The sequence below is a fragment of the Ursus americanus genome, chromosome 34 (assembly GCF_024610735.1).
Source record: "Ursus americanus isolate L20-20 chromosome 34, mUrsAme1.1.p, whole genome shotgun sequence".
NCBI lineage: Eukaryota > Metazoa > Chordata > Mammalia > Carnivora > Ursidae > Ursus > Ursus americanus.
This window is the reverse complement of record NC_142160.1, coordinates 23,730,334-23,802,422: the sequence shown is the minus strand read 5'-3', so window position 1 is coordinate 23,802,422 and position 72,089 is coordinate 23,730,334. Positions and strand designations below refer to the sequence as shown.

At 41.2% G+C, this 72,089-nt stretch overlaps 1 long non-coding RNA gene across 1 annotated transcript; it reads right to left on the bottom strand.

Moving 5' to 3' along the window:
• Positions 1-18,508: 18,508 nt before the first annotated feature.
• LOC148107187 (uncharacterized) lies at positions 18,509-71,397 on the bottom strand. Its single transcript, XR_015722923.1, has 4 exons — positions 71,304-71,397; positions 27,479-27,642; positions 20,507-20,677; positions 18,509-20,039 (listed from the first exon to the last, which is right to left on the bottom strand). It is a non-coding gene; the product is annotated as an uncharacterized LOC148107187 (long non-coding RNA).
• Between the last annotated feature and the right edge of the window lie 692 nt (positions 71,398-72,089).

The following is a 72,089-nucleotide window of genomic DNA, read 5'->3' as shown; positions in this document are numbered from 1 at the left end:
TGGGAAGATGTGCCCAGGACAGGAGCAGCCAGCCCTCCTTCACATCCACTACCAGAGCAGAAAGCAAGCTTTCTGTTTCTTCAGGCATGAATCAGATGCTTGTCCAGCCAGATGCTGGGACTGACATCAAGCTCACTGAGGGGATTCAATATCCCTCCACTTGTTTTAGGGGGAGGGAGAGGCATCTCTCACCCTTTCCTCTTAAGGAGTGGCACTGGGACTCAGAGCGCACCAGTGATTCTCCCTGACGATACTGGGACTCAGAGCGCACCAGTGATTCTCCCTGACGATACTGGGACTCAGAGCGCACCAGTGATTCTCCCTGACGATACTGGGACTCAGAGCGCACCAGTGATTCTCCCTGACGATACTGGGACTCAGAGCGCACCAGTGATTCTCCCTGACGATACTGGGACTCAGAGCGCACCAGTGATTCTCCCTGACGATACTGGGACTCAGAGCGCACCAGTGATTCTCCCTGACGATACTGGGACTCAGAGCGCACCAGTGATTCTCCCTGACGATACTGGGACTCAGAGCGCACCAGTGATTCTCCCTGACGATACTGGGACTCAGAGCGCACCAGTGATTCTCCCTGACGATACTCCCTTCAGAATCCCTTCCTTCATCTTCACCTCTCTGTGGGGGGAACCTCACCAGGTTCTCCGCCACTTGCTTTGAACATATTTACCTTGGTCTGATGCCTTACTTGGTGTCTTCTATCTATCATCTTAGGACGTTAGCCAAAACATCCATTCTAATGTCCTATTTCAGCACCAAAGGCACCAGTCACCTTCTCTTCTCCATTCTCCCCTCCAATCATTAAAGAAAAAGGTGGGGGGAGACATAATTTGTGCCTAAGTAATATATTTACTTCAAGGCCATGGAAATTGAGCTTCTACCTTCTTACTGAGTTCTGCTTGCTGTGGGAGAGTCAAATGTGTCATCCAAAAGGTCACAGCTCCCGTTTGCAGCCACTTACAGTGTGGGACCCAAGCAAGGTGGATGGAGGGTGACTCCCCAACTCCAATGATATGCCTCGCTTTGCAGGGTGGGGAAGAGTGAGGTTAAATCATTGTAGGTGCTTAATGATGACTTTCCATGATTTTTCTGACTTACAAGCTACAGTCAGTTTTCTTGTCTCTTCTTCCAAATCCCTTCTTAGGGTACTCACTTGTCACATAACTTTCCATAACTATCTTCCACTGGAAACCTTCTCCTGGGTCTAAATAAGGGGAGAGGAGGAATCTAAAACAAGAAATAAGAGAAAATAGTCTAAAAGTTGTATTCATTTTTGCATAGGTCAGAGAGCTGGAAAGACCTGAGCTATCATCTCTCTGGTCCTGACCATGGTCATGATCCATGCCAGGTTCCATCTTCTTCACTATCTACATTTTAAGTGAAGGAATATCACTGCTCCTAAAAGTCAGATTCTTTTTCTTCACCAAAAATGCAATCTTCTAAGGAGATTCACTTAAGATTATGCTGGCCCTAGAAGGATTGATAATCATGGGTATAGCACTTTGAACTTGCAAGAAGTCCTTTCTCTTCTAATACAGAACCCTCACATTGTTATTTGTTTCTTTGTTTTTTAAGCAAAATGAAAGGCCTCACAGTCATCTGCTTCTACCACTGCTTTACTGGCTTCTTGAAGGATTGCCACCATCCTTAACTTCTTGGGGCTGCTTCTCGGACACGGCAGGCAACATGCAGATGCAGCAGAAAAGCTGAGCAAACAATGGGGAGGCTGTTACAGGAGCAGACAGGCCGCAGTGTGCGGCAGCTGCTTCAGGACAGGGAATGTGTTCAGAAGCTGCCCAGCCGGCTCTGGAATCCCACACATGTTTTCTGAAGTTTATGCCTGGATAATCCCACTGTAATGGGAAAAAATGGTGGTTGTGATGGGTCTATTCCATCAGCTCGGCACAAATGTCTACCGTGGAAAAATCAACACAGGGAAACTCTGTCCTCGGTCATGGACCCCAGCCTGAGATCATGCAATGTGTGTGGTTAGTTAAAAAGGGACCAGGACCAAAAGTACTAAGGGGTCATATGACCCATCCTCTTGGTTGGGAAAACAACTCAGTACCAATCTTGCTGACAGTGGGACATCTCGGGAGGGGATCATCCCACACTGTGGGGAGATGTCGCTGGTCCTGCATGGGTCTTTTCAACCACGTTCACACACCGCGGCCACTGAGTTTCATCAGATGCACATCAGGGACATAAAAGGCCAGAAGTATAATAGAAACCAAAGCATTCCTGCAGTTTGAGAGGGAGAATGATACTTGAAAAGCAGTGCAGAGTTGCCTCCGGTCTAGGCCAGTGGCTCACCATGTTGTAGAGCAAAGGAAAATGTCTGTTACTATTTGTAGGACATAAAACAGATGTAATAAAACCTGGAATCCGCACCAAAGGACCCATTATTCTAAAACACTACAAAATACCCCTGTTCATTCTCGAAGTTTAGAGAAGCTCCCCAGTGGAAGCTGCAGTCTTGCCCTTTGATATCTGTCATTCAGATGCAGGAACTAGACTCCTGGATGGTGGTCAGAGGGGCAAAGGGAGGTCACTCTGCTGCATCCTTGCCCTGCAAACCCAGAGGGATAGCCCATGCTTGCTTTCGCAGGCAGGAAACACCTTTGGAAAGGTCTCCTTCCCACTCTGACCTCACTTGCCTATACCAGTTTGTTACATGGAGATAAATTAGCAATGGGTTCTCTCACAAAATGGGAGATCCTTCAAAAGACACACACACACACACACACACACACACAAATGGGGCCTTAGCCTAAAACCCCCAGGGCATTAGAGAACATTTCCAAGCCCAGGCACTATCTGAGCAAAAGTAATTTTTTAATTAAAACAAACCCCATGTCATACTTCATGCAATGATGTAATAGCAGACCCTCGGAGAAACTGCATGACATGCGGCAACACATGTGAAATGGAGGTAAAAGGAAAGATTAAATGAAAATACATATTTGAGCTGGTTATTAGGAACAATAACATTTCCAGGAATGGGTCACTCGGGAAAACAGTTGATTTGGCTGGGGATAAACAGTGCCTCTTAGGTGTGCCCTGAGAAGACGTGATCAGAACTTAATTTTAAATCTGAGGATTGTAATAAGAACTTGGTTGTTTAAAGCCACTGCCGAAGAGAAGGGAGCAAGCATAAGCCAGCCCCCAGAGGATGAATGGGAAGACGCTCGCGTTACCCTCAGGGTCAGAAGGAGGGGCAGAGATGAGTTAAACACGCCAAAGCTAATTTCTACTTGTCTTTTCAAATGCTCTAGCAATGGGAACCCTCTGATTACACAGTCCTCCACACAAAGGGTGCAACAATGAGTTTCTGAGATCAGCGTTAAGGTAGGGGCAGAAAGGAGAGAAAAGACGCATATTCCAACTCCACAGAGAGCTCTCCACGGGCTAGGGGGTTTGGGTGAAATGTTTGTAATCTGATGTTTTTGGTCTCCGTCTTCCCATTTACAGACTGATTTCACAGCACTGGACACTTACTGTTCCTCCCCTACGGATGTTATTTTTGCAGAAGAATGACTACACAATAGACAATTCTCTTTTTGCCCAAGCTGGAGCCTAAAATTTGAAACAGCTGATGTTCTCTTCCTTCCTTAAATAACTAAAGCACAGCTTTGATACTTAAACTCGGTGTTCCACTAAGAGTGCGCTCAGATGGGCAAATTTGAATTGTGTGAAGGGTAAGAATTGGATGGTCCGGCAGGGACCGGGTGTGTGGTGCACCATTTCCTGAGACTGGGCTCCATGGGGACACCTCAGGCCGGTGTTGCCTCTAGTAGGTAATGCTTGGAAATGAAGAATTTGGAGCTAACAGCCCCTTATGTAGGAACTTAAGATCAAGAGGAGGCTAATGAAAGAGTGATTTTACCTTTTATGTCAGACTCATCTGAAATGAACTAAGGTCTCCATTTTTCATATTCTCATAAAGTCAACAAATAAATCACATCAGGTGTAAGCTTCCCAGAGAGTAAAACTGGCTGTATTAATTTCCTTTTAAGCATCATCACATTTCCTCTGGCATACAAAACCAAATGCTATGAGTCACAAAAAGTATGAAATTTCAAGGTCAGTTGATACTGTGTCACTCCAGGCTTCCCAGATACCAAATAAAAATCCCATTACTTTGTGTGTGTGTCTCAGTGCCTTGCTCCCCATGCCTCACTACAATGCAATGACCTTCAAACGCGGTATCTGTTGTTACAGCTACTTTCATCTTTACCTGAGTGAAGCAGAATCAATGTGCTTGATCAGCAATTCCAATTAAGCCACTGTAGACCATCTTGCTGAATCTGCAAGCTTTGGATTTATATTGAATTAATGAAAGCTGAAAGGGGTTCCCATATCACAGCCACACTTAATGCATCCTTGTCAAAAAGAAATGTAATTACAACATTGCACGTACATAATAGGTTCATCAACTTACGCAAGGTGACAACCATGAACTGATCATATGGGAGTGTCAGTGAAAATTCCAGGAGCTAATAAAATGTGCTACTTTTAGGTTATTTAATCCCCTAGAGCCTGGATGGTTCAGATGATTGGTAAAGAGATATACACTTAGGGTCACTTATGTTCAGGTCAATGGTTTAAATAGACCAGTAGTTACTATCAAAGGCAACTGTTTCATATCAATTAGGTTTCATTATTTAGACAAAACTGTCTTAGTCTAACAATTGATTTCCATGGGGAAAGTCCAAGAAAAAAGAAATATGTTCTAAAGGTTTATAATTAATTTTTGGAGTAAAAAACAAATCTTTCCTGAAAAAAAAAAAAAAAGAAGCACAGGAATTGCTAAGAAGGAGTAGACAAAGCAACACTGACATTTACTGGCAGGGGCCTCTTCTGATTTAGGCATTAGACACACCCTAAAGCATTAGCTTTGCTGATCAACTCTAATATCAGTTTTTGAGTTGCTAGATTTAATTAGAAAAAAATCTGAGCTCCAAAGTAGTCAACATACAAACAAACAAAGAGAGATGCATCTAATTACTCAAGTACTGTGATTGGTTAAGCTATGTAATATTGTTGACGCGATCGTTGGCAAACTTGAATATTTTTTCATTAGTATTACATTAATTTCTTATCTGAGATAATACAGAAAAGATGTCTCTATTCACTCTTCCCCTCTAAACTAAAACTAACAAGTAAAACTAGGAAAACACCTCAACCTTGAACCACGATTTATGAAGTAGGACTGCTAAATGCCCTAGAAACTGTGCCCAGGGAAGGAGAGATACAGAAAGAGAAGTCTGAGCTCTGCAGATCCTGGGATAACCTGTTCTCCGGACTAGATGGCTCACCAGAGGGGTCACCACAATGCCCTGATTGGAGCAGCAAAGTCAGGGTGTGTGAGCAAGCCAGCTCAACTCTCCAAAGAGAGGCAGAGGACTTATTTCTGCAAGAAACAGACTGACAGTGAGACTGGATTTAGGATAAAGCTGCGGGGGCACACAGAGCTCCAGCTTTGATCACCTGAAGATGAGTAATGGTTAAATTGCCAAATAAGAACATGTGACCAAGAAGCCAGAATTATTTCCGCCTGGCCAGAGGCAGAATCACACCAACCAGGTAGAGTGCAATGACAAAGTATTCAAAGCAACTTAACAAATGTTCCTGTTATCCCAGTTGATCCCCAGTTGATCCTTGTACTTTTGTGCTGCAAACAGCTGGTCCAGGAGAACTTCCACCATTCCATGATGGACACCAGCATGGAACTAACACAAACACACTGCAAAGAAACAAGGAGGAGAGAAACATCACCGACAAGGGAAAAAAGAATACACACCAGAAAATTATGCCACAAATCGGTTTGAGATGATGATCAAACATCTTTATGAAAATTAAAGAAAACAAATGAAATCTGACTTCAAGGAAAGAGAAGGAGCAGGAAGAAATGTAAGGGCTTATCATTCATAAACATAGGGGAAATGTTTTGTTTTTTTAAAGGACATGAGTTGAAAGAAAATAAAACATAACAAAAGCAAAGGTCATATTAGAAATAGAAATTACTGGAGAAAAAGTTAGGAGCATATAGGAAATTTGAGCATATTGGAAAGGAAAATAGTGTTTTTTTAAAAAGCTTATTAAAGGATAAATGTTAGTTATGGAGAGAATTGGAAATACTCTGTCTGAGGCATATGCATGACCCTTGTTATTTGAAAGTAGACTTAGACTAGTTGAAAAAGTATATTGGACTTTTTGGAAAACCAATCACATTTTTAAGAAATATAACTAATATGCTAGAGAGGAGAGAAAATGGGATCATATAAAGTGCTTAATTAAAACTAGAGAAGGCAGAAAAAGAGGCAAAGATTTTTTAAAAAGAATTAATGGAAAGAACAGAAAATAGTTGCAAACATTGAAAATACAACCTATCTATATCAATAATCACTTCAAACATCAATGGTCTAAAAAAAACAATAAAAATGCATAGACTGTCAGAATGGATAAAAATAACAAGAACCAACTATACGTTGCCTACAAGAACTCTCCTTTACATATAAAGACATGGATAGGTTAAAACTAAAGGTCTAGAGAAAGATATGCCATACTAATAATAATCAAAAGAAAGCTAGAATAGCTATATTGATTTCATGAAAAGCAGACTTCAAAAAAAGAAGAAAATTACAAGGATAAAGAGGAGCATTGCATCATAAAAAAGTGATCAATTTTTCAAGAAGACTTGACAATCCTTAATGTGTACGTATCTAACAACAAAGCGTCATGATACATAAGGCAAAACGTGATAGAACTGCAAGAAGAAATAGATGAATGCGCTTTGAAGACTCTAACATTCCTCTTTCATAATTGATAGATCAAGCAGGCAGAAAATCAGTAAGGATACAGTTGACCTGAAAAGTACCATCAATCAACTGGTTCTAATTGTATTATGAAATATTTCATCTGATAACAGCAGAAGAGGCATTCTCAAGCTCATGTGGAATATTCTCTATGATAGAGCACGTTCTGGGCCACAAAAAGCACTTGAGCAAATCTGAAAGAATAGAAGTCATACAAAGTATATTCACAGACCACAATGGAATTAAACTAAAATCAATAATGAAGGTAGCTGAAAATCATCTTTGGAGATTAAATATTTGGAGATTAAACAAAACACTATTAAATAACACATGAGTCAAGGAAGAAATCTAAGAGAAATTTTAAAATATTTTGAACTAAGTGAAAATGAAAATACAACTTACAGAGCTTAGAAAATGCAGCAAACACAGTGCTGAAAGGGAAATTTATAGCATTAAATGCATATATAAAAAAGAAGAGAAATCTAAAATCAAAAATCTAACATTCTGCCATAATTAACTAGAGAAATAAGAACAATTTAAACCAAAAGCGAGTAGAAGAAAAAAATATATAAATTAAAGTAGAAATTCATGAAATTAAAAACAGGAAATTGAGAAAATCAATGAAATTAAAAGCTGATTGTTTGAAATGATCATTATAATTGATAAATCTCTAGCCACATTAACCTAGAAAAAAAAAGAGAACACAAATTACTAATTCAGAAATAAGAGAGGTCATCACTGTTAGTCCTATAGGAATTAATAATAAAAGAATATTACGATCAACCATGTTTACAAGTTTGATAACTTAGATGAAATAGACCAATTCCTTGAAAAACACGAAGTAACAAAATTTGAAAAAGAAGAAATTGACAATCTGAATATGACTATATCTACTAAAGAGATTTCATCTTACAAAACAGAAAGCACCAGGCCCAGATGGATTCACTGATGGATTCTACCAAAATTTAAGAAAGAAATTATACCAGTTCTCTACAATCTGTCAGAGGATAGAAACCTCATTCCAGGAAGCCAACATTATCCTAATACCAAAAGCAGACAAAGACATTACAAGAAAAGAGAACTACAGGCCAACATGTCCCATGAACATACTAGCAAAAATCCTCAACAAAACATTAGTAAATTAAATCCAACAATGTATAAAAAGAATTATACACAATGACCAAGTGGGATTTATGCTATGTATGCAAGTTTGATTCAACATAAAAACCGATTAATGTAACTTACTGCATGAGCATGAGTATATTAAAGAAAAAATCATATTATCATGTCAATTGGCACTGAAAAAAGAAAAAATCCAACAACTATTCATGATTTAAAAAAAAAAAAAATCTCTCGGGGCGCCTGGGTGGCGCAGTCGTTGAGCATCTGCCTTTGGCTCAGGGCGTGATCCTGGCGTTCCGGGATCGAGTCCCACATCAGGCTCCTCGGCTGGGAGCCTGCTTCTTCCTCTCCCACTCCCCCTGCTTGTGTTCCCTCTCTCGCTGGCTGTCTCTCTGTCACATAAATAAATAAAATCTTTAAAAAAAAAAAATCTCTCCTAATAAAAGACTCCTAATAAAAGAGAACTACCTTAACTTGACAAAGGGCATTTATAAAAACCTACAACCAATACCACACTCAATGGTGTGAAACTGATGCTTCCTCCCTAGGATTGGAAACAAGGCAAAAATGCGCCCTCTCGTCACTCTTAAATAAAACACAATACCATCCATAATGGCACCAAAAGAAGGAAAGAAAGAATTTGATATACACCTAACAAACTATGTACAGAATTTATAAGCAAAAAACTAAAACACTTTGATCAGAGAAATTAAAGAAGATTTAAATAAAGAAGAAATATACTGTGTCATGGATCGAAGGACCATATTATTATGTGAATTCTTCCCAACTTGATCTATAAATTCAGTGCAATCTCAATCAAAATCTCAGCAAGCTATTTTGTGGATATCGATCAACTGATTCTTAAAGTTTATATGGAAAAGCAAAAGACCCAGAATAGATGATAACATGACACTGATGAAGACCAGAATCAGAAGACTGACATTACCCCACCTCAAGAGGTACTACATGGCTACAGTAATTAAGACAGTGTTGTTATCAGTGAAAGAATAGACACATTCATCAATGGATCAGAATAGGGAGCCTAGAAATGCACCCACAGAAATACGTCAACTGCCTTTACCAAAGAAGCAAAGGCAAGTCAATAGAGAAAGGGTAGTCTTTCAATAAATGTTACTAAAACAATTAGATTTCCATATGCAATAAGAGTAATAAAAGAGAATTCAAAGACAGAAATTGCACCTTTCATAGGAATTGACTCAAAATGGATCATAGACCTAAACGTAAAACATAATTCTCTAAAATTTCTAAAAAGAAAACGCAGGAGAAAATCTAGGTGACCTTGGGTTTGAGGATGAGTTTTTTCACACAACTTTAAAAAACACAATCCAGGTGCTCTTAGGTGGCTCGAAAGGTTAAGCATCTGATTTCAGTCACGATCTCCAGGTCCTGGTATCCAGCCCCGCATTGGGCTCCCTTCTCAGTAGGGAGTCTCTTTCTCCCTCTTTTCAGCCCCTCCCCCCATGCTCTCTCTGTCTCTCTCTCAAATAAACAAATAAAATCTTTTTAAAAAATTAAATAAATAAATAAATAAATAACACATACCATGAAAGAAAAATCTGATAAATTTGAACTCATTAAAATTAAAAACATCCTATCTTCAAAAGACACTGGTAAGAGAGTCAAAAGACAAGCCACAGACGGGGAAGTATTTGCAAAACACATGCCAAATAAAGGACTTGTATCCAAAATATACAAGGAACTCTTACAATTCAACAATAAGAAAATCAACAACACAATTTTGAAATGGGCAAAAAAATCTGAACAAATATCTCACAAAAGAATATATACGAATAGCAAATAAGCATTTGAAAACATGTTCATTATTATTTGTCATCAAGGAATTGTTAAGTGAAACAGTGAGATACCGCCACACAACTGTTAGAATGGCTAAAATCCAAAACCTGACACCACCAAATGTTGGTGAGGGTGTGGAGCAAAGGGAACTCTCATTCATTACTGCTGGAAATGCAAGCTGGTACACTTTGGAAGACAGTTTAGTAGTTTCTTACAGAGCTAAACATAATTTTACCATACAGTTCAGCAACTGCACTCCTAGGCATTTACCCAAATTAGCTGAAAACTCATGTCCACACAAAAACTTGCATGCAAATGTTTACAGTGGCTTTATTCACAAGTGCCGAAACTTGGAAGCAGCCAAGATGTCCTTCAATAGGTGAATGGATAGACAAACTGTGGTACATCCAGACAATGGAACATTAGTCGGGACTAAAACGAAATAAGCTATCCAGCCACGAGAAGACACAGAGGAACCTTAAATGCATATTGCTAAGTAAAAAAGCAGGACGTTCTGGAAAAGGCAAAACTAAGGACTATAAAAAGTGAGTGGTTACCAGGGGTTTGGAGGGAGGAAGGGATGAGAATTTTTAGGGCAGTGAAACTATTCTGTATGATACTGTCATGGTGGAGATGTGACATACACATTTATCAAAACCCACAAAACCATAAGCACAAAAAGTGAACCCTAATGTAAACTCTGGACTTCAATAAAAATTTGTCAATATTGGCTCATCAATTATAAATACTAAGGCAAGGTATTAATAATAGGGAAAACTAAGTGGGGGAGGAACAGTATAGGGGGCTCTGTAGTATCTGCTTAAATTTTGTTATAAACCTAAAAGTTAAATTAAAAATGAGGCAAAAAATTTATAATGCAATAGAAGTCCCAAGCAAGGCAAACAGAGGCAAACCCACATGTAAACACATCATAGCACAATCATAGAACTGAAACATTTTTGTAAATTTTAGAAACTTCCAAAAAGAAGATATAATCAAGAAAGAAAGAAAGAAAGAAAGAAAGAAAGAAAGAAAGAAAGAAAGGAAGAAATCAGACTGTCTTCAGGCTTCTCATCAGCACCCATAAACAGCAGACAACAGGTGAGTAATATCTTCAAAGAGCTGAAGGGAAATTCCTGTCCAACTATGATTCTATCAATCAAGAGAGACGGGAAAATAAAAACATATTCAGAAATAAAAAAGATCGAGATAATTCACTACTCCTGGACCCAGAATGAAAGATGATTCAAAGATACTTCAGCAAAAGGAAACTTGAACGAGCAGGACACGGGGATATAAGAAGCATTTTAAGGGGAAAAAAAACCATAGGATATATTTGTCAATCCAACGATGATGGTAATTGCAGATGGGGGTGTTACACACAAGCTAGAACTAAAAGATGCATGGAACAAAGACATGGAACAAGCTGAAACGAAAAAACCATGGCTTTTGTATTTTTGAAGATCGACATATTGATCAAGCTCAGACTGCTGAAATGAGTATAGGCTAAATCTTTTTAAGATAATCCCTAAAGAGTAAGTCCCAAAGCTGTACAATGTAATTGCATGCGTTATATTATTGAGTAGATCTCTGAAAAGCATCACAATTTAATCATGTGCCTACCATTGTTCATGTCTGCCAATGGGAAGACTTTGTCACGCACACTTTTGGCTCCAGAAATAGCAAACTTAGTTTCTCCTCCGTTACTCACACCTCTCCTGTGCTGGGCACCATAGGAAAAATTTGATACAACTTCTGGCCCTGAAATAGCAAGTCAAAATACTAGGAAGGACAGCAGAGAAGGATATTTCTGGATGCCATTCTACCAAAGTGACTGGGAACCATTTGAACATCCCCAACGAATCCCAACGAAATGCATCCACGATTCCACTCCCTTAGCCAAGCCCCCCAAATTCCTGCTGCCACTTCATCACCACCTGATTTGAGAAGTGTGATGGATGGAAATCTGAGTGGACAAAAGCAGCAAACTTAAGAATCTCACGTAATTGATCTCACTTTTGCAAAATTTACCAAAAAAAAGTGTGCCCACATTAACATATTGCTAGGGCTACCCAGGCCTGGAAGGGTACTTTTTGCAGATGAAGGACTCTGAACTTAAAGCCATATTACTTTCACAATAAGCATGCCTCTGTATTCTGTTTAAAAACACAACAAAACAGACAAAAACTAATGCACAGTAAAAGACTGAAAGAAAACACCCCCAAAATATTAACAATGTTTTTATTTAGGTGTTCTGACTCTGGGTGGATTTTTTTTTTTTTTCTGTCTACTTCTCTATATCATCAAAATTTTCTTTGACTAACCAGTAAACAAACATTCAATTAGTTTAAGTGGCATTTCTTCTGGCTTTAGTTGCTCTAAGGGCTGTAATCTTTTGATCTGTTTTTTCATCTGGATAAAGATCACAAATGGTGCTTTAATTCCCAAGGCATTTGAGCCCTTTGATGTCTCTAGTCTCATGCAGTGTGTATTCACAAGTTATAATTGCTCAGTTAAGTCTCCCCCACAACACCATATAGATGCATATAAGAAGGTGCAATGCTGATAACTTCATTAATAAATAATAATATGCAATCACAAGGGCAAGACTTAGCTGGTCGATTGCATAATTCTTACCATGAGACAAACGTTTGTGTAAAACTTTCTCTTGCATGCAGGTGAAATGTTTTACAAGAGGCAAAAGTGCTCTCAGATTTTATTTAGTAAAATACAGTCATATTCGTGTTCAACTCCATTTGCCAAAGTGTTCATGGATGAATCCAAGAATAATTTGATTCAGTCTTAGGATGAATTTTGTTTCGTGTTTTCCACCGTGGGCCTCTTGCTTAAACAGTCTAAAAATGTTCCATATTCCCATCGTAAATACATCAATAAAACCTAGAAGAGTCTACATACGGTCAGCATTGGTAGATGGGTTTAGGGCAAACTTCCCAAACTGGTATTCCACAGAATCTCCTTTCAAAGATATTTATAGATAGAGTATGAAAAAAAAATCCTTCTCAAAAAAATTGGTAAACATTAGATTAACCAAATGGGGTATGTATGTATGTGTGTGTGTATGTGTGTGTGATTTTTTTTTTAAGTAGCAGGCTACCAACTTTAATGGGTAAATAAGTATTGTAAATTGTCAAGAGAAAATACAGTAGCATTTTCCAAACTTTTTTGATCAGAGAACACATTTTTTACCCTAGAGCTATTAAGGTCTCTAGATGAACATTTTGAGGACCACCACTTGGGAAAATGATGACTTAGATTCTGATGCTGGTTCCAATTCTGTATTCCATGAAGCGTGGTGTATGGAATCAATGAAAATGCATGTCATCCATCAACATTGAAAACGAAACAAAACATTGCTACTGGCAGTGGTTTACCTTTGCTTGAAGGCAAATTCCGTATTTATATTTTTAGCATAATTCAACCTGGAACATTGGGAAAAAACCAACCACCGCAGGGTAGTCACTGTGGCAACCTGTTAAAAAAAGGTGGAGGGAGAAGGGAGAAGGGAAGAGAGAGATTGTGCAAAAGAATTATTAAGACATTCCAGATAAAATTGTTAAAGTTCACAAATATATTCAGTTCAATGCCCAGATACCAGTTACCTACCTCTTTTAAGAGCCAAACGTTCGAAAGGAGAGCAGGAGTGCAAAAAAGGATTTCACGTTTATATTTCTCCAAATTCTTGCTAGATATATAAAATTCAGTGGAGTAAATAATAGGTTCCAGGCTGCCACTTCATTAGGCAACACAAAATACACTCAATAACATCAATGTTCACTTCAGCTCAGGAAAGTGCTATGAGATTTTCAAATGAAAAGAAAAAAGTAAAATTTATCATTTCATCATCACTCCAAAAAGAATACATTGATGAGTCAAGGTAGCCATGAATGCCAAAGTATTATACCAGATTACAAGGCTGAGTGTCACAGCAAATGTAGGGAACCATAAAAATGGAATATACTTGGTTGCAGATCAACTCTTGAAAGGCAAACAAATGCCAGGTGGAGGTAAGATAACCAAAGCAAAGGTACCCCAAATTCCAACGGACGAAGGACACTGTACCTTGGAAAAATGGAAAACATGCAAGTGTCCACAATAATATCTTTGAGAACCACTCGCAATTCTCTAAATACACATGAGACAGCCTCTTCAGAAGAACATCTCCAGAGTGGGAGCCACTCATCTCTATGGGTCTTAGATAAAAGAATTTACAGGCAGGCTTTGTCATCTGCCCCTGAGGTCTGCTCTCTCCTGCAGTTACTCACTCGTCCGTGCTCAACACAAGACTAAGTCTGCGGCCACGGTGGGCCTGCCAGATACTTGTTTGGACCGATTATTCTTTGAACTTGGAAAATCTGGTTTCAAAATTATCACTAGAAATTAGGATACACGTATCAATGACCTCTTTTATGTGATGCTCTTGCAGTGGGATCCAGTGGGGTGTGGGAGACAATGGCAGATGATCTCTTCCCAGCTCCATGGTCCATGGTAACGATGCAGTGATCACCTGAAATCTGCCATAGAGCAAAGGGTTTGTACTACTGAAACTGGGAAAACACGACAAATCAAGGCTTTTCTTTTCAGAAAGCCAATTGTTAGACACTTACCGGTACATCTCTGTTAATATCTACTAGTGTTCTGCAGTTCTCTTGGTTATTGATTATTATTGTGAGTTTCCATTAAAATACTGAGGTTACTCTGGTGCTTCTACCTAGATTCACTTTTAGGGTATAATATAAAGGGATAAAAGTTATGATAAAAGATCTAGGATCCCTCCAGAGTCCGGCCTAAAACACGGAGTATAATCTACTGCAAGAAATATTAGACTTCTCTGACCGCAGCCCAAGCGCCAGGAGAATTTTGAGGCTCAGTGCACGTGTGGGAATGGGAAAAACTGCTTTAGTGCAACGCAACCGGGCTTTGGGGTAAGAATTCTGAAAATGACATCAGTGTAAGTTCTAACAACATGGTAACTGTGGTTTATGAACACTATGAAAAGTATGAGTAACCCTTAATAACTCACTTATTGGGAACAGAACCACCATAGAGGGGAATTCAGATTCTGCACTTCACAAGGGCACCTGCCGGAGGGGCAAGCGAGGCTGAAATGCTGTCTGGTCTCCACTTGCAAGCTGCAGAGCTGCAGATACTGGGCATCTTGTCATTTTTACAGTGCCGTGCTTTGTGCTAAGAACTTCCCTGGCTGTAAATACCCCACGGTCAGAGGTAAAAATAAAGGACTGTAGCATCGGGAGTCATTCACACATAAGAAACACAACAGAAGACTTTCACTTTGCAATCAGAGGGCTCCTCCTAAGACCACCAGGCACTGTGCTGGGGAATCCCAGCCAGGTTAGCTCTGTCACTTCAAGTCCTGACAGATGTTTGTGACTCCCAACACAGTGCAGGGGTAGATTAAAAAACAAAACAAAAACAAAACGAAAAACAAAAAAACAGCCAGATACCAACCCACGATAAACATGTCTATGGACCAGAAACAGAAGAGATGAGCAGGGATGGAGCACAGCAAGGGAACGGGCAAGAAGAGGGAGAGAAAAATCAATAGGTAAACAGAGAGAGATGGACCGTGAAATAGATAGGTAGATAGCTGTGTGGATAGAGACGGCACAGAAGGGAAAACCAAAATTCCAGACAAAATACCAACATGGACTGACAGTCACTGACTTGTTCCAGCACACAGATTCGTGTCACCTCTGGCGGCGGGACAGGAAGACAACAAAACCCGCCCTAGTATTAGAAAGCGGTATGGCTGGATGTATGCTCCTATGTGAAGGGTAACCACTCAAAGAAGGGGAATGTGATGTTTAGCTTCGAAACCGGCAGAGAAGTCAAAGGGGAAGGTAGGGAAGTTTGTCAGCCATTCAGATGCAGGGAAGGAGAGAAAAGGAATAAAGTAAAAGAGTGGCAAAGAGCATGAAATAAGGTAGCAAAAACGAAGTCCAGCCCAACAGTGCTCACTGGGAAACTTGCCATCAAAAGACGGCATTTGTCTGAATGCTTTAAAAATAAAAGGTCTGTGTTGGTTACAAAAAAGCATACCAAAGACAAAACTACACAGAAGGGGGGCACCTGGGTGGCTCAGTCGGTTAAGGGTCTGCCTTCAGCTCAGATCATGATCCTGGGGTCCTGGGATCGAGTCCTGCATTGGGCTCCTTGCTCAGTGGGGAGTGTGCTGCGCTCTCTCTCCCTTTGGTCTTCCCCCTGCTCGTGAACACTCTCTCTCGGTGTCAAGTAAATAAAGTCTTAAAAAAAAAACCTACAAAGAAAGGCATAAAATGAGGTGATAGAAAATATATATATTAGATATTATATTAGATATTCAAAATTTTATAGAAAATCTATATTTATATTATTCACATTATATTATAATATATATTTTTCTCTTTATCATCTCATTTTGTATGTATCTATCACGATAGATAGATAGATAGATAGATAGATAGATAGATAGATAGATGATAGATAGATAGATACAGAAAGATAGTCAGGCAAACATCTAGCCAAAATAAAGCCAGCATACCAATATTTGGATTAGATAAATAGAAGCTAAGGGAAAAAGCATTAAGAGACATAATTTGGAATCCCACATAATAGTGACCCGAACAATCTATCAGGAAAATTAAAAAATCATGAATTTGTATGCAACTAAGAACAGAGCCAAAAATACATATAAAGCAAGACTAAAAAAAAAATGACAAGAAGAATTTGGCAAATATATAATCATGGTGGGAGATTCTTAACATTTCTAATAGAAACTGATAGATGAAGCAGACCAAAGGTTAGTAAAAATATAGAAGACTGAAACAACCAAGTTAACAAGCTTGATCTAATGGATATACAGAACCCCGCCCTGGAAGAGAACATACCGTCTCAACTAAACACGGAAGGTTTATAGAAACGGATCATGTTCTAGGTCACAGAGGAGGCCTCAACAAATTCAGAGAACAGCTATCACATAGGTCATGTTCTCCAACAATAAAGCAATTACATTAGAGGGAAATAAGAAGATAATTTTCAAAAGAAGAGTCACTGCTAGAGCAGGAAGAACAAATGGGCCATGAACTCTGAGAGACATACATTTAAATTAGGCTCAGCACACGCCTGCTGAGTGCCCTTGGACAAAGCCCTTAACCTCTCTGGGCCTTGGTTTCTCCCTATGTCACATGGGTAACAGTAATACCTCTCTCACAAAATTCTCATGCAGAGGACATGAGGAACTAGCTTAAAAGCACCTAGCACAGTACCTGGTAGACTCAAATCCTAGTTTCTGTCCTTTCACAAAATATGTGCTCAATAAACATCGCTCAAATTGATAGCTGCATAAATGGATACCAAGTAGAGATAAATATATATTCTTTTGCAACGGAATTTAGAATGGAATTTAATTAATCAACGAGGTTCTATTTGTTAAACAGAGACAAGAAAAAGTATCGCACATTCTGTTTTAATTATCATCTATTCAAAAAAAAAGAAAGAAAAGTTTTTGCCAGGGCCTCTGGAAAGTCTGTGGCCACAACCTGCTGTCCCTCTCATGTTCACTTTTGTAATCAGTTCATATCATGAGGTCATTTTATCCAAATAAAGAGAACTTCTTTTGTAAAAGATGAGAAACGTGGAAGGCAATGTGTGAGACCTCACAGCCACAGTGCAGAAAAAGGCAAGCTGTGGGCACCATTTTTCAGAGGAGACCAAACTAAATCCAATGAGCCTATGTCAGCTAGATATGAGACAGAATTTCCCAATCAGGGTTGGCACTCCATTCCATCAGGCAGGGGGTTGTGGGCTCTCCTTCCAAGTTTGGTATTTCCAGACGTCCTGAACTTGATGCAGGCTGTAGGACAAGCTGAGATCCACCCAACTAGTCACCGCGACAGTTAATGAGGTGTGTGCCGTGAGGTGGCACAAAGACAGCCTCCATCACTCTCTGCAGCCTGCCTGGCTCTCCTTCCCACAAGGTTTTTCAACTTGGGCGTGGGCCAGTTATCTGTTTGGTTGCTTCATTTCTATGAGACTCAGAAGAAAGATTTTTCTGCTGTCTTCGTGTTTTCACTGGTGCCAAGGACACATCAATTTCATTCTTAGGTGGAGCAAGACGTTTCCATGGTCCACACCAAGGCTTTGATCAAAGAAGAAAACTATTCCAGATTTTGGAGAAACGTGGCATTGGTGACAAAGCAGACAAGACAGGATGGACTGTTAAGGAATTCAGCACTGTCAGTAGGAAGACAGCATGTGGTTCTAATGCTATGAATGGTCCTTAACTTCATTTTTGCCAGGAAACTACAGTATCTTGGTTTTTCCACCCTCACTTAAAAAACAAATTAAACATTTCCAAAACACACACAAAAAAATTGGATTAACTAGTGAAAAAATAACCACGCTAGCTGGATCAGTCCTTTATATCATGTACCCAAATAAACTCCAGGTAGATTAAATTTTTAAGGTAAAATTAATGTAGGTAAATGCTTTTAAATCTTAGAAGATCTTCATAAGCTTGAGACCAAATGCAGAAGCTGAAGGAAAAGATTAACATATTGTAAATATTTGTATGGTTAGAAAAATAATAAATAAGTCTAAGACGACAAATAGGAAAAATGGTCTTAACATAATCTATGACAGAGTTCATGTTCTTAATATATAAAAAGTAAATATCCAAAAATAAAAGGAAAATGGGAAATGGGCATGATCAGTCACTTCCCAAAAGAGGAAATACAAGTGACTTGTAAACAGGCCTAAGAGAAAAATGCAACTTTAGTATTGAACAAGGAAATGCAAATTAAAACAATGAAATACCATTTTATTTATTTGTTTGTTTATTTTACTTATCACATTGATAAGAATTTGAGTGACTAGCCAGCGTTACTGAACCCACTGTTGACAACTATGTGGGGAAATATCTTACCAGGCTGGCAAGAGTAAAAGCAGTACAATTTCCAGGGGGGTAGGGAAGGGAGGGAGATGGAAATTGTACAATACACTAAAATTCTTAAAAGTGGACATATTCTTTGATCAAAGAATTTTATTTCTAGGAATTTATTCTGAGGAAATAATCAAACAGAAGTACAGTTGACCCAAACAACACGGGGGTTAGGAGCCCGACCCCCCCATGCAGTCAAAAATCTACATATAACTTGGACTCCCCAAAAACTTAACTAATAGCCTACTATTGACCAGAAGCCTTATGGATAACATAAACTGTCAATTAATACATATTTTGTATGTTATATGTATTGTATACTGTATTCTTACGATACAGTTAGCTAGAGAAAAAGTGTTATTGAGAAAACAGTAAGGAAGAGAAAATACATATACAGTACGCAACGGTTTTTATCAAAAAATAATCTGCCTGCTAGTGGACCCGTGCAATTCAAACCCACGTTGTTCAAGGGTCGCATGTACATAGATATGCCTTTAATTCTCCCAGACTTCTTTGTAATAGCAATAAATCAAAAAATAAATAGCAATAAATCAAAATCAGTAAATAAATCAACCTACATGTCAGTCGGTAGTGGAACTTTTAAGTAAATTGTGAAACATACACATGATGAAGCACTTTGTGATGACTGAAAATAAAGACGTGAAACCATATCCACTGACATGCAAAAATGCCCACAATGCATTAAGTGAAAACATGGAGGTAAACAGGGTTTGTAGAGACGGACCCATTTTCCCTCAAACTTTAATCTAGTATGTGTATTTGTACATGCCCATAAATAATACATGGGTGGGGAAGGGGGGGGAGTCCAAGAGGATAAACAGTGAAATTTTCAAAGCTGTGCTCGCTCAGTGGTAGATTACAAGGAACTTTCCCTTTCTTCTTTATGTTTTTCTGATTATCTTTTTTTTTTTAACAAATGAACATTTTTTACTTTAGGGTTGGAAAAAAAACCACAAGGCAATTTATACTGAGGACTATAAAAAGAAGAAAGCATAGCTTAACTAGGCAAAGAAACTCTAGGCTTGGAAACTTCTGGGCTTTGCTGCAGAATTTAATCCAACCGTGAACCTTAACATGTCTCAGGATATCTCGTGATAACTCAAGAACTGTTTCCTCTTCTTGTTTTCACTGGGCAGCAACTCTGTACAGACATCCAGTAGACATCCTCTCATCCAGGTCCACTGACAATAATTGGGGCCACCATCAGCTCCTGTACGAAGGCGCTCTGGGACCCCCTGGCAGGTGGGGAGGAAGCCCAGGGAAGCATCACTCCTTAGTGTCCTTCTCTGAAGGAGATACAAAATGTTTATCACACCAGTGTTGAAACCAGACTTCTGTTGCTAGGGATGGGTCTACATAAGGCACTCAGAACAGTGCCTGGCACTTTGGAAGTGCTCCGCGTTGGTTAATTACACTCCCGGGGCTCACCATCTCCCTGCTTCCAAATGTAAGGAATGCATCAGGGCTTAGCAATGACCGCATACACCTACGAGCTTAGGGTGACTGAAAAAGCCTCTTCTCAGGGAAAGTGCACAAGGGGGCTGCTCCCTGGTTCCTATCCCTCCCCCTCTTAGCTACTTGTGAATGGTTAAATAACATGCAGGCGACCTGGTGAACCAAGGCTGATGATCTGGTGGAGGCAGAACCTAAACCCATCTTCGCCTGCCTCCCCTGCACCCCAACACCCAACATTTACTCTCTACTCTTGGTAATATGTAAGGAGGTAAACATATATTTATACCACCTGGCTTACCGGGTGAACAGAGATGAAAATGAATGTGCCCAAAGATACATGCTTCTAGAATATATCTGGTCTTGTGCTTGTTTGCGTTCTTTGTGGCACTTTAATGTTTTCTCTTTCAGAAGGCATGTTTGTGGAATTGCCAAAGATATTTGCCATCCAAAAAGATGATAAGAAGTGAATCTGCAAAAGGGGCCAAATTTTCTTTTAAAGACAAAAGCAGCCCCGTACATGCTGCCTGAATGTCCGAGAAACTTCGGACTCATGAAGCAAGCACCCGCTCATCTCTCATGCTCCTTGTCCCTCTGTCCTCACCAGGGGACATCTTCTGGCACCCTCTCAGGGTCCTATTTCAGAAACATTGACCCTAAATATTTTGTATATTGTGGCTTAGGCTTCAAAGGAGATTTTGCTTCATGTTTCATGTTTTTAAAGAATTCGTGCACGTTAATGGTTACTGAGGGAAACGTTTCTAGTTTGCCTCGATTATGCTGACACCTAATAGTGTTTATGGACACTTGTTCCATCATATAGTGGCCACAGCTTCTGAAACCAAAATCGAGGCATGTGGTTTAACAATCATGGGTATATTTATGAGGGCAGAATAGTTAGCAAACCAGAAAATCCAGGCCATATGCATGCCATTAACTATATATAAGGAATGATGGGAATGAATAATGTATGAATAGAGGGATGGCTTACGTCTTTCAGCTGGCCCGTGTACATGAATGGGTTTTGAGGGGTCAACTAATTGAAAGTCACTATGTTGATTCTGCTCTCTTTCCCATTGCTTATTTAATTGATGTCGACTCTCTTCATTAGCTCAGTTAATCCGAAAAAATGATGGATTATCCTGATACTTGCTCTTCTCTAAGACAAATATAAAATTATTTTATAAGCCCTTTAAGTTTGCTAAGAAACTTATGAGAACCATTATGTAAATAATCCATTAGTTTGCAAATCATGCCTAGAAAAATATCGCATTAATTTACCAATTGCTGATGGATAAAATCATGACCTGCAGACGTATTTTGAAATTGAAAGTATATTTTGATGGAAAATAAATGTCATGGCCCATTTCTCTCAACAAAAGTGCATGTTTGCAAAAGAGCAGGAGAGCCCGTCTAGATGTGACCTAGGGAACGCCACCTAAAAGTACCTAAATCACAGGGCTGTTCTGTGGACTCAGTGAGTTTATATTTGCAACGTGCTTAAAACAGTGCCTGGCACATGCTAAATGCTGTATAAATACTGTTCACAGGGTTGGCTTTAAAATGGAATTGTTAACTTTTCTTTTCAAAAGTCTTTTGAAAAGCCTGTCAGAGGTTTTAGCTAACATTTATTTTTGATATGAGGTCTTTTTTACTTTTTCAATGTAAAATCTATAGATTCATCATCATGGATTAAAACCCATATCCTATTTGTACTTATTTATGGGCATTTTTTTTTTCCCCTGCAATTGTGCGGTTGATGGCCAGGAACCAAATCTTTGCCTAAACACGATCTGCTGTTCCCTTTTCTTCTGGCCAATATGACCCATCAGGACATGACAAATATGCATACACAGATATACTGTGTTCCTAAATATGGTCTCTGAGCAAACATGGCAACCATATGAAATCTTGAATACATTAAAATATGTTAAATAAGTTGAATTAATTACAATACAAACAGGCTCTCCACTGTACTAAATGAGTCGCTGTTGCTCCCAGATGCTTTGAATAAAGTCTGATGGAAACTAAGCAAAAGCAAGGTATGTCCTTAGATGTTCAGGCTGCTGGGGAGGATGGAACGACAGGGAAGGTATAGTCAGCTTGCTTTGTGCTCGGGGAAACCTGTCTGAGCCAGTTTGATAAGCCAGCAGGGCGTGGCCTTCCAGAAAATTCTATCCCATGGAGGCCTAAAAAGTTTTGTGGGAAAGAATTCTTAAGAAAAGGACATTGAGACAAGCTTGAGCTGGCGGAAAAGCCTAGCATTGTTACAAAGATGTGTCTCCAAACGTTAATCTGTGTCTGAAATTGATGTGGGTGTGTGTGTGGGTGCGAAGGGAAAGTCAGCAAAAGTAAACACTGCAAATGTCACTCGACTGAGCGTTCTAAGACACACACACAGCTTTGATATTCTCTAAACAAATATGACAGGAAGAAAGCTGGATCTCCTTTCCCATCTTTCCACAGAATGTCATCCTACTGGGAAGTTGGACGTGTCTATACCAGGATGGGGGGTAGCTTCTGGCAGAAGCAGGGGAGGAACCAAGTGGCAGCCTGTGGTGTGCCGGGGCAGTGCAGTGAGCAGGCCCACGCAGAACGGCCCAGAAGAAGTGGCTGTGTCTAGCAAAGGGGCTCAAAACAACATGGCCTGTGAAGACACAAGGGATACAACCAGAAGCATTATCAGGGCATGAAGATCCTGCCTCACCCAGAAAAGCGAGAGCCACATAGGGGTTGAATAGCAGATCTGAGCAGGCAGAAGAAAGAAGCAGCCAACTTGGACAGTTGAAATTATCAAGTCTGAGGAGCAGAAAGAAAAAAGGATGAAGAAAGTGAACGTTCACTGAAAAGTCAACTAACATGCTGAACACAACATATAACCTGTTTATACATTTAAACATATACCTACAAAGATTCTGCACAATAGACACATTTTTGAAAATAAATAGAATTTTCAAAAATGAAATTTTCAGAGGAGTCACTTTTTTACAGAATCGGCTAAATAACGAATAACATTCCACACATGTATTTGTCCGGTGCCTGCCATGTCTCAGATCCTTCTAAGTGCTTGGGATGCAAACGTGAACACAACAGGAAGAACATTCCAGTGAGTGGGTGGGGCACTGCTCTCCTGTCGCCACCTCGAAATTCTGAATAAATTTGGAATAAGAGCAGTCAGATAGCCAGAACTTGTTCGGTTCATCCTAGAGCCTTTCTTTTTCTTTCTTTCTTTCTTTCTTTCTTTCTTTCTTTCTTTCTTTCTTTCTTTCTTTCTTTCTTTCTTTCTTTCAGATTTTATTTATTTGACAGAGAGAGAAAGCGAGAGTGCGCGCAAGCACGAGTGGGGGAGGAGCAGAGGGAGAGGGACAAGCAGACTCGATGCTGAGCACAAAGCCAAGCTTGGGGCTCGATCCCAGGACCCTGAGTTCACAACCTGAGCTGAAATCAAGAGTTAGATGCTCAATTGACTGAGCCACCCAGGCACCCCTGTAACATTTCTTAAGAAGCTTAGGTTAGGGGCGGCTGACTCAGTTTCTAGACCAGGAATCAGAAAGCTGGATTCTGTAAAGGACCAAGCAGTAAATATCTTCAGCTTTGCGGGCCAAGTGGTCTCTGTCACAACTCCTTAGCTGGCCACAGTAGCGAGAAAACAGCCAGAGAGGCCAGGCTAAACAAAAGGGCATGGCTGTGACCCTGGGCTACACAGAGCAGCCCCAGGCCGGTTGCCAGCCCTGCCCTAGGGCCTGTAATGTTGACTCCCCATTTACTATGATATATTCCCAGGCAGGGTAAGGTTACATGTCAACCTGTAGGTGGGATAAATGACAATTAAAAACTTATAGCTCATTGCCCTGCAGGATATTCCCCAGTTTTGTATGAATTTTGCAGAGTCCTTTGCCAGTGAGTGTTTTCCCACCCACTGCACTGTGTGTATGCGGTAGATACAGGAATGGATATGCACGTAGCCGGGAACATCAGTCCCCATATCTGCCTGTGTATCTGCCTTGTCATCCTGCCCGGACCCTCGTTAATTAGCTAAATCTTTTACATATGCTTAACTACCCTTTTGTATGGAAATAGCGGTTTTTTACTTTTTAAATATGGTACTTCAACAACAATCCAGAAGAGAGGCAGGGACAGATACAGAAGGAACGCGGAGTTTGAACAGGCCACGTGGCAGACAGGATTCTCCCTGAAGTCTCTGCAGCTCGCCTCAGTGAGCCTCAATGAATCAGCTCCAACACGGAAATATCACAAGCTGCCTTATTGTCTCCACGAAACCAGCTCCAGGAAAAAGATCTGAAGAAGGATGGCTTCTTCCTTTTTTATACCAATGTTAAGTGACCACCATACAGGGAAGCTTCACAGAAGGGTCAGCATGCTGGGCTCTCCCCATCACTGCCCACTCCCTGCAAGACCCGTCCCTCCGTCCTCCCTCCTCTCAGCCTCCCCACTTCAAAACAGGAACCTGGAAGGCAAGGCCTCCCAGCCCCTGCAGCGAATTCCTCCATGTTTTCCCGACTTTCAAGCCACAGAAACCTTCCTCCTTAATTCCACTAAGACGGAGCTAGAATTTTTCAAAGTAATGGTTTACTCTAAAACCAAAGGAAGGAAAACATAACAGGAGATCACCCACGGGGGATGCGGTCCCAGGTGTGTGCTGCCAACCTAAGCCCCTCAGGCTGTGGTCCACGCACCTGTGGCTCAGAGATAACAAAGTACCAGAAGCAAAGCGAGATAGCAGAGGGAAGAATGGCTATGGGGGTCACTCCGCCAGGTGGTTTGTAATGGCTCATTAGCATAAAAACAGCGCAGCCTGTGGATTCTAAACTGTGTATTTAGACAAGCTAAGGGTAACTACTACTTTGCACAGTGTAGGCAGAGCGGAGAATAGAGAGTCCAGAAAGCTTCCTAAATCCCTGTCCATTACTCTCCAACCATTAGCCAACAAAAATACACTCATTCACATTTGAATTCCTTCAAAAAAGAGAAGCCCAATCGTAAATGAATTAGAAGGAAAGAATCTAAACAGTTTGGGGCAGACTGTTTGCTAATTGCTTTCATTTTAAATTATCTCCATAGCTTTCTGACATGACTGTTTTTAACCAATAAGCAAACAAAAATAAATGAAAACAGAAAAGAGTTTTTTAAAGGGACAGAGACATATTTGTGTTTACCGGCAGACAGAGTATCTCCTGAGCAGTCTGCCTGAATCAGGAAGTCATGACCCTGGCTCCCTCCCTGTAAGTCCCCCTCCCCCAAAGCCGTTCACAAACATCATTCGAGCCTGTCAGTTCTTCGTTACTGTGTTCCAGATTTGTTACAACCCAGCTCGCTTGCCCTACTCTAAATGGGTCTTGTCTGAATGTTTCTACAAGCTTATCTACAAGTGTTCTTGAACTGACAGCAGTCCAGAAGTCAGGGTCAGTGACAAAAGACAATTGAAAATGCAAAACTGCAGTATCTTAAGGGGGGAAAAGCTACATACACCTACCCTAATAGTTTGTTAAAATACTATTTGTCTTTGAAATTATTTCTTTCATTAAAAAAAATCTTATATGACATATTAAAAAGGTATATATTTTAAATGTACATAGATAATATTTATGTGATATATCATATGAAGGTATAATATAAAATTCAGTCCATTACAACACACTGTTTCTCATAATCTGAATGCTGTCCATAGCTCTCACCAGAGCTAAATGACACATATCCAGGTGCCTGGGTGGCTCACTCAGTTAGGCGTCTGCCTTCAGCTCTGGTCATGATCCTGGGGTCCTGGGATAGAGCCCCGCATGGGGCTCCCTACTCAGCAGGGAGCCTGCTTTTCCCTCTGCCTGCCAGTCCCCCTCCTTGGGCTCTCTCTCTCTCTCTGTCAAAAATAAATAAATAAAATCTTTTTTAAAAATGCTTTAAAATTTTTTAAATAAATAAAATGTGACACATATCCTACTGTCACCCTTGGCCAATGGTCATTTGTGTCCCATGCTGTGAGTTCATTCTCCTGCTATCCAGAGTCTTAAGTGCTATATCATGTGTGTTGTTTACTTTCCTATACGTCCCTTTCTTCTATTTATTTGTATTCTGGTAACTTCTATCCACTCTGGCTGATAAAAGTTGTACAAGTCACTCAAGATGTGAAAATGCAAATTTTACGGCAACTCAAGGAATCTTCAAGAAAATGGTCAAGAAAACTAAAAAACAGGGTTCCAAGACCCTGTAAGGTCTTATCAAGATTTTTCTTATCTAGCTAAAATAAGTTTTAATTTTTATTATACAAGCAAAGCCACAAAATCCTATAAGCAGATTGCATTCCCAAATCAGATACTCTGAGTCCTGGATCAAAGTAGGAAAAGTTCTTCTGGCATGGGGACTGCAAAGAAAAGTAGCCGTGTGATTGCCAACTACAATTCTAATTTAAGAGGATTTGCGAGTGTGAAATCACAGAATTTTCCCTTTGATCAACTCAATCTGATTACCAAATCTTCACAATCCATGCCTGCTCTGTGATTGCAGCCACACCACTGGTGCAGATGGTCCCGGGAAATATCTTTTTGGCATGATGTGTGCACTGGGCTTGCTCACAGAGATAATCAATAATTGTGCTTTCTTAATTTTTTTGGTTTAATTAAGCGTGGATTTCAGAGCACACTTTCGCTTTATATATGTGCACATGCTAGCAAACCACCCAACCTAAAGAAGTAAATACTACTTTCTCCCTTGCTAACAGCTTATTGTGACTTAAAGCACCAAACATAGTTTACACAGAAAAACATACATATGCATTAAATTTTTATTAAAGATGCATAAAATGGGGTGCCTGCTTAGCTCAGCCCATTGAGCGTCAGACTCTTGGTTTCAGCTCAGGTCATGATGTCAGGGTTGTGGGATCAAGCCCTTTCTGGGGCTCTGGGCTGGGCATGGAGCCTACTTAGGATTCTCTCTCTCCCTCTTCTTCTGCCCCTCCCTCACCACTTACACGCAAGCACGCATGCTCTCTCTAAAAAAAAACAAACAAACAAACAAAGAAAAACCACATAAAAGTAGTGAATAAGGAGTCGGTATTATAATTTGCCCAAATTTTCTTTGTCCCCCTTTGATGAAGAAAACAAGACAATAAACATTTCCCATTCGTTTCTGGATAGGAGCCAGTCAGCCAGCACAGCCTGCTTATTAAAGGATTAATTGACTAGCCTGTTCATTCAGATAGTCTCTCAAGGTCACTAATAATTTCCGTTGGACATTAACAATTTTCCCCCTTTTCTCTGACCTCGCTTTGTGGGTCTTCTCTGAAGCACCAGACACTTCTTGAATCTCCCTTCTCCAGATGCCTCCCTGGCCACAGTATTCCAGTTCCCTTCCAACATCTCTGTCTCCTCCTCAGGTCTTCATGAGGTCCCCTTCTTCTACTGACATCTTGAATCCAGATGATCCCTGAAAGAGACTATATTAATGGCATGATCATTCACCCCACCCCATATTCATACTCTCTGCCATGTGTCTTTGAAGTTCTTCCCACTGAAGAAGGGGAGTGTATTTCCCTGATCCTCAACTTGGGGTTAAGTCATGTGCCTTGTTTGGACAAATGGAAGGCTAGTGCATAACAAGATCAAATGTTTCTTGGGTGATCGGGCTTGCCCTCCCGTGCTCTGTTATTGCCATGAGAAAAACATGCCCAGACTGGCCCACTGGTCCCAGAAGAGTCAACAGGCTGGTGCCAAAAGAGGGATAAAAAACCCTCACAGCAGAGTCCAGCCAGGGTCAGCTGAATGCAGATCCATGGAAAATAAATGATTGGTGCCTTAGCCACTGGGTCTTGGGATGATTTGTTATGCAGCACTGCTGGGGACACAGTTTAACTGCTAGAATCCTTGAGATTCTCTTGTCCTCCCTTACCAAATGTGACTTATTCCTGATAGCCTCGGGGCTAAACTGACTTACCATCTGATAATAATATACGATCATAAATAAGTAAGAAAATACAATAACAAATAATATAATCATTAGTATAAGTTAAAATAAATAATAATAAATGATAAATAAGAGATACCATTTTTAAAGTTCCTAATATGTTTTAGGGGTCATGCTGAGAGCTTTACATGTGCTATGGTCCAAAACTCATGATTTTCCAGAAAGAGGAGATATGATTTTGTTCAATTATAAAAGTGTAAACTGAGGCTCAGAGAGGTAAATTGATGTGCCTGAGCCCTCAAAGTAAGGAAATGGTATCCAGCATTTGTACCAGATCTGTTTTCTACACAGCAATGCATAACCAAATAGTACTCATTCCCTGAATTCAACCAAAGCAGTTTTACCTTTTTCTGCTTTCTATGTTGGTATTTCACACGCTCAATTTTTCTTAACCTAGGTATCCTGTTACTAAAAAGAGAAATATGGAGAGCAATGCCCTGCCCCCGTGATCTCAGGTCTTGTGACCTCTCACCAGCAGCCAGCCACATACTGAGAGAGCAATGCAACAGAGACATCACTTTGAGCAAAAGCCCTGCACCTGCACAGCCCCAGCCTGCCCTGACAAATACAGCTGACCTCTTGGTCAGCCTGAGATTATGGAAGGACATCTTGGAACTTCAGAATGGAAGCTTCTTTGTCACCGGAATGAGAGGACTCACTCTTTCGGGTCTCTGACAACTTTGTCCACATCACTCCTCCCCCAAGCCAGCACAACGCAGCCCCTCCCGGGATTTCTCCAGTGAGGGAGAGAACAAGGTGGGCCTGCAACTTCCCCAGTATTCCAGAGCTGTGATGAGAAGTCCACTTCAGTCTTGCCTCATGCAAAATACTGGGGGAATTGGCATGACTAGATCACCAGGGACAGCTAAGAAGCATAAATAAATAAATAAATAAATAAATAAACAAACAAACAAACAAACAAATGGGGGGCAATAACAAAAGAAAGTTGGGAAACCTCAAATAAATGGAACTTAAGTAACACACTCTCGAACAACTGTTGGACCAAAGAAGAAATCAAAAGAGAAATTTAAAACTACTCAAGACCAATGAAAATTAAAACACAACATAACAAAACTTACAGGACTCAGAAAAAGCAGTACTAAAAGGGAAGTTTATAGTGATATATGCCTTCATTAAAAAACAAGAAAGATCTCAAATAAACAACCTAAGTTTATACCTCAAGGAACTAGAGAATGAACAATATAAGCTCAAAGTTTGCAGAAGAAAAGGTGGTAAAGATTACAGCAGAAATAAATGAAATAGCGAATTAAAAAAAATAGAAAAAACTGATAAAACTAAGAATTGATTTTTGAAAACACAAATAAAATCAACAAACCCTTAGCTAGACTAAGGAAAAAAGAGTGAAATTTGAATAAATAAAATCCAAAGGGAAAAAGGAGACATTACAACTGATGCCACAGAAATAAAAAAGATCATAAGATCCTATTATGAACAATTGTACACAAACAAGACAATTTAGAAGAAATGGAAAAATTCCTAGAAGCATACAACCTACCAAAACTGAATCAAGAAGAAAGTGAAAGCCTGACATACCATAACAAATACAGAGATTGAAAGAGTAATCAAAAACCTAACAAAGAAAAACCCCAAACCAAATGGTGTCACAGGTGAATTCTCCCATACATTTAAGAATTAATACCAATCTTTCTTAAACTCTTCCAAAAAATTAGAGTGAACATTCCCAAACTCATTTTACGAGTCCAGCATCACTCTGACAACAAAGTCACACAAAGACACCACAAGGAGAGAGAACTACAGGCCAATATCCCTGAGGAACACAGATGCAAAAATCTTCAACAAAACAATAACAAACCAAATTCAATAGCACATGGAAAGGATCATACACTGTGACCAAGTGGGATTTATCATGCCACTAAATCAATAAATATGATATACCACATTAACAGAATAAAAATAAAATTCAATCATTTTCATAGATGCAGAAAAAAGCATTTGACAAAATGCAACACCCCTTTATGATAACAACTCTCAACAAATCAGATATAAAAGGAACTTACCTCAACATAATAAAGGCCATATATACAAACCTACAAATAACATCATGCTCAATGGTGAAAAACTGATAGTTTTTTCCTCTAAAATCTAGAAAGATCTGGAACAAAGCAAGGATCCCCACTCTTGCCATTTCTATTCAACATAGTACCGGAAGTCCTAACTAGAGCAATAGGCAAAGAAAAGAAATAAAAGACATCCAAATGGGAAAAAAGTATAATTATCTCTGTTTTTAGATGAGATGAACTTATATGTAGAAAACCCTGAAGACTCTTCCCCTGTCAAAAAAAAAAAAAAAAAAAAAACACCACTGTTAGAAATAATAAACAAATTCAGTAAAGTTGCAGAATTGAAAATCAACATATAAAAATCAGTTGCATAGAGTTGCCCTGGTGGCACAGTCGGTTAAGCATCTGGCTTTGGTTTTGCCTCGGGTTGTGATCTCAGGGTCCTGAGAGATTGAGCCCCGTGTCAGACTCCGTGCTCCACAGAGAGTCTGCTTGGGATTCTCTCTCCCTCTCCCTCTGTCCCACTTTCTCACCCCACGCACACACTCTCTTTCTCTAAAATAAATAAATCTTTTTAAAAAATCAGCTGCATTTCGATACACTAACAACAAACTAACTAAAAATGAAATTAAGAAAACACATTTACCATAGCACCAAGAAGAAAACTAAAAAATTAAAAGAGACACAAATAAATGGGAATCTATCCATTCATGGATTGGAAAAATTGATATTGCTTAAATGGCCATACTATCAAAAATGACCTACAGATTCAAAGCAACCCTTAACAAAATCCCAGACATTTTCTACAGAAATAGAGAAAAACAATCCTAAAAGTCATTTGGAACTACAAAAGATCCCAACTATCCAAAGCAGTTTTGAGCAAGAAGAGCAAAGCTGGAAGACATTTCCTGATTTCAGAATATATTACAAAGCTACAGTAATCTAAACAGTATGGTACGACATAAAAATAGACATCTATCTGTGGAACAAAACAGCCCAGAAATAAACCCATTCCTTTACAGTAAAATTATCTTCAACAAGAGTGCCAAGAATACACAAAGAGGAAAGGATTGCCTCTTTAATAAATGGTGTTGGGAAAACTAGATATCCACATGTTTTTTTAAAAAAATGAAATTAGATTGTTATCTTACCACTATACACCAAAATTAACTCAAAATGATTAAAGACTAAAATGTAAGATCTGAATTCTTAAAACTACTAGAAGAAAACTTAGGCAAAAAGCCTCTTGACATTGGTCTCAGCAATGATTTCTTGAGTATGACCCCAACGGCAGGAAAAACAAAAGCAAAAGTAAACAAGTGGGCAATATCAAACCAAAAAGCTCCTGTATAGCAAAGGAAATAACCAAGAGTGAAAAGGCAACTACAGAATGGGAGAAAATATTTGCAAACCATACATCTGATAAGAGATTAACATCAAAAATATATTAAGAACCCCTAAAAGTTAATAGCAAAAAAGCAACCTGATTTTAAAATAGGTAAAGGACTTGAACAGACATTTCCCCAAAGAAGACATACAAATGGCCAGCAGGTATATGAAAAGATGGCCAACTGCCATAATCATCAGGGAAATGCAAGTCAAAACCACAATTAAATCTCACCTCACACCTGTTAGGATGGCTATCATCAAAAGAACAAAAGATAACCATTGTTGGAGAGGTTGTGGAGAAATTGGAACCCTTGTGCACTGTTAGTGGGAATATAAAATGATGCAGCCATCATGGAAAACAGATGGAATTTCCTCAAAAAATTAAAAAGAGACATAACCACATGACCCAGCAATTCCACTTCTGGGTATATATCCAAAAGAATCGAAATCAGGATCTATCCACACTCCCACGATCCTGAGAGCATCATCTACAATAGCCAAGATATGGAAACTATCCAAATGTCCAACGCCAGATAAACTGATAAGGAAAATGTGATCTATATATATAATGGAATATTATTAACCTTAACAAAGAAGGAAATCCTACCATTTGCAACAACACAGATGGACCTGGAAGACATTATGTTAAGTAAAGTAAGTCACTCATAAAAGGACAAATACTGCATGACTCCTCTTTTATGAGGCATCTAAAATTGTCAAACGTATAGACATAGACAACAGAATGGTGGTTACCAGGAGATGGGGAGAAGGAGAACATGGGAGCTGTTGTTCAATGGGTACAGTTACAGTTACACGGGATACGTAAGTGCCAGAGATCTGCTGTGAAACATAGTGTCTACTGTTAACAGTAAGGTATGATGGCACTTAAAAATTTGTTAAGAGGCTAGATCACATGTTAAGTGTTCTTACTGCAAAAACAGAAAATATTTGCAACATTTATGACTGATAAAAAGCAAATTTCCTTAAGTTTATTTTTTAAAGTTCATATAGGGGTGCCTGAGTGGCTCAGTTGGTTAAGCGTCCGTCCAATTCCTGATTTCAGCTCAGGTCATGATCTCAGGGTCATGAGATCAAGCCCCGCCTTGGGCTCCACACTGGGCATGGAGCCTGCTTAAGATTCTCTCTCTCCCTCTCCCTCTGCCCCTACCCCCCCCAAAAAAAATTAAGTTCATATAGTTCAATAAGTAAACAAAACAAAACAAAACCAAAAAAAACCTTGATTGGAAATGTTAAGAAAATAAAGTCAAATATTCAAAAGAGTTTTAAAAAGAAAACAAAAAGGAAAAGAAAATCAGGAGGACCACTGCAGACAGTCAGATAACTGCTACCATCCAGTGTTCAGGAAGCTAAAGTCACTGCCGCTAATTATTGACTCTACCAAATCCCTGAGACAGGTGAACGTCAGGGGAATCCAGAGACTGCTGCACGATCTCACATCTGGGGAAACCATCACTTCCAGAGGATAAGAATGAGGCTTCTATCTGTCTTCCATTTTTCAAATCCATGCAAATGCATCTCAGAGGCAGAACTTGAGCGGCCTCCAGAATGTTGGGGGCACGGCACAGGATTGTAGGAAATGTGGTTTCCAGGCTCCCAACCTTTGTATACAGGGATGCCCAAAAGCAAAGTTAGTCAGAGATAAGGGTTCAAGGGCAGGGAGTTTGGGAAATACATTCATTTTGTCTTGCTGCTTTACCAAATTACCGCACACTCCCGGGCTCACAAAACACAAATTTATCTTACAATTCTGAAGGTCGGAAGTCCGAAGTGAGTCTTATGGGGTATAATAGATTGATTGTGCCTCCCTCCCTCAAAAATGTGCTGAAGTCCTCACCCCCAGTACCTTCGAATGTGACTATTTGGACATAGGGTCTTTACAGAGGTAATCAAGTTGAAATGGGGTCATTCAGGTGGACCCTAATCATTATAAAGGCCATCTTTATAAAAAGGGAGAAAATGAATACAGACAAATAAGCACAGAAAGGAGACCATCTGCACACAGGGAGCAGATGGCCACGTGACTGGGAGGATGCAGGTAAAACCCAAGAACGCCAAGGACTGCCGGTGAATACCAGCAGCTGGAAGAGGCAAGGAAGGGTTCTCCCCTAGAGCTGCCGGAGAGCATGGCCCTGGCAACACTTTAATTTTGTATTTGCAGCCTCCAGAATAGTGATGCAATGGATTTATGTTGTTTTAGGTCATGTAATTTGTAATATTTGTTACGGCAGCTGAAGGAAACTAATACATGGGGCTCAAATCAAGGTGTCGGTAGTACTGCATTCCTTCTGGAGAATCTAGGAAAGAATCCGTCCCTTTCCTTTTCCAAGTTCTAGAAGCTTCCTGCATTCTTTGGCTCATGGCCACATCACTTGGGTCTCTGCGTTCATCGTAACATCTCTTTCTCTCACTGTCCTGCCTCCTTATAAGGACCCTTGTGACTACCTTGGACCTCTCTGGATAAACCAGGATCTTTAACTTAAAATCACATCTGCAAATTTCCTCTGCCATATTCATAGGTTCCAGTAACACAGTCACAGGTACCTGGGATTAGGATATGGACATACATGGGGACCATTATTCTGCCTACCACAGGAGGAGATCCCAGGAAGCAGGCATGGGAGAGAAGGTAGACAGGAGGGAAGAAGAGCACAAGTAAGAGTGTATCAGCAGAGTCATAACTAGGAGCAAAAAGGCACTAATTCTGCCAGGATCGCCTCCCGATTCGCCTCCCAAATGCCCCCAGAATTGCCTACCTGAGTTCTGGGGGTTTGGGATACTTACTCCCTGGCCTCCTCCCAGTTTCATTGAGGGCTGTGTCTGAGAATATCAGCCTCACTTCCAGGCTACATTTTCATGCTGGCTGAGGAGGCTGCCAGGATAACAGAGAGAGCCCTGGGCATGTTCTTGAAGTGGGACGTTGTCGAACTGATCCGGAACTATTCACTGAAACTATGGATGAAATCAAAGATGGGCCAAGGGGATGTGATGCGGGACAGAAGAGGCATCTGCTACGAAGTGAGTGCTTGATGCTGCTTGCCAAAAATCCATATACTATCCAGCACACATATCCCTGGTAACTGCTTAGAATTTGAGATTTGATTTTAAGTAACAACCCTAGCCTATTTCTAATCCACTACCCCAAAACTTGTGTGTTTCTTGTTCAATAGTTAAGCTTGGGGAGTTGTGACCTAACATGGCTGTCTTGCTGAAGGCACAGGGCAAGGCTTGCCATGTGGCTAGAAAGCAAAGTCGTTTCTGGTAAGATGGATATTACTAGTGTCAATCATCCGGCAGTAAGCAGGTCAGGGAACAGTGTTTTGTAGGGAGCCCAGGAAAGGGTCACAAAGGCAGGGAGAGTAGCTCTGGGCCACTGGTAAAAGCAAAGGATTTGCCAGGTAGAACAGAATGGCATTCCAAGTAAGATTACATGATGGTGAAAAGTATGTTTCACTTCCTACAAAATCCTGGTTTATTGAAACTGTCAAGGAATTCAATTTAAAAAAGGCAAAATTCAAACCCAGATTCTCTAAGTTATAAATCCCATCCTCTTTACCTTACTCCAGGTGTCCTGTCATCTGTTAATGAATAGATTTTCCTCTGGAAGAATGTTTAGGTGTTTCAATAATAGGTAAGCAGGGTCCCGCCCTCTGCTGTCTACTGTCCACAGAGGAAGGCAGAGCAGGTTTCCAGCTGTAGGAGGGTCCACCACAAAGAACCTATCCAAGGAAGACGTAGGCTCCTAGTGACCAGGAGCACAATATGGACTAGATGAAAAGAAGAGCTAGATTTTTCTGGGGGCTCCATATTGTCAGGCATCATGTCCCCACCCCATCTCCCTTCTGATGCAGGGAGCTGGTGAATGAGCTCTCTAGGATGACACTAGACTGTTCTCGTCAACGTTTCCAGCAGTTTTGGGGAGAAAATGCACCAAATCTCTGTGATAAACTAGCTGGCAAGAAAGGTTGTCCAAACATCCAAAGGCTGAGCAAAAAAGGTCAGGAGCTTCTGGACACACCCAGAAAAATAAACAGCTTTGGATCTTGCTGGGTGGAATCAGGAGAAAAAAAGGAACCACGACATCCGAGTGGAAAAACCTCCGAGGAGGGCTGTAAAATCTGGAGGAGGCAGAGAGAAAGAGACACACGCTTGTCGGAATCTTATGGAATTTTCTCAGTAAGAGTGTCGGGCATGATGTACACCTCTCCTCCCTTTAGAATTGAGGAAACAAAACAAAACAAAGCAGAACAAAACTCCAGAAGACTCCCCCAAACACAAAAATACCTTGACTTAGAAAAGTAATGCTCCTGGCTCACCCTGACCTCTGTCAATATCACAGTTGGGAAAAGAAACTGTGAATTTTAAACAGAGACTTTTCAGAATCCATGTTTTTAAAGCTGTAAAACTAAGGATATACTCTATGGCGACTAACATAACAAAATAAAAATTATTATAAGGAAAATAAAAATAAAAAATAAAATAAAATGACTTGTTAAATAATTTTAAAAAATAAAAAATAAATAAAGCTGTAGCTGTACTCTAAATACTGTGGACTCAACAAAAATCTCCTTACATTCTACTCTACCTTATGCTGGGCTGTGCTATCCTAGAAAGCACAAAACAGCACAGCATCAGCTAGAATTGAAGGGAAATAGCTGTGTGTGTGTGTGTGTGTGTGTGTGTGTGTGTGTGTGTGTGTGTGTGTGTTGGGGGAGTCTTTGGGTGTTTTGTTCTGCTTTGTTTTGTTTTGGGTTTTGCTTTGTTTTGTCTCTCCTAACCCTCTTTATTCGGAGAGTTTGATCATTTTCCCAGCTACGTCAGGGTAGACATCGGGCCCTCATCCTCTCCACGCTGCACCAGAGCCCCTGCTCTCCAGTATGGTGGGGAGGAACGAAAACAGGATTTTCAGTCTGACACTCCTGGGTTAGAATCCTAGCCCCATCATTGTTGGTCACATGACTTGTGCAAGCTACTCAAACTTTCTGTGCCTCAGTTTCCTCAACTGTAAAGGGAGGAGAGGTGTCCATAATGCCTCACATTGTTGCTGAGGCAGTTCCATAAGATTTTATATATATGTGTGTGTATATATATATGTATATATATATATACATATATATGTGTGTGTGTGTCCCATAAAGCTCAGCACACAGCACTCTAAATGTCAACTTCCTTCTTCCCCCTCTTTATCCTCCAGCTTCCCATCCCCCCCCAAACCACAGAGAGTTTGCAATACACTATTTGAAACTGTCTACATCTGAAGAGTAAGGAGAAATGGCTACTCTCTGGAGGAATGAAAGCTCTGACCCTCCCTGACACAACATCCAGGAAGGCCTTATTACATTGTATAGTTTAGTTACAGCATAGTCGAGGCATTCTGCATTCATCAGCTTTACGACTAACGTTTTTTAAGACTTTGTGGCCAGAATTATCCTGAAGTACCCTATACCTAACTACTCACTTAATACAACCCTGTGAAATATGTGTTATTATCATTTACAGATGCGAAATTAAGGTTCAAACGTCATACAGCTGGAATCACGTGGAAAGGTAATCTGATCCCAGAGCCCCCACTCCCAATGACCGTGCTACACCCCGTGTAACTACAACATTCTAGGAACCAGGGAAGATGTGTCTTTAGTGAGTCACAGAAAAAATAAACTTGTTTAGAGTAGCTCGGGCCTGCTGTATCTAGCTACTCCACGACCCTGCCCTGGCCATGAACACAGCAATGGCCAACACACAACATGGGGGTTAAAGTCAAGTCGAAGGGGAAATATTGTTAGCATTAATGTGTCTTTTACCTTTGCCCAGAGAACCAAATAATGTGGTACATAAGCACATTGCCTGGGAATCAGAAAAACAAGTTAGAGAAGGAACAAAACAGCAGGTTGGAGCTTGAACCAAGCCTTCTGGAGCTAGACTATAGTTATCTTAGTAACTGTGGGGAAAGAACAGTTAGAGCGAAAATAAAAGAAATAGAATCCAGTAGTGTCTAGGAACTTGTGTTGATGAGATAGCTGTTCTGGTTATTTACTGCTATGTAATGACAACCCCCAAACTAATAGCTTAAGTGGCAACCATTTTATTATACCATGTGATTTTGTGGGTCAGGAATTAGGGCAGGGTAGGCTGGGGGATTCTTCACTCCATGTTCCAGATTACTTAGTGGTATTCAGCTAGTGATGGGCTGGTCTGGAGGCCTAGAAAACTGCCCATACCTCTGAACTTAGGGTTTGTTATATGATTCATATTTTCTAGGATGATTTCTTCTTACCTTATGCTCTTTAATAAGGTTTATTCAGAAGATGTTGACCTATCTCAGCTAACCGTAAGAGAACAGGGGAAGGGGCACCTGGGTGGCTCAGTAGGTTAAGCATCTGCCTTTGGCTCAGGTCATGATGCTGGGGTCCTGGGATCGGGCCCCCAGTGGGGCTCCCTGCTCAGTGGGGACTCTGCTTCTCTGTCTCCATCTGCCCCTCCCCTGACTTGTGCTCTCTCTCCGGCACGCACACTTTCTCTAACAGATAAATAACATCTTAAAAAGCAATAAACAAACAAAAAAAAAAGACAGAGAAAAAGACCTGACCTTGAAAGAGGAAATCTATTCCTTGGAGGCTGAGTGTGGAGGCAGCTGTAGAAATGAGGATGAGAGAAATGAAGCTGGGGAGCAAATGTCTGCTGCCTGACTGCCACCGCCTTCTGGGGAGTATCCTTCTGAAGCTTTTCTCCGCAGAAACTGTGGCCCAGCTGGTGAGGGTGGGAGACGGCTTGTTTGAGCAAGGGGCTGTCCCCATAACCTGTTGCACTTAATGGACATTCCAATCTCTTGATGAGTCTGTTCAGGGACATTCTACTCGAGTGCCAACAGCCTCCAAAATCTGTCAGTCACACAGGCATGGAAATAGCCCCTGGCCAGCTGCCCTCGCCAACACTTAACACCAACAAGCAAAAAGGATAGCTGGTTTCATTTAGTGAGTTTCCAAAGTGCTTCTCTGGGAAAATGGGCAACGAGGGTGGAAAATTGTGAAGGCTGTATAATTATTTCAGTGCCATCCACTCAGGAGTTGCTCTGCTGTGAATTACAAACCTTTCAAAGACTAGGGATAGTCCCAGGAAACATAAAGCCTCGTGGATACGCTAACACACAGCCCAGGGAACAAGGACCTCACCGAAGCTCCTTACTTGGCTCGCTCTAGACTCCATATTCCCTCAGCACATTGTGACCAGAGCCTGCGCTGTGGGCTCTTACATGTATTCGCCAGGAGTCATATAAACGCTCTCATGCTAGATGTTTCCACTGTTTTTGATGTGAACACTACGGTAAATTGGAAATGGCCACACATTTTTCCCTCTTCCTGCCATTGAGAGGTGGAGTCCAATTCTCTTCCCTTAAATGTTGGCTGACCTTGATGACTTGGTTTTATGAGGACTGGATTTTCTTCTCTTTTCTTTTCATTTTAACTATTTTTCCCCATACTTATCTTCACTCTTATCCACCAAATACCTTGTTCTGTCCCCAAGATAAACCTAAGTGAGGTTTCTGGACTAAGTGTATTTTCATCTATCTCTTCTTGTTTCATTAAACATCTAGGAAGAGTCCTCATTTTTATACTGAACAGATTCACTTCGGTTAGCAAAAAAGAAAAATCTGATTTAATTTGCCAATTTCCTATATTATATTTTATATATCCTATCTCTATATTTTTAGAGATGATCAGTGTAAGAGTTCATGGGTTTAATATTTCCATTATCATCTTCGCAACGACTTCTTACAAAATGGAAATGTGACTTTTATATACACTCTGCTTCATTTACATTATTTGGGCTCACTTGAGAGCCAAGTCTGAGAGACGACCATAATACAAAAAGGGTAGAAATGAGCAACTGAAGGATAGAGAACGTGGCCAAAGTAGTGCACTATGGGGAATTTAATTAGATTTCCCCTGGGCCTAATATTTAGATCACTACTCAGCACACTGTAAACACGCAATAAATGTTAGCTCCTATTGGTATTGAAGACATATATAATTTTCAAACCCAGTTTTAGATCAGCAGGAGATAGCTAATGCTACTCTGCTGAGCTCAAAAATTCAGAGCCAAAATGCCAAGAAATGAAATGTTTTTCTAAGCCTGGGCCACCTCATCAGAAAATAGGGAACGTTTCTGCTAGACTTTTTGAAACATTATAAGTAGTATGAGTATCCCCTTGTAAGCCCCAACTGGGAATTACTAAGATAGACACAGACTTTTATTTACAAATGAGGAAACCAAGTTCCAAAGAAGAGTTAGCAATTTGCCCCAGACTACACTGCTGGACCCAGAGCCCGCAACTCCTAACTTTCCATCCTGGACACTGTCCATTCATGCTGCCAATCTTGAAACAAACCAAAATGAATCTGTTGTTTAGAAAACAGAAAAAAAAGGACAAGGTAGGGGTGGGAAGGGAGGTTTTCCTGAACTCTGCTGTTTTCTCTTATAGATAATGGCAGAGTATCAAAATAGACTTTGTACTTGACTTTTACAATGCACTAGATGAAGAGCTCCAGGTATTTATTTTAGAAGCTTTAGGAATCTTCTCTAGGATTTCTTCCAGCTGTGCCCTCACACATCCAGAAAATACTTGAGGCCTGAGTCTCCTATGAACATCTATTGCAGAAAATGTAATCTATGAAGAGGAAATATTACCTGGTATCTTATACAGGTCATATCTTAGTCCCTAGATTTAGGCATAGCACCAGCATATTTCCATCCCCTAGCTACAGTGTTGGGTTCCTAAAACATAAAGGCTTACAGTTATATTATTGTACATTCAAATGATCTATTCCCAAATATACAGTGAGGTTTTTCCCCCAAAATCATTCCTCAAACAAGTAGTCCTTTTATTCTAGTCCTTACAAATTCTATCAGACCATGGAGGTAGGCCTTCAGTTGCCTTTTTTTTTTTTGGCAAAGCTACATTACCCTGAAAAATTTCAATAAGTGTTGGTTAAGCTGATTACAGAAGTTGCCTCATGAAATTATTTTTTTTTTAAAGGGGAAGGATGTATATTAGTCAGTATAGTGTGGGCTATGCTGCAGTAACATTAATCCTAAAATCTCAGACGCTTAAAATATAAAAACTTGTCACTCACACAAATGCCACTATGGACCTGGGGTGACATTTCAAGTGGTCCTTCAAGTGGTGACTTCTTTTTAATCTTATGGCTCTATCCTCCAGCACAAGGTTTCTTAATTGCCAATACAGGGGAGAGAAGGTTGGCATGCCATGCACGGGCTTCTCACTGCCTCAGACAAAAGCAACACATGTGTTTCCACTCATATTTAATTGATCAGAATTGCCTGACTGCAAGGGGTTAGTAAGTGTGAATATGACAAAAAGATCTAGTAAACGCAATGCATTCTCTTTCACAGGAGATAAATGGTTAATACATATTTAGTAATTATATGACCCCACAATTGCAAGAATTGAAGGTCATTATTTAAAAGCTTCCTAAAAATCACTTTAAAAAGCAATACACTGGAGGCTGGAACAACTAGATACTCATTTGGAGGAAAAAGAAGTCTCAAAAGCATACACAAAAATTAAGCTGGTATGGGTCATAGATCTAAATTAAAAGCTAAAGATGCCTGGGTGGCTCAGTCGGCTGAGCATCTGCCTTCAGCTCAGGTCATGATCTAAGGGTCCTGGGATGGAGTCCCGCATCAGGCTCCCTGCTCAGTGGGGAGCCTGCTTCTCCCTCTCCCCGCCGTTTCTCCTGCTTGTACTCACTTGCTCTCTTTCACTCTCCCTCTGACAAATAAATAAATAGAATCTTTAAAAAAATTAATTAAAAGCTAAAACTACAAAAGTTTTAGAAGAAAAATATGAGAAAATCTTCAAACTTAGGGTAGACAGAGATTTCTTTAAAAAGCACAAATTACAAAAGAAAATATTGATAAATTGTACTTTATCAAAATTTAAAAGTTTTGCTCTATAAAAGACATTTCTTTTTTTTTTTTAAGATTTTATTTATTTATTCGACAGAGATAGAGACAGCCAGCGAGAGAGGGAACACAAGCAGGGGGAGTGGGAGAGGAAGAAGCAGGCTCATAACGGAGGAGCCTGATGTGGGGCTCGATCCCATAACACCAGGATCACGCCCTGAGCCGAAGGCAGACGCTTAACCTCTGTGCCACCCAGGCGCCCCTATAAAAGACATTTCTAAGAAAATATAAAGGCACTGCATTGTACATACACTACAACACTGTATGTTAACTAAACTGGAATTAAAATAAAAAAATTAATAACAGGGGCGCCTGGGTGGCACAGCGGTTAAGAGTCTGCCTTCGGCTCAGGGTGTGATCCCGGCGTTATGGGATCGAGCCCCACATCAGGCTCCTCTGCTATGAGCCTGCTTCTTCCTCTCCCACTCCCCCTGCTTGTGTTCCCTCTCTCGCTGGCTGTCTCTATCTCTGTCAAATAAATAAATAAAAAATATAATCTTTAAAAAAAATTTAATAACAAATAAAAATAAAAATAATTTTTAAAGAAAATAAAAGGCAAATCAGAGAATCAGAGGAATATTTAATATATCTATATTGAGTATATATTTGTGAATATGTGTATTACAATTCATTGATAATAAGACACACAATCCAATTGATTTTGGTGGGCAAAAGATCTGAATAGATATTTTCAAAGAAGACAAGCCAATAGCCAATATGCAATGAAAAGATGCTCAACATCATTAGTCATGCAAATAAAAACCCTAATGAAGACATGAAGTCATAAAACTCTAGAAGAAAACATAGGGAGAAAGCTCCTTGACATTGGTCTTGGGATGAGTTTTAGGGGGTATGACACAAGTGAACAGGAGCAAACTGAAAAGCTCCCGCACAGCAAAGAAAACAATAAAATGAAGAGGCAACCTATAGAATGGGAGAAATCATTTGCAAATCATATATCTGATGAGAGATTAATATCTAAAATATATAAGGAACTTCAAAAACTCAGTAGCCAAAAAACAAATAACCCGATTTTTAAAATGAGCAAAGGATATGAATAGACATTTTTCAAAAAAAAAAAGAAAGAAAGACATACAAATGGCTCACAGGTATATGCAAAACCACTCAACTTAACTAACAATCACAGAAATGCAAATCCAAACCACAATGAGCTATTACCTCACACCTGTTAGGATGGCTCTTGTTAAAGAGACGACAGATAACAAGTGTCGGTGAAGTAATAGAGAAAAGCCCTTGTACACTGTTCGTGGGGATGGAAATGAGTACAGCCATTATGGAAAACAGTATAGAAGTTCCTCCAGAAATAAAAGTAGAACTACCATATGACTCAGTAACCCCACTTCTGGTTATACATAGATGCGAACCCCTCTGTACAAGCAAGAGGTTGTTTTGCTGCCCAAACAGAATTGCTGTGGGATTTCTTCAAGTAACCAATTTAAAGCTGTGCATTGAAATTACAATTCCATTGAGCGTAAACATTTATAATACATGCAATCTCAGAAAACTATTCTGTAGAACTATTGGTACCCCTTTCATTTGTGCAGCACATGAAAAGAAAAAAGGCTGACTTTTACAAATCACTCCCATATCCGAGTTGAGGACAATTTCACTACCCCAAGGAGAGATTAAATTTGTATGTCCAGCTGGCAAGGCCAATTGAGTAACTCAGCATCTCTAATGCCAAGCCACTATACTAGCTAAAGGGGAATGTGGCTAACACTTGCTAAACACCAAATCCAATTCATTTCTCATGTGGACCATCAGGGTGCTAGGACCCCTCCAACCAACTCCTTTAAACCTTTCTGAATCAGATATTGTTAGGGAAAATTCTGCTATTAGTCCTCATATAATTCAGTAGGTTGGGGGTAGAGACTGCGATTCTCTATTTCTAACAGCAGAATTTTCATCGAACCCTTACAGAGCAACTTGGTCTACAAATTCAAAGCTTCTTATTGGGTCCCGGTGTATTCACCATTGAAGGAATGAAATTCTTCATCAGTAGAAGTCTCTTGAGTTCCTTTTTTGTGGGCAGTGTTACCTAGATGCTCTCTGGGAAGTTTATTATGTAAACTTTATTCTGTAAAATAAAGTTTCCTTATTTAAAATTTTTTTTATTCATTTATTTGACAGAACCAGACAATGTGTGAGTGGGGGGAGGGGCAGAGGGAGAGGGAGAAGCAGATGCCTTGTTGAGCAGGGAACCCCACGTGGGGCTCCATCTTAGGACCCCAGGATCATGACCTGAGCCGAAGGCAGATGCCTAACCGACTGAGCCACCCAGGCGCCCCAAAGTTTCCTTATTTGAACGCCCAGGAAACACCTTTAACTTCTTATTCCTTAAATTACCACAACTCTTTCTCACAGCCCAAAGTAAGAAAATATCATCAAATCCTACATTTGAAGCACTGTTTATCCATATGGCGTTAAGGATTCCTGCTAAAGGTCACAAACAGCCACCACTTGTTGAGTACCTGCCAGCTCATTTATGCCTCACCTTAATCCCAGGAGTTTGGTATTATTATCCCACTTGACGGATAAGAGTTGCATCCATCTGATACACACCCAGCAGGGGCAATTGTGGACTACACGAGTCAATAATCAGTATGCATTTAGTTCACCACTCCTGGAAGATGATGCTCAAGGAAATGTGTATTGAATGAGTAAATGAATGAATGAAGCAAAGAGCTAGTGCGCGGCAGAGCTGGTATCAAACCCAGGTGATGTGGCCACAGAGTGGCCGCTACGCACTCATAACAGAAAGTCCAGCGTGGGAGAATGTCCAGCCGATTAGACGCCTGACCATGCTCCTCTTTCGAACTCTCTTTCTGGGCTTTCTGTATGTGGTTTGAAAGAGTCAGAGGGAAAAAAACTGACCAATCTCATAAGGGTGTTGGGAAAAAAACCTATGGAACATTATATGAAACCTTGTAAATACATAGCACTAGAAAAAAATTAAAGATGAGTCCTAGTATCAGCATTTAAGGTCCATTGTGTGTTTCATTATGGTTGAAGGATATACTTTCTTCTCTAGATTGAGGGAACAAATGAGCAAAATACCCTTGTTTCATCTCGCATCATTCTCACCACTTCACGTCACCCCCTACCATCAGGGTTGAAATGGGGAGATGAGTGATTCTTATGTAACCTCCAGAGGGGTTGTTACGAGGTCACACAGATCCATACATGTCTGATAGATTTACATCGAACACCCCTTGTGGGAAAAATTACATTAACTAAAATGAGGTGAATTAGGTCCAGCTTTAGACATTGCCTATTAAACAAAATCTATTACACTGTCAAGGACACTAAATTGTTTAATTCAACATTTTAAATGTGAGAAGTTAATGTTGGTGGAAGAGTTAAGCACATTACACATTTATCACCTGAAAGACAGAGATATGAAAATGTCTAAACCATTAGCCATATAATAGCTTCAAATGCTTTATTCTGGTAACCTTAAATTGGTTAAATTATGAAACTACAATTAAGAATAATTATCTCTGCAGTAGTCAAGTAGACGCAGAAATGCCAAGAAGCAGACATTTGGGTGCGGTAATATATCAGCTTACAACCTGAATCAACCTGCATAGTGAAAGTCACCAGAGCTATGGTCCTCTAATGTTTCACCAACGAAGAGTTTGGGGCAATAAGCAAAGAAAAATTACAGATCCTAACCCAAACCTGTGCCCATCTAAAACAGAAAGTGAAAATGCTCCAGAAATTTTTGTCTAAATTAACACGAATGACATTTAAGTCTTTACTTACGTCGTAAGTCATCCATTTTACAAAACTATTCTGCAATTTTTTAAAAGGATTTTTGTGTCTATAGATTTCAATAGATAAGCCAGTATTTTTAAGTTGATGAGAGCTAGCTGATTCTCAACATATATTTTTGGGGGATCTTACTTCCAAAGCTCTCCCTTCGAGGTCTATCATGTCTATCCTTCTTTTTTCCCCCCATAACAACAATACCAGGTCAAATCCAAATGGCGACCACTCAGTAGACATTTGCTGAGTGAGTGAATACATGAAGGAGCAAAGGCATGAACGGCAGACCTCATCGAATTACCTGAATAAGATACCAGCAGTTTTACCAACTTCCCAGTCTTTCTGCTCTCGTTCATCCCGCAGACTTGCCAAGTGAATCTGGCCCCAAACACCATCAACCACGATCAACATCTTGCCCAAGAACTGCTAGCTACTGGTTTAACGGTGAGATCCTACCTCACCTAGTTCCAGCTGACTGGACTTGACCCCTTTGCTCGCATTGGTCCCCTTCCTGGAAACAAGCTGTCTGCTCAGCTTCTGAGGGATCGCGGGGCCTCCCAACATGTCAGGGCACAAATGCAGCCTTGGGACATTCCCCCCCACCCCCCACCGTACACCAGGCCTCTCGTTCCAAAGGCCAGCAATGAGCTCCTGAAACAAACAGCTGGAAGCATGCTGACGTCACATTCATGCAGCTGCACTGAAGGGCTCTGAGGTTTTGTTGATGATAAATATTTATCCAAGAGCTTCTCAAACTTCAATAAGCTCAAGAATCACCTGAAGGTCTGAGAGGCTGCATTTCCAACAAGCTCCCAGATGACACTGATGCTGCAATTCTGTGGACCACACTGAGTACCGGGGATCCACAGAGGGGCTTGTCACACTTGGTGGCACATTGGAATTATATGGAGTGCTTTCAAGATACTGATGCCTGAGACCAACCCCAAAGATTCTATTTTGATTGGTCTGGGGTGCAGCCCAGGCACTGAGATTTTTAAAGTGCCTATGATAATTCCAGTGTGCAACCAAAGTTGAGAACCACCCCCCTAGACCAGTGTTTCTCAAACTTTTTTTTCATTATTTCCCCAAGGAGAGTTTTTAGACAGTCTTCCTCTAAATATTCCTCCTGCCATTTTAATATCACTGAGAGACTGCATCCAGTTTATATACCGTATGCATACTTGGGCTTTATACACAGAAGGAAAATGTTTTGTTCCCCAAGAAGCATTTTGCATGCTGTTGAGAGTGATACCACCCACCCTGAAATGCATGCTTTAGACTATGCCTACAGACCTGGGTTTGTCCAAGCATCCCCGTGCCTGTCTCCATCACAAATCCCTCCAAGGGGAGGCTGCAGATCTTAGGTACTATGGGCCAGGCTGGAGAGAGACGACAGGAAGGCGATCAGATCAATGCACCCCCCACCCTTGCATCCTAAGCCATGACTCGCTGTATGGCCTGAAATTCCTTTGTGCTTTCTACCACTTCATTATCCTATAGTCACGAAGGACAGTGAATGTCCCGACCTACTCAAGTAAGTCAGCTGTGGTGCTTGCCAGTATATCCCTATCTGTGTTCGCAAGCCAAGCCTCCTTTATATTGCCTGGAGACAAAAGGGCTTTCCATCGCTGTATAAAGCAAAATGTCTATAGGAGATTTTTTTTTAATTCCAGTAGAGTTAACACACAGTTTTATACTAGCTTCGGGTGTACAATATAGTAATTCAACAACTCTCTACATTACTCATCATGATAAGAGTACCCTTAATCTCCTTGACCTATTTTGTCCATCCCTCCACCCACCTCCCCTCTGGTAACCATCTGTTTTTTCTCTATAGTTAAGAGTCTGTTTTTTGGTTTGTCTCTTTTTTTCTTTTGTTCATTTGTCTTGTTTGTTTCTTAAATTCCACCTATGAGTGAGATCATATGGTATTGGTCTTTCTCTGACTGACTTATTTCGCTTAGCAGTATACTCTCTAGCTCCATCCATGTTGCAGATGGCAGGATTTTATTCTTTGTATGGCTGAGTAATATTCCACTGTATATCTAGACCACATCTTCTTTATCCAGTCATCTACTGAGGGACACTTGGGATGCCTCCCTATGTTGGCTATTGTAAATAATGCTGCAATACTCATAGGGATGCATATATCCTTTTGAGTTAGTGTTTCTGTTTTCTGTGGGTAGATACCCAGAATGCGATTATTGGATCATAGGGTAATTCTATTTTTAATTTTTTGAGGAACCTCCATACCATTTTCCACAGTGACTGCAAGAGTGTGCATTCCCACCAACAGGGCAAGAGGGTTCCTTTTTCTCCACATCCTTGCCAATCTTGTTGTTTCTATAGGAGACACTTTTTTTTTTTTTTTACAGTGCAATATTGGTTTATTGGTTTCTGGAGTAGAATTCAGTGAATCATCACTTATATAAACACCCAGTGCTCATCACAACAAGTGCCCTCCTTAATGCCCATCACCCACTAGCCCATCCCCACCCACCTCCCTCCATCAACCCTCAGTTTGTTTTCTATCATTAAGTGTCTCCTATGGCTTGCTTCCCTCTCTCCTTTCTTTTCTTTTCCCCTTCCCCTATGTTCATCTGTTTGACTTCTCAAATTCCATGCACGAGTGAGATCATATGGTATTTGTCTCTTTCTAACTGACTTATTTCATAATACACTCTAGCTCCATCCATGTCATTGCAAATGGCAAGATTTCATTCTTTTTGATGGTTGAGTAATATTCCATTGTATATATATACACCACATCTGCTTTATCCATTCATCAGTTGAAGGACATCTGGGCTCTCTCCATAGTTTGGCTAATGTTGATAATGCTGCTATAAACATTGGGGTGCATATATATTCAAATCTGTATTTTTGTATCCTTTAGATAAATACCTAGTAGTACAATTTCTGGATCATAGAAAGATGCTTTTTAATATATATGTTAAACGCTAATACTTATCATTATACCACAACTTGTGTAAATTGGGTCGGAGGGGTGGGTCACAGAGATTAGGGACAAACAGCAGTGCTGTTTCTAATTCTAAAGACAGAGAAAGCTAGACTCTACTCCCTGTGTAACGTCCCATCTATGGGGAAGGCCAATGAAAATGTGGTAGCCAAAGGGCGCAGGGATGGGTAAAGAAAGGGCAGGAAAAAGAAACCAGCGTTATCACATGTCTCCTTTGTGCCAGGGGATGTATGTACATTATTTCATTGAACCTCCATCATGAGTCTGGGAAGTGGGTATCATTCTTCCATTTTCCAGACAAAAACCCTGAAAATGCCCAAGGTCTCCTCCTAGTAAGCACGGGAGCCAGCATTCAAATCTTCTTCTGCTGGGCTCCAAATCCAGTGCTCTTTCTAGTCTACCATGCTGTCTTCCCAGCCTCAGGAAAAAACAAAATAAAAAAAATGAGCCACCATTAAGGACAGCCTTTCACATTTGAAACCAGGAAAATGGGGGTGACCTTACTATGACAGCAGGAATTCTGGATCCTGCAGCAGCTCCATAATATAGATGAGAGGCTAAAATAGATCTGTATAATCTGCAAGCAAGCATCTGCCATGAGGACCTCCAAAGAGCATGGATTTAAGTGTCTGAACCGCAGTGCAGCACCAGAGGTCACGAGGACGAAGGCACAGAAGGAAGAGTTTGGAAGCAGTGATGCGGGGCAAGGCCCACATCCATTTGACATCAAATAGTAGGAAAAATGGGGGCCTGAGTTGCCTGAGGAGACAAAGATGCCAGAAACTATGGGGGATGAGGGTAGGTGATGGGGGTAAGAATTCCAGGAAGTGGGAAAAGACTAAAAAACGGATGGCCCCAGAAAAAAGGTAACTTATTTGCTTTAAAGGGTAGGGCCCTGAACTGACAGCCTTCTGCTCTACCTGGGCCCTTCCGACCTCAGGGTGGGGCTAGAGGAAAGAGAACAAATTGTTGAGGGAACCCCTGGGGGTCTAAAACCTGAGATTCTTTCCTCTGAGAAAGAAGACAGATCCCCTCCATTCTCCACCCTGACCTAAAGCCTGACCTCACCAGAGAAAGGCCTTTTTCCTTCCCTCTGGGGTAAAACCAGGGAGGCCTCAAAAGCTCTGCATGGAGGAAAGGAGGCCTAAGAACTCGAGTTCTCACGTACACACAGGGACACAGAACCCACAGTAAAGCTAATCATTAACATCTGCCTTTCTGCCTTTATCTAGGAGAGAATCCGCTTCCCTTTCCTTGGCCTTCTCTCTCTGTGTTGTAGCCTGAAACCCATCCACCGCCATGATGGATCACTCCTGGTGAGTTATAGGGCTGGCCCACACATCTCTCTAAGGGGATTGCAGAGGAAATCCTAGGGGTGAACCATTTGTCTTACCGTCACCAACTGTGCTACTGACTACAGCCCCCCCCCCCTTCCCAGCAGCACCACAGTATGCAGTCCCATGCGAGGGAGACCACTTCCTGTGGAGGCCTACTACATCAAGTGACTTTTCAAAATAACACATCTGTGGAAAAAGGGAAAACTCCTGAATGATACACTGAAAGCCACAGGTCCCCCAACACTTTCCACTCATAACCACCCAAAACTGGAAATCCCTCAGGGAAGGAAGAGACCTGGGCACCCACATTTCACTTATAGTCATAATAATCCGAACATGCCTAAAAGTCTATAAATGTTCTACCAGAGGCCCTACCCACAGAAGGGAGACTCAGAGAACCAGCATGTAAAATTTACCTCCTCTGAGAAATTTGTTCAGATTATTGCCCCAGTATTTACAAATGTCTGGATGGACTAAGAGCAGATTTATCCCCAACACTCCTCAGAGTCAGCTGTCTCACACGTTTGCATCAGGTGAAATCAATCCATAGGGCAGGGGGAAGAGAATCGCCCTGCCTACAGGAACTGGGGAGGGAGTTCACACCCTGTCCTCGCCTTGCTACACTGATCATGTTCCCAAATTTGTTAAGCTCCACAAGCTAACCAGTTGATTTCCACTCAACATGTTTATTAAAATACTGAGTAAGAACTGGCAATGTTGGGTAATGCTGGCCTGGTAGGAGAATCCCCACATGGTGTTTTGACAAGAGCAGTTCAAAGGGCCCCTCTGAACTGGCATCACCGAAGTGTGCATTCCCAGGATTAGTGAAGCAGAAATAGTTTATTTGCTGAGTATTTACCCAAGCACAATTACACTTGATAGGCAGATTCATCCCAAGAACTTTACTTTGAATCTCTCACTAAAGCTGACAGGAGCATACCTGCACATTTTGAGGGAAGACATCTGCCAGCAGAGACCCATCTCTGTTTGGCATAAGGAGTACTGTACAATAAGACCACATTTTTGGTAGTTGTTCAGTGAGAACCTTATGGCTCAGCAACAAAGATCAACAATGTCTGGACAGATCAAGATAGAATCAAATACCTAGCAAATTTACCAATTGCAAAATAATGAAAGAGAAGGTAGGAGGGAGAGAGGGAGGGGGAAGGAAGGAAGGAAGGAAGGAAGGAAGGAAGGAAGGAAGGAAGGAAGGAAGGAAGGAAGGAAGGAAGGAAGGAAGGGGGGAGGAGGGAAGGAGGGAAGAAAAGAAGGACAGAAGGAAGAGGGGAGGAAGGGGGGAGGAAGAGAGGGAAGAAAGGGGGGAGGGAGGGAGGGAGGGAAGGAGAAAAAGAACTTTAAAAACAAGTAAGAAAGAAGACCAGCACATTCTTACTAGTCTAAACCAGTGAACATTCCCCAGATTCACCATTCTATAAATTCATTGAGTAATTGTGCAAATCCCCTGGACAGCTGTCAGATATTCTTCATCTCCCCTCCCTCCTATCCCTCCATGGAAAAGCTGATTACAGTACAGGATTAAATTAGAAGTGCAGTAGAGAATGCCACCATATTTTTGTGAAAGGGCTGGGCATCAATATGCATTGCATTTGCTTGTATTCTCACAGATGGCCATGCACCCAATCTGGAAGTACATAAAGCAACCACAACAGTGTCTACTGGGGTGGGATGCAGGGCCCCTGGGTGCAGGGGTGCAGGCGAGACAGGGTAGAAGAGAGATTCTTCCTTGGATGCCTTTTTAGACCCTTTGATGTTTGAACTATGAGAATGTGTCGCCTATCTAAAAAAATGAAATGGGCGAATGAGAATATAAAATAAGTATTTAAATGGCAGCCAGCAGAAGCCCCTGGGTCCTCAATCAGATTGGGAAAGAAGGTGGGGTGGGGAGACCCAACCTCCTTCTTTCCACTCCCGCCTCCTGCCTTTTCCCTTCCCTCCCTGAAAGTCATGGTACATCTCAGGGCTTAGCAGAAGGTGAGGCCCTGACTGCTGCCTGTCCCCAGAGAACAATAGGAAAGCCCCAAACTGGAAACCTGCAGGCAAAGCAAGTCTAACCCTTTCATTCAAGACAGGAATAGAAGCACCTGGCAGGGAGAAGTGCCCAAGGGTCTGTGAAGTGGACCAGTTAAGAGTGGCTGATCTATAGTCAGAAACCTGAGACGACCTATCCCAATCCCCCACCCCCCTCCCCTCTGAAGCCCTCAGTTTGTTTCCCAGAGTCCATAGTCTCTCGTGGTTCATTCCCCCTTCTGTTTACCCCCCTTCATTCTTCCCTTCCTTCTCCTACCGATCTTCCTGCTATTTCTTATATTCCATAAATGAGTGAAACCATATAATTGTCTTTCTCTGCTTGACTTATTTCACTAAGGTGGGCACATATTGCATGGAGCACTGGGCGTTAGACGCAAATAATGAATCATGGAACATTACATCAAAAACCAAGGATGTACTGTATGGTGACTAACATAACATAATAAAAAATTATTATTAAAAGAAGAAAGAAGAAAAAGAAAGAAAGAAAGAAAGAAAGAAAGAAAGAAAGAAAGAAAGAAAGAAAGAAAGAAAGAAAGAAAGAAAGAAAGAAAGAAAGAAAAACCTGAGGCAATGCCTCTCCCCGTTGGGCCTGGGTTTCCACCTCCATGAAGCCAGCATGGGGAAGACCCACCGATGGCAGCAGGGACAGCAGCCAGCACCAGGCCGGGAGGAGGGAGAGAGATCGGGGTATTGTTCCCCTTCCCGGAGCTCTGTGACCACTGCTCAAAGCAGCCTCCGGGTCTGAACAAATCATGCAGGAAAGGAATAATGGGCACAAGATTCGGATTTCAGCAAACTATAAAAGATCATTGGACAATCTGGGATGGGTTTCTGTTCTTTAAAGACAGCACAATGGAGGAGGGAACGAAAACCTGCTTTGGAAACCAGAAAGACAGGCTTCACTTCCAAACCTTTCTACTTGCTAATCCCGTGCCTTCAGATAAATTGCTTCATCTCTCTGCTCCCGAGTTTCTTCACCTGCTAAACAGGATGACCCCAGGATTTACCTTTTGAGGACTGTCTGCGTGTCATACAGGGCCTGGCCCACAGGCGACACCCGGTAAAGGGACCTGTTCATTAAAGTGGGAACTTAGGGGGACAGTGACAAACCAGGATCCAGGTGAATAAGTAACTTCCTCCAGCCTATATTTTGTTAGTGTCACTATTATCAATTTGACACTTAGTACTTTGCCTTCACACAGAAGCTAGGATTTGTTGTTGTCGTTTGTACATTTTGGTTTTTTTTTTTAAAGATTTTATTTATTTATTTATTCGACAGAGATAGAGACAGCCAGCAAGAGAGGGAACACAAGCAGGGGGAGTGGGAGAGGAAGAAGCAGGCTCCTAGCGGAGGAGCCTGATGTGGGGCTCGATCCCAGAACGCCGGGATCACGCCCTGAGCCGAAGGCAGCCGCTTAACCGCTGTGCCACCCAGGCGCCCCACATTTTGGTTTTTTTAGATGCAGCATTTGCAATAATGCTGGTAAGAGTGCCACGGGGCCAATGTTGAACACATCTTACTCACTCTGTCATAGCGAAAATTAGTAGTAACCCTCAGCATTATTCCTCCAACTCTCAGGGGTCTGAGGCACGCCTCACAGAGGACCTAGTATATTTGATGCTTGGAGCAGATCATTTTTTAACACCCCCTTGTCCATAGGACAAAATCAGTTTCAGTTATACTCATGTTGAATGAGTAATGACCATTACTTTTTGAAGTATTTGTTCTTTAGGTGTAAAACAATTAATTGAAAAAGAAGAAATTTCCATTTTAAGGATGTTATTCAAAATTCAGTAAAATAGTTCATTTGAGAATTAATATTTGCACGTACTACACAAAAGTGTTATGCTTTGCAGTTACTGTTTTAAATTTTAAACCCCAAATCTCCAACCGGTCTCACGGGGTAATAATTAAAATAACTCGGGCTCTGAGTTCTCATCTTTAATTCACTGGGCTATCATTGTTTATTTTAAATTTGCTATTTAAACACAGACTATGTGGTATCACAGGGGTTGGAGACACGTACAACGCCCAAAGCCAGCTTGAACAATTCCAGACCATTACACATTTACTCTCAAAACAAACATGTAACTGAGTCCATGCACATTGGAGATCCACTGTATAACAGAAGGAGTTCTCCAAATTAACTTCCATGGAGAATACAGGCCTTACTAAAGAGTAAGAAACAAAACCATGCAAATTTGAAACTGACATATGTATTATTAAATCGCAACAGTAATTTCACTAATCGCTTAGAATACAGACAAGCAAAAAAGATTTGGGGGGATACGAGTGTTTTATCACTGCCATGGTTTAGAACTGCCCAACCATGGTGATCACAAAAAGGAAACCAACTGTTAGTTGCTTTGATTGTTTTAAAATCTTCTACAGATATTGCCGGCACCCAGGGCAGACCACTTCTACCCACATCCCTGCGTATGTGGGCCCCTCACCCACTCATCAGTCCAGCCAGCATGGTCCCCAAATTCCCAACCTTAGCACATTGAAAGAAGAGATTCATGTGAATCAAAAGAGCACTTGTTGATGAAGCTGTTCCCAGGCTCTTCTTTTCGTATTGGTTTATATGCAATCTAAGACGTTTTTGTTGAAATTTGAAACAAGAGGGTGTTGCCAAGGGAGAGCTGGCTGATTGGCTGGCAGTGGAGGGTCTCACTTAGCATGGCATTAGACTGAGGAGTTTACCGTGTCTCAAGTTTATCCCACAGCCTTGCAGGTCTAGAAAGTGGGCTTTTCCACTACTCCCAGAGGAAGTATTGAAGATGCTCCGGTATTGAAACCAATGAGTAATACAGAATGGTCAGTGTGTTCATTACGGTGGGGAACATGGCCCTGCCTGTGACCAAAAGGCTAATTCACCTGTCTAGCTTTTCCCTTGTGTTGGATCTTTGCTACACTTTCTATATTTGGAGACTTTGCTCTTCGAGTGGCATCTCCCAAGGTAGAGTCCAAGAGCATGCTTTCCTGTACTCCCTTGAAGCTAAGGAAAAGTCATGTGACCTAAACTTTTCTAATCAGACATACGCATATGAGGTTTTGACCTAACACTGCAGAATCTGATTTTTTTTTAAGACGATGGCATTGAGGCTGCTTTTAAGGCAGCAGTGCCCTATGACTGAGTATCTGCTTTCCAGCATTAATCAGGCACTCTCCCATATCTTTAACCATGGTGACGGTAGTGGGATGGTCTCTGGAGCCATCCCACCATGAGGTCTGCTTCAGGCTGCAACGCACCAAGCACAACCCTCTGGCCGTCCCAGACAGTGTGTGAGCTAGCCCAGATCCGGTAGTAAACTGCATTTCTGGGTAATTTAGCTGGATTGAGTCTTATTATTTCTGGTATCCTAGGAAGCCAGGTGAGTAATTAGAAGGTCAGATATAGAGTGTATAATGTAAGTAGACAGTACTAAGTGATATTTTATGCAAACAAGATAATAATTGTTTATAAGAGAGTACCTTGCTATGATTTCACTATGTCCCCCAAATAGCCCAAACCATGATATACATGTATTGGCAGAATTTTCTTCTCTTAAATTCACTTTTTATGCTATAATAAATATGTTCTTTCTTATACTATATTAATATCACTGGTTAAATTACAAGTCAAGCAGCTGTTCCCATGGGCTGACACCTCCCATTTAATTTTATTTGAGTAGTCTAATTTATTTCTACTTAATTCTGCAATCTTACTTATAGATTCCCATGGGCAACTCCTCCCATTTAATTTTATTTAATTAGTCTAATTTATTTCTATTTAATTAATCCACCTTATTTCTAGGTTATTGGTGGGCATCTCACTGGTACCCTTATATACCACCTACAGCTCACATAAGTTTTGGGGGCCTTTTTTTTTTTTTTCAAGATTTCTAAAGACAAGATGGATTCATTTCAGTGTGAACTAAGGCCACCACTCAAAGCAATCAGGTTTCCCCATACTTACTCTCACAAATTCATGACGAGCTGTTTAATAATGCAGAAAATTCAACTATTTGAACACTCCTAAGGCTGCCATTTTGTTTCAAAATAGCAGAGCTAGCCACAAATCAATATAAGTCATTGCAACATTGGCTAAAATTTACTCGTCCACCCCCAAAGTTCAACGTACCTAAACATTGACTGATAAGAGGTTCTGCTGAGAAAAAGGACTCACAACTGGTCAACCAGCTCCTGACACCTGGGCTGTTTTGGGGCGGCCCTGGCAAAGGCAGACAGATGAACAGGTTGCCCCTTGGATTCCACGGATTCTGAAATTCCAAAATTCTATACGATCAGGCTCCTATGGGACCTTTATATGCCTGGATATACTTAAGCCATTTTGTTATCTTATCCAATATTACTGCCAGGCAAGGTCATTGTGGGCCATATTTCCTAATACGGATTTCCTGTTAATATCGTTTTATTTATTGTGTTGTTTGTCTGTGTTGTATTGTAGCTTTACAAGGTGAGCCAGAGTTTGCCTAGAAAGATGCTTTTTATAAGTTCACTGCATTCAGAAGATTTGTCAGCTGTCAAAAGTTTTCCCTGGGCTTTCAAATATCCTGCTTTACTTTTGACAAGAAAATGTTCACTAAGCTATTTAAATCATAGACCAAGAGTAAGCCAGAAGTTTAAAAGGGAATATTCTATACTGGGCCAGGATGGAACTTCCTTTTTAAAAAGAAAAATAATATACTTAGGCTGGAAAAGTGTTTTTCTTGTAGTCACTCCTAAGAAGGAAATTTTGAATTAAAATTAAATGTGCTTTCAATTTTGACATAGCAGAATATTTAAAAATGAAGTTTTCCTTCCATTATTTTTTCCTATCCTAGATTTCTAGAGAAATTGACTTAAAATTTCAAACTCCTAACATTGTAAACTACCAGACCCAGGAACCTTGTAGAACACTGTGGTGTCCATCAGTTGGTATCATCATAGAAGTACACTGTGACCAAAATGTCCCCATGGCCATTATCTGGTCCAGTGTTACTCAAACTTCAGTAATTCAGCTACTGCTTCAGGATTTTTGTCATATTGTGCATTATCTGTACTTTTTTAATAATATCTTTCTTTTTTTAAAAAAGATTTTATTTATTTATGTGACAGAGAGACAGCCAGCGAGAGAGGGAACACAGCAGGGGAGAGGGAGAGGAAGAAGCAGACTCCCAGCCGAGGAGCCGGATGTGGGACTCGATCCCGGAACGCCAGGATCACGCCCTGAGCCGAAGGCAGACGCTTAACGACTGCGCTACCCAGGCACTCCTAATAATATCTTTCTATAAACCAACACACTTTTTATACTTATATAAAATTGACTTTACCTTAGGCATTAATATCCACAGAGTCAAGGACTTGATGTAGGTGATGACGACTAGTTGGATGCTCACCAGTTTAATTTCCCCTTCTTAGTGACACAGGAAGACTGCCCCTCCCAACCTCCCTGCATTAGGTTGGCCCCATGTGACTGGATTCTGGCCAATGCAATCTGGGCAGAAGTGAAACATTTACAAAGCTGGTTCCTAAAACATCCCACGTGTTCTCCCTTGCTCTCATTCTGCCACCTGTGTGCCTAGAAACAATGGATTCTGAAATAGCAGTACTCGGCATCCTAACTGCTCAGAGGAGTGCTGGAGAGAAGAGCCTCCAGCATGCACCAGACTTTACATGAAGAGGGAAAAACGTATTTACTGAGCTACTGAGATTTTTTCTTTTTTAGCTGTGTTTGGGGGTCCCCCAAGTCAACCTGGATTCGGTGATTCAATAGAAGGGCTCACAGAACTTAGAAAGTTGTCATACTCAGAGTTGCAGTCCGTGACAGTGAAAGGGTAGAGAATCAAATCAGAAAAGGAAAAGGCACACAGGGCAGAATCCAGGAGAGACGAGGCACAAGCATCCAGTTGTTCTCTCCCAGTTGAGTCCTATGAACAGCACTGAATTCTCCCATCGCTGACAGTGACAACATGCATGAAGTTCTGCCAACCAAGGAAATTTACCCAAGCCTTGGTGTCCAGGGATTTTATTAAATAGGCATGGCTGATCACCCATGTGGCTAACCTTAGTTCCATTCCCTCCAGAGGTCCAGCTAATACTTTGTGGCCTGAGACCCCCACCATAAATCACACTGTGAACCTAGACTATCCAATGTGGCACAGATCTCAGGTAAGCAAAGGCACTCTTAATAGACATGTTGGTCCAAGGGCTTAGAGGTTATCTCCCAGGAGCTGGGCAAGAACCAAACCTTTCTTTGGAATGTTTAGAGTTGGAAACACCCAGACCTGCTGAGCTAATCCTTTACTCTATAATAGCCTATTTGTTACACAGCATGGCCTAACTACCCTGACTAATGTAACATATAAATTACAGGTTTGTCTAATACACATGAAAATACCCCAATGGTAAAAGAAGTGTTTGCTCATGTCCTTTTTAAAATTATCTTGTATATACTTTGTGAAACATTGATCTGGTCCAACCTCACTTTATTTCTTTTTTTTTAAGATTTTTTAAAAATTTATTCATTTGAGAAATAAACGAGAAAGAGCACAAGTAGGGGGGAGGGTCAGGGAGCGAGAGAGAAGCAGACTCCCTGCTGAGCAGGGAGCCCAACATGGGGCTCCATCCCATGACCCTGGGATCATGACCTGAGCTGAAGGCAGATGCTTATGCTTAACTGACTGAGCCACCCAGGAACCCCCAACCTCCTTTTAAAATGTGTGAAAGGCAAGGAGCCCCACTCCACTGCTGAGCTTCCTCCAGGGGGAGGGACAGTTGGAAGGGAGCATTGTGGAAGAGAGTGGGGTCTGATAAGTTCTCCCACAGCTTCTTCAGGAAGGATGTCTGAAGACTATGATAGGGCATTTCCAAGAGCTCTCAAGGCTCCCACCAATCCCTCGTCTCTGGATCATTTAGACACCCTGCCTTGAAAGAAGATCTATTACAAGGGTTGTGATGATTAATTTTATGTGTCAACTTCACTGGGCCATGGGGTGCCCAGATATTTGGCTAAACATTATTTCTGGTTGTGTCTGTGAGGGTGTTTCTGGATGACATTGTTATTTGAATCAGTAGGCTGAATAGAGCAGACTGTCCTCCCCAGTGTGGGTGGGCCTCATCCAATCTACTGAAGGCCTATGTAGAAAAAAGGCTGAATAAGAAAGGTTTCTTTCTGCCTGTCTTTGAGTCAAAACAGCCATCTCTTCCTGCCTTTGGACTCAGACTGTAACTTACACCATCAGCTCCCTTGATTCTCAGGGCTTTGGACTCAAACTAGAACAACACCATGGGGTCTCCAGCTTACTGGCTGCAGATTTTGGAATTCTCAGCCTCCATAATCACATGAGCCAATGCCTTATAGTAAAGATAGATAGATAGATAGATAGATAGATAGATAGATAGATAATCAATCTCTATTGGTTCTGTTTCTCTGGAGAACCCAGACTTGGTATCAATAAACCAAGTGCTAACCAAGCTTCAATACTCAGTTTTTTTCTTTCCTTCTCCCTCTTTTTCTCTCTCTCTCTCTCTCTCTCTCCCTCTCCCTTTCCACTTGTTTCTGGAATATACTTCATTAAAATCTCTTCTGTGAGGATCATCCTTTTGGTTTCTGTTCCTTTACAGCATGCCAAGGTGAGGAGAAGGTGAGGGCAGGGTCCTGAGGCCATGACTCTGGCCTAACCCGATGTGACCTTAAAAACCCAGAGTTCTCAACAACCTGATTTACTCAGTTTCTGTGTCTTGTGTTCAATATCCAAGAGAGAAAAATGAGATTGGTCCAGCTTGGCCCAACGAGCTGCGACCATAGGGTGGCAGGGAAAGTGGTCAAATGACATGAACAAAAGAGATGGGATGGGGGGACGGGGATGGGGGAGATTTTGGTAAGTGTACCTAGTATGATAGAGAATCATGAAATAATAGAACAAGGGCTGAAAACCCGTCCTCCAAGTGAACTACAGATGTTGCAGGATGAGAATCTGCCCCTCCACTTGAAAATTTCATTTCATTTGAACTAACCTTTTCTTCAAAGGGTCAATCCAATTACTTGGGACAAACACCAGTGGCTCTCTGACACACCCATCAATCCTCAGAGGTATCTGAAGCGGGGGGAGGGGGAGTGAAAAGAGAAGCAGAGTCTCAGTTTCTTCGGAGGTCCAAATGGCTGCTGTGCGTGGATTGCAGTTTAGAATTCCAGTTCAATGGACCCTGGATGCGATTAATTCATGGGAGACCCCTGACCTTCCTACCTCTCTGCACTTGGGAGCCCTGTGAAGGACTATTACGGTTCTGCCACCAGTTTGTTCTCAAAGCCGTTTTCATTTCTTAAGTGCCAAGTGTGTATCAGCTTGGCCATTGACCAACAACAGCAGGTTTTTGTTTCTGGTTTTGTTTTTGTTCTTTAACTCCGACTAGCTCCATTTCAGAGTTTTCTGGGAGAGAGGACAAATGTGTGCAAACTCTCTCCTGGGAGACAGTATGATACGGTTTCTTATCCAAAATTATGAAATCCCAAAGCTCTGAAAATGAAACATTTCACAAAATAGGTGCAGAATCACTTGGCAACCAAATAATAAGGCTATTTGTACTTTTATTTACCCTAGTTAGTTTCAATGTTGATGTTTCACTGCTGAAATATTAATGGGTTGACTACAGGGTGCTGCTCCAGACCCCATCGGGAGTATTAAGTAATATATGCGATATGCATCATGTCCCCATTCTGTACCCTACTGAATTTCAACACACATCTGGTCCCAAACCTTTTGGATAAGAAATCAAGGACTTGTTCAATAGAAAAAGCAAGACTTTTGGCTCAGACAGACAGATGTAAATTCGAATCCCCTCTCTCGTTATGTTGCAAGTGACTTCACTTCTCTGAATCGCAGTTTCCTCCTCTGTAAAGATCACAATCATAGCTACCTCTTGGTGGCCGGTGGGAGGTTCACCAGATGAGACAAGTTGCATAAGGAATTTGACACTCTCCCTGGTACTGGTCCATGCACAACAAAAGCTTCTTTTCTTCCCCTAATAACACCCCCTTCCTTGCCACAGAATCCAGGCACAGTGCTATGAAAATCAAAACACAGAAAGAAGAGAAAAGAAAAAGACTCACTCCCAATAAAAAGAGGGCACAAAAGCAGAGACTGACAGGATAATTTGTCAGAACTGTCATCCTGCTAATAAAGAGTAAGGTGCTCAAACGTGGCTGTGAATGAAGACCAGTAATAACCAAGTTCTACTCTCATATGTATCTCTTTATGCTTCTCTGGGATTGATTTTTTTTTTATGGCCTATTAACCGATTCTAGCAATTGGTGCAATTATGTGGGCGAGTGGGTAATTTCCTTTCTCCGTTGGTCCTGTCCATCCTGGTAAGTGATTGGTTGTAAACAACACAGCACTATTGACCATATTGACTTCCAGAATCCCACACTTTGCTTTATTCTTTCGTCCCCTTTTGAGATGAATTCTTTACTTAAAGACTTCACCACACTCCAGTCAACAGCAAAGGCCATAATGTGTCAGAACATTTTCTTCTTAATGTGAAATCTATGCACATTAAAAGCACAGGAACATGTATATTAGCACAATGAACTTTGCTTAAACCTTAGAAGAAAGTCAGGGAGCAGTTGTATACAGAGTTTTGACTTCTATTTTAACAATATTTTTAATAAATTGAAGTTCCAAAAAAGAGTCTTTGTGCTTTTAGTCTTCTCGAGTACAAAATACGGTTGATTGCTAGCTTCTATTTATAATTCAAAAATAAGGTGAGGCAGCCTTTTTAATCCCCAGAAAGAGTACTGGGGTCTGTTAACCAGGTCTTCCATGGGCACAGAATTTGGAAATGGCAGCACATATGCCCCAAGTTGCAAATTCCACTTTATATTTTTCAAGCATTTCTCTTCATTCATCCCTTTACCCAACCATCCATCCATCCATCCAACCAGAGCCTTTTCTCCCTCAAGCAGTGAACCTAGGGTACAAAGATGAATAAGACACGGTCCCCAGATGAACTTATCATTTGAGTTCATGATTAACTAAAATAATGTTTTCTTGTTATATTAAAAACCTCATCTGCATGACTGGAGCCCAAAGCCTGCCCCTTAAGGAGGGTGAGATCTGGTCCCTGGAGACAGACCTTTTTGTTACTGAGAGAGCTGAGCTGGGTGTAGCCCACCTGGATGGAGGTAGCTGGTGGAGCACACCAAATTCTGCATAATAAAAGGATGGAAAGAAGTAGCCTTCCCCAGGCAAACTGAAGAAAATGGAGATTGGCACCAGTAAAACTGAGCTATGAATGAAGGGAAATGCTGAGAACTGGAGTAGCTAGTAGCTATGTGGGAAAGGAGAGTTTCAGGGGAGGAAGCCATGACGTCTAGAGTCAGAGAAGGTCTCAGAGGGGAAGTGGCCTTTGGGCAAAGGTTTGAAGAGGTTCTAGATACTATTGTTGCATAATAAGTCACCCTAAAATTTAGGGGCTTAAACCAACAATTATTCTTGCTCACAATTTGTGCACGTCAGAATTTAGGAAGAACAAGGTCAGTGGCTTTAGCTCAGGATCAGATCGTGGCTGAAGCTAGAACAGTGTAGGTTGAGGGGAAAGGGACTGAGAGTAGCTGGCAAATGTCTCAGCAGCAATCTCTCTTCATATAGTCTTGGGGCATCTCCATGGGGTCTCTCCATGGGGGCTAGTTTGACCTTCCTCACAACATGGCAGCTATAGGGCAGCTGGGCTACTTATAAGGTGGTTCCGGGCTCCAGATCGAGTCTCTGGTCCAGTGCACAAGATGTAAGCGGCATTGCCTCTCATTACCTAACTTTGAAACCATGCCACATCATATTGACCACATTCTATTCGTTACAAGGGAGTTATAGGTTTGCCCAGACTCAGAAGAGGAGAATTAGACTTCATGTATGATGGGGGAGTAGCAAGTTTCAAAGAGCAAGAGGGATGGGAGGTATTGTCATGGCCACCTTCAGAAAATGCATCTGTCACAAAGGGTGATGGAGGTCAGGGGTTGAAGAACCTGGCCCTACCTGAATTCCTGAGTGCTAAATGCTCCTGCAAGCAGCCAAACCAACCAACCCCTAGGCTCACTGAATGAGAAATCAGAGAGAACCAATAAGCCACCCCTTCCCAGTATGCATCCAATGTCACCGTCAATAGACTGCCTGACTTCCCAGCACCTCCAAGCCTTCACTGCTCACCGGTAGTCCGAGTTCTGCTCACCATCGCCCACTGCCCTGAGGCTGAAGACGATGGCCCTTTGCTTACTGTCCTAATTTCCTAGGGCCTGCCATACAAAAATCACAAATTAAATGGCTTATAGCAGTAGAAATGTGTGCTTTCACAGTTCTGGAGGCTAGGAGTCTGAAGTCAAGGTATAGGCAGGGGCATACTCCCCCCTGAAGCTTCCAGGGAAGAATCCTCCCATGCCTCTTCCTGGTGTCTGATCGTTGCTGGGAATCTCTGATGTCCTCAGTTTGCAGCTGCACCTTTCCATCTCTGCCTCTGTCACCACACAATGCCCTTCCCTCTTTTCCTAAGGACACCAGTCACTGAATTAGGGCCCACACTAATCCAGTATGATCTCATCTCAACTTGATTATGTCTATGAAGACCCCATTTCCAAATAAGATCACATTTACAAGTACTAGGGGTTAGGACTTGGACATATTTTGGGGGGAACACCTTTCAACCCACAACACTTGCCATTGGGCCATGGAAGTTCTAGAGTCACCTCAAGGCTTCAGGACTGTCTCTCCTTCCCAGACTCAGCCCATTCACCCCTCCAAAGCAAAGTCATCACCTCCTCCTCCCAGGGCACATCTTCTTAATGAGACTCTTTTAGTCATGTAGTTTGGCAAGAACTCCATCAATCTCTCTGCTGCTGTTTCTGCTCCATTCCAACCCCTCCTGCAGCATTAGTGTGTGGATTCCCACACATACACATGCGCACACTTGATAAAACCACCTGATTCCTGACCACAGAGAATGGTGTTCAGAGCCACACACAGGGGATTATTGATTTTCTCTTCTCTCGGCTTTTTATTAGTGCCCACAATTGCCTTTTGTCCTGATGGCTTTCTTTAGAAGAGATTTGTTAGAAGAAGGATCCCTACCTTTTCCTTCGGTGCTCATGGAATCCCAGGGAGCTCTCTGGAACCCCGGCTTACCTTACATTGTTTTAGGACCAGCAGTCCAGAGGGCCCTTCATGAGTCCAGAGACATGCCATGCGGAACTCTTCCTAACAGGCCTGATTTCGATCAAGAGGAAGACGTCTGTAGATGAAAAGACTAGCCTGCATTTTGCAGGTTCAACCCGAAAGAGAAACAAAGCTACAAGCCCAGTTTGTGGATGTCCCCATGTTAATGAACATGAGACACGCTGCACTGTGACAGACTAGTCTTTTAAAGGGCCACATTCAGTCCCTTCTCTGGGGATCCTGCCTGCCCCTTGTCCTACCCTGCTCTGAGACATGGGTAAAATAGAAAATCATCCACACGTCAACTTGTTCACAACCATGACCTAAGCACATGGTCCCACAAGAAGGGATTCAGCAATTCTTCATTAGTTAGACCTCATTCGTGCACGCATTACAGCTGATATCCCAAGATAAAGTCATTACAGCACATTTTTTTCTGCAAATGAAATAACTATAGCATCGCAAATCTGCAAAAGTAGTTTTCTTCATATTTGAGTAATTCTCTGCTTGCCTGGATAGTCCTATATGGAGTGAGGAGTGAGTAGCCCTCCTCCCCTAACTTGGAAATTGAATTCAAATCATAATTGATCTGAAGAGAAATATAGAAAACCACTGGGAAACAAAACCCAGCCATGACAACAAGCCCAACTCCTGTCTGATTAAAAGAAAAGGGGGTGTCAGTCAGAGGGTCTCAGCAGTAGGAGTTACCGCCGCCCACCCGCACCAGCTCTGTCCTGCGTTTGTAGGGCGGGTTTATCATCACTACAGGCTCAGAAACCTGAAACTACCTGCATCTGAGGCACATTCCTGATGCAATTTGCCCTGGCCCATGCCCTCCCAAGACCTTCAGAAAGTCTGGTTTCCTCTAAGTCCACATAGAGAGAGAATATACTGAGCCTCCTGAAATAGGTTTGTTTTTCAGTTTGTTTCTTCAACCTATTTTGTTTTTATGTAGAGCCAGTGGGGTTTTCCAAATTCCTAAACAGAGATAGGTGAAATAAATAAAATCTTACCCAGGTAAGAACGATTTCAGCTCTCTTTCAAAGTCAGCAACTCAAATTACCTTCAAGTGGGTTTTAATATTTAATTCATTCTATGTGCTGACAGAGGAAACGTGATATCTACATGTCTGATGATCTTCTCTCTTGGTCGCTGATGTGTCACCTGGTTTCAAGAGGATTTCAATGGTTCTCCAGTTTTGAATGAGGCCACTGAAGCTCTTAGGAGCACACTTTTGCCCATACAGACTATCGCACATTTAATAACATACTGAGAAGTTAGACAAGCCTATGTTTAAGACCTCCGATCATGGAATCAGCCAGAATTGGATTTGAATTTTAGTTCTGCCACTTAGTAGCTGCGTGACTTTTGGGAAATCACTTCACATCTGCGAGTTCAATTTCCACAGTGATGAGTAGGAATAATAATGACCTGCCTCCTACGGACCACAGAAAACTTAAACCAGATAAACGTGTAACTTGTTGTATTAGACAGCTACGCAACAAACAACCCTAAAAATCACAGTGGCCCAAAAAGAACAAAAGGAGCGTATCACCTCATGCTGCATGTCCAACTGAGGACATGCCCTAGTCCATGCCATCCTCACTCCAGGACCAAAGCCAATAAAGCCACCATGGCCTAGAGTATCACCATTCCCCACAACAGGAAGAAGGGAGCTTGTAAAGGGGCACACTCGCTCTGAAAGGCTTCCAGCTGGGAGTGACACATGTCCCTTCTGCTCACATTTCACTGGCCAAGTCCAGTGCTATGGCCACACCTATCTGCAGGAGGGAAGTGCAATCTGACCATAGGCCCAGAAGGTTGAAAATCAGAACTGTTAGCAGCAGCACTAATGTTGGCCACACGTGCTGAGCACAGGCTGTGGTGATGCAGGATATTTGGATCTTAACATTTTTCTCCTTCAATTTTGACTCAGTGGACGACTCGGCCCTGGAGTCTGATCCAGGAGAAACACTGGCACTGTGTTAACAAATACAAACATTTTAATGCAGAATTTGCTCAACGAATATTTGTTGGGCCTCCTACATGCTAGGCTGTCTTTGAGACCCTGCAGACTGAGCAGTGAACCAAACCCTTGAGGGCTAACATTCTGGCCCAATAGGTAGACAAATAAACAGATAGATAAAATAATATCAGGAAATAGCCATTACTATGAGAAAAAAGAAGGGAAGGGAAGGGGGTGGAGAGTGAGTGGGTAGTATAAGTTCTCCCCGAGGAGTGACGGTTGGTGGGGGCCGGCGTGAAGTGACAGTGAGCTAGGTGATAACTGCAGGAAGAACACTCCAGGCAGAGGAAGGGCCCAAGGAACACATACTTGGCCTGTGCGGGAAACATCAAGGAAGCCAGTGCAGCTGGAGCATGGACCACAGGGCACAGGGCTGAGTGGAGGAAATGAGAGCACAAGGGGCCCAGGGCCAGGCCATGGAGGGCCCTAGGGCCCCGGCAAGGATTTGGGGCTTGATCTGACACAATATCCTTGGAGCCTGTTGTACAGAAGGGAGGCCTGAATAGCACCAACAGTAATACCTCTTTATAAAGAGGTACTTGCAGAAGCGAACTCCAGTAAGTGAATTTAACTCCTGGATTAGTTAAATGATATCCAATTTTTTTCCGTCTTCATTTCTATTTTACTAAACTTGTTTTCATTGGAATTAATGCTTTTTCTTGTAAAATTCACAGCATAAATTTAGTTCACTGATTAGTTTTATACCCTTATCAGGTTTACAGGATCTAGCACCTTCATTGTAACATATTTGTTGTTATTTTGTCTGGTCTTTCTGCAACCAATATTTTTGCCAGATCCCATTTTTCTACTTCAGTCTTTTCAGATCCAAATTTTTTCACAAATATTTGATTTTTCCATCATAATTGCTTACTCAAAAAAATTACCACGTGCAATTTTAGTCATTGCCTTTTTTATTTTGTGTTGCTTATTTCTACCCAGGGAAATTTTCCCCAGTGGGTTTTTGTAGTTTTCTATATAACTACCTAGACGTAATCCTTTGGTCAGAGTGATTCCTTAGCTAGTCAATTGTTTTGCTTTATTTTGCTTTGCTTATATATGCCATTAATATCATGAATTCGATTTTAAAAGGAAAAAAAAACCAGTTTCTCCTGGTTTCTGTCTTAGCCTGTTGAGGCTGTTATTACAAAATACCACAGGGTGGGTGGCTTATAAGCAACAGAAATTCATTTCTCGAAGTTCTAGAGGCTAGAAGTCCACGATCAAGATGCCGGCAGGGTAGATTCTAGTGAAGGCCCTCTTCCAATAGCAGACTGCTGACTTCTGACTGGGTCATCACATGCTGGAAGGAGGGAGCTAGCTCTCAGAGGCCCTTTTCTAAGGACACTAATCGCATTCATGAAGGCTCCACCTTCATGACTTAAGAACCTCTCAAAGGGCCCACATCTTAATATCATCACTTTTGGGAGTTGGGTTTTCCACATACAAATCTGGGGGTGGGGGGGGACACAAACATTTAGACCATAACAGCTTTGGGGGAAAGAACAAAGTGAAAGATCTGGAAGACCCAAAGGGTCAAATTAATGGAACAAAATAGTGGAGCCTCCTGCTTTTAGCATGCACTGACTGCTCAGAAAACAATAATCATTATTGTCTCCTATTGCAAGTGAGGGCTACACACCTGCCTTCCCACGTATGCACTCCCAAATGAAGACTGGTATTTATGTTTTTACTGTTAAAGACAGGCGTTTCTAGCTTGAGTAGGACTCTAAGACTTAATTTCACACATCAACACAAGAAAGTCTCTCTGACCTGAGAAACAAGATGTGAAAAATCAAATTTACCTGTAAGACATATTTTATTTTTACTAACAGGTACAAACGATTTTAGTCAAGGTTGATATAAAGAGATAGCCTTGTCAGCCAGAGCCCTAATTAAATGGCTCTTTCTCGGTACAGAGTTCAGGGTTCCATCTTTAACCTGTGACCGTCGCACTGCTCTTCAGGGTGCCTGGAAATTTGAGTCTCCAGTTAGAAGCTGCCTGACGGCTTCATATCTTCTCCAGAAGTACAGGGGAGGAAAACTAAAAATATTCAGCATTTATCCAGGTATTTTGTGTGTATCAAATCATCTATTCTTCAAAACATCTTTATGAGATGAGCATTTTATCTCCCTGTTTTACAGACAAGGAGACCGAGGTTCTAATAAGAGATAAGTAACCTGCCCAAGGTCACGTGACTGGTGCATCATGGCAGAGCCAGGACATAAAATCCAGAGGCCAACCTGCCCCTAGAGCTCCTGCATTTTAATCCCATCTAGCCCAGCTTCCTAAAGATTTGTACTTCAGAGCACTGGAATTTTCACGAACCAGAAGGTACCTTTCCCTCGGAGACTCTGCTAAGCATTTCCTCCTGCAAACTTTTGACCCTTCCGTCTTTCTCCGCACTTCAGGAAGAATTATTATGAAGTGGCAATGCCCAGTTTTGAGCTAATGTAGGGTACTCATGACCAACAATGGAAATTTGTGGTATGTCTCTCTTAAAAACCTATAACTACCCCGAGGCAATGGAACATTTACAAGAGCATTCCAGACACACTATAATGCTCTGTGACACGCTATTGTATACGCTACTGCATAACACTGCATGGGGATCCCAGAGCCACCTCATTCCAGATTTGCATTTCAAGAAAATAAATCCTCATTTTGCTGGCTCTGTGACATACATGCCACATCACACAACCTGAAGTCTCCTATATCATTCCGCCTATTATATATATTACAACTCAAGTTCACTCACTTTGTCAAAATGAGTCATTCCTTTGAAATCAACGGCAATAACTTAAAAAAATAACAAGGAATCATTTTCTTTTCATGTCTCCTTATCCAACCAGGGAGATCTATTTTAAACAGCCACTCAAAATGTATTAATAATAAAAGCCAACAAATGTGCTTTCTCTGACATTATGATCTGAAAAGCTCCCAGTTGATGGCAGCCACTGATTTTCAGCTTTCCTCCTTGATAGACAGAGAAACTGACCGTCAAGGACTGGGCCTGGCCCATCTGATTTATCGATACCATTGTATACTGTCAATTACTCATAAGTGTTGCAAATGCTGAACATTACCTGAATAGGAGCACTACACTAAATTATAGATAGCCGGTATGGAGAAGTATAATATATGAGGGCCCAGCAGAACAATGTCAGAGCAACCCTTCAAATAAACGTCTCTGTTTTAATGAGCACTGAAGGCCCATCCACATTAGGCACATGAACTGGAGAGAAATAAATCAGAGGATCACAATTTACAATCCAAAAGGGGTGCATCAAGTTTGGGAGGAGACTAATTGCTGAGTTAAGAAGGCAAAGCAGGTCAGCATGTTATAGCACAAAATACCACAGAGTACCTACCTAAGCGCCCTCAGGAAGCCTTTGTATTCATCTAAAAGCCCAATTATCAATAGGGTATAAAAATATATATATAAGGAACGACTAAGCTGAAGAATAGTGTCTTGGGTGGATTCCCTAAGACACAAAACTGAATGGTTTCTCTGACCTGGAGTGGAATAAAGGAATGGGGCTGGGGGGTAGGAAGAGGTTGTGTGTAGAACAATCAGGAAGGCAATTCTGGGACCTTTTTGCACTGTGTATATAAATCATTAAACAGCAGACAAATTACTTAACACTAATACAAACATGGGTTCCCAGAGAAGTTAATTTCCCTTCCCACAAATGAGTCAGAAAAAAAGTGAACTGACCATACCATCATCTCACCAAGTGCCAGGAAGTATGATGCCAGTACGAAATACACCTTGTCAGGACTGATGTGACTATATTCAAAACCATCCACGCACCCCTGAAATTCCTCAACCCATTCAGGATCTTTCCCAAACAGACTAGTAAAGCCAGCTCTCCTCTGATACACGGGACCCCAAAGGCCACACCCATGACCTGGGCTCACCATGAGGCGATCTGAAACATTTTAGAGCAAAAGCATAGGTGGAAGATTACCCACGTTGCTCTTTTAGGAAGGTCTGCCCTCTAGTCTGAGATTATGCTCTTCCCAATAATTGGCACAGAATTCTCTTCCCTTCTAAAATACTGACGATCAGTTTATAGTTGGAGAGGTCCTTTAAGTCTAATGTCCTTGATTCAGCAAAATAAAAAGCTACCAATTCTAGGTTGAACACAATTTTTAAAAATTTATCAGCCCATAAAAATAATCATCTTCTATTCTAATGTAGCCCAACTTTATACATCAACATATATCCAGGTAAGGATCAATAAATGCCTGCTCTGTTTATGTTGCTTCTCGAACATGGTAAGAAGAAAGAGCCACACAGTGGAACCTAACTTAGAGGACTGGTCCCTGCTTCCAGCTTGGTGAGTCGCATAAATGATGGTCTCGCAAGCATTCACCCTAAGGCAAAGTCTGATCTTCTGGAATGCAGTGGGGGCCTCGCTTTGTTTTCCACCTTGTCTTGGTATCTCAGACAGTTGAGGATTCTTCCCACACCCTGGACTAACAGTTTCTTGACCTCCTTCATTTAATTTCTGTTCCACATCAGCTACCTAAAGGCAATGAACCTTCTTTTCTCTTATATGATGGAACTCTCCTTTCCTTTGATCTCACAGCAAGGCAGGGGAAACCCAGTAACTGAGAAGCGATGATTGAACATGACATCTCCCAAGGCTTGGTCAACAGAAGAGGGCTTTGAAGTGAACCTCACATTCCAGAAGGAGAATTTTTGATGGCCTTTTTGCATAATGTGCAGCCAAGGTTATTACTAGTAGGGGCCATGAGTCTCTCATGCTCAGATCGACTGCATGGTGAGATAGTGGACCATTTTTGCAACTTAAGCAAGATCAAAGGAAAAAAATAAAAATAAAAAAGATGAAAAAAAAAAATCTTCAAACCAGGAGCACAACCCAGGCTGGAGGTCAAGGGGACTTCAAAGTCACAGGAGTTCACTCCAGCCATTCCTCTGCCTGGATGCCCTCCCTCCCCCACCCCATTCTGTAAGTTCAAATCCTCCCCATGCTCCAAGGCTCAGCTAGAAACCATTTCTCATAATAAGCCTTCCTGTCCCTTGATGACAAATTCTCTCTCCCTCTCAGTGCAATCACAGCAATGAACGATATTTCTCTTATCAGAGGAATGCCTATCATTTCCTACTTCATTTTATTGGTTTGAAGATAAGAGCACTATTTCTCTTACCATTTGGAAAGAACCACAAGATCAGAATCATGTTTGATTCATCTTTGTATATGATTGATGTTCAATAATTACTTACTTAAGGGAAATATGAATGAATGAATGAATGAATGAATGAATGAATGAATATAAAATGGCATATACTCACTTTAAATTTTCTCCAATTCCACAGTGGCATTTTTAATTCTCTGCTTCCTTGTCTTTCCTTACATGGCATCAGTGGGAATCTCTGATGTGGCTGGGAAGAAAAAACAACTAAGTTGTTGATGACGCTGGTAAGTGGTAATTACAAAAATTTCACCTTTGGTTCCTGTAGCCCCTTCTGGGTTTTCCAACTGTTTTCAGAAGAAAATCATCTCATTTGATTCTCACTACTATGTTGCCATGAGAAAAATAGAAGCAACAGAAGAATATACTCCCCATGGAGCAGATGGAAAAATGGATTCTAAAAGATATGGTAACTCATCTCAAGTCATACCAATAACCAGTAGCAAAGAAAGTTTCAAATCTGGCTCAATCCTTTGGCAGAGAAAGCATACCTGGGGATGCTTCCCTGGTCAGATCCAGGAGTGGAATGGGGTCCACAAGAAAGAGGAAGCCATGTTAAGAAATGGTCTTTGAGAGAGGAAGATAATTCATATGAAATGAAGAAGGAATGTGTTCACTCTCTCAAAAAAACACCAAACCTCGCTGGCATGCCCATAATTGTAAGGAACCGAAGTCATGCCTTTGAAGGCCGTTGTTGGCATGTCCATACAAGGTGTCGCTCCAAGGGTCCCAAGGCACTTGAAATAGATGAAATCAAACCTCAGTGTTGTGGTTCATGCATGTATTCAGCAAGCATGATTTGGGGGATTAATTCTACAAGGGACTGAAGAGATAAGTCTTGTTTCTGATTTCAAGGATTGCCAACCAGTAGAGAGACTTTACCAAA